The sequence below is a fragment of the Cryptomeria japonica genome, chromosome 3 (assembly GCF_030272615.1).
Source record: "Cryptomeria japonica chromosome 3, Sugi_1.0, whole genome shotgun sequence".
Classification (NCBI taxonomy): Eukaryota; Viridiplantae; Streptophyta; class Pinopsida; order Cupressales; family Cupressaceae; genus Cryptomeria; species Cryptomeria japonica.
The window spans coordinates 808,469,706-808,541,794 of NC_081407.1; the positions used below are offsets into that span (position 1 = coordinate 808,469,706).

Below are 72,089 nucleotides of genomic sequence, written 5' to 3' on the forward strand. Positions count from 1 at the left end.
TATCACTCGTTCTTGGAGTTGTCATTCCTAAGTCATTTGCTCAATGATCTAAGAGCAAAACATTGGCTTTAGGGATCCTGTGAGATAGAGAACAATGGGACACCCCTTGGGAAGTTAAACTAGTTCAATTAGTTTATATATTTGCACCAAGAGTCTCATTGGTATGTGGGTCTTCTGATCTCGATTTATTCATTTTGATCACCGCATTTTCCCATGTACACAAACAATAGGAGAACATCGTTTACAATAATAATGAAAATGTATGAAATTTATAGTGCATACTCGACAGTAATAATCTAAAGAAGCAACAAAACTTTTAGGTGACAAAGGTGGTGATATTGTCCTTGAAAATATCATATCTAATATATATATATATTTTTCTCGAATGAATTTGCAAGTGTAGAACAAAGCTACTTGAGTATTAAAGATCATTGGTTCTAATATGTTATAAGATGCTATTATCATATACAAGTGAGGAATATATTTGGTGAAGCCTTGTACAAGGAATGCAAATGCATCCAGACATTAGAAAGCTTGAGTGGTTGCTTAGCGTTGGTTAATAGATTTGTCATTTTAGAAAAAATAGATGGACTAACTCACGTTTGCCCAAAAATGGAGACAAACATGTTAAAAATAGTTGGGTAAACTATGAATTAGTTCCCCTTTGATTTTTTTTTGCTTTTTTTTGCAAAGGTAAAATTCCCTTCATAAGATTGAATGTTTCCATTTTATTATGAATATTAAAAACGGGTATTGCTTTTAATTAGAATGTGGGAAAGGTAATTGACACTTGCACATCACCATGCAACAAATGCGAACAAAGAAACCAAAATGAAATAGTACATCTAAACTATCAACTTTACGGTTCACAAACCACTTAAATTTCCAAGAAATAAACTACCATTGATACTAACATAAAGATTGAGACAATATAGAAATATAAATTTTTTTATGTCAAAACTTCATTAGATTTCTAAGATAGTAAAAGCTATTATGTGAATACCAATATTCTCAAAGGAAAAAATATTCAAATTCTTAAGTTCATAGACTCAAAGAAGACTATGAACACATTTTTAATTTCAATGCACACAAACAAGAAAAGTCTTAGGAGCACAACAAAATTTTCTTTGATCTTCCAATTTGACCGATTCTCCCTCTTACATCACAATGTAATGGGGATAAAAAATTTGGACCTTTGATAGTTCATTAATCATATATATTTATATTGCCCAAATATGTAACTACCCAACATTCTTGAAATTGCTTCTTTTTAAAGCATCATTTAAATAAAGTCTTTTAAATACATTGAGAAAATAAAATATTTGAACTTTGCAAAAAGAAAAGAAAACACTATGAACGAGGTGGCGCTTTTGATTGGTTCATGTTGGCATCGTCTTGCAGAGATACCACACAAGCCTTGTAATTTTTGAGCACCTCTAATACATTCTGAAATCCCTTTTTCATTGGGAATGAGGACATTCTATTTTCTAAATCTCCATAGGCCCTATTAGATCAAATAACTTCATTCCTAGAAGCATAAGTCGTTGCATGATTCACGTACCAACACAATGCAGAATCGATCCTTGCTAATATGCTAAAATTTACTTGAAGGTTGTGAAAACCTCATCAAATTCTGACGATGCTTTCAAAACTAAAAGAAAAGATCGATGAGGATTTAAAAATTTCAAGGGTGAAGATTTAGGCGAAGGAAAAGCTTCTTTGAGCTATGAATGGGTTCTGAAAACGCCATCAAAGTATGTCAATGGTTTTGAAATCGTATGCAAGGTTTTGACTAAGCATGTGAATGAATAAGTTCTTACATGGAATTTTAGCAACAAAATCACATTACTTGCAATGTCAAGGCTTCTAAATATTTATTGGATCAATTTAAATGTAGAAAGTGAGAATTTTAAAATTGAGGTGGAAAACTTAGGCCACACTTAGAGGGTGAAGGATGTTAATAATAATGTTGAAAAGATTCGATTATTTGCAATCATTGTTATAGGAAGAGTTCAAGGTGAGTATTCTAACTTGAATAAAGATGGAACTAAGACAAACCTAGCAAATATTAAGAAAAATATCATAGAATTTGAGTATTTAGAAATGACTCATAATTTTTTTTTAAAGATGATGAAGAACTCTTAAGTGAGATTTTGTAGAAGTACAATCAATGATATAAATATTTGTGTTCAAAATTATCCTAAAAATTCATGATTTCATATAGATAGAATAGTTCATTAAATGTTTAACTATATAGATTCAAGGAGAACTCATCCAACACACTCTTCCTACACAAAAAGAAGCACTAGATGCTACATTATTCTTGGAAATTCTTGGCCAACCATCATGAATGAATACTTGTTGGATGGAATAAGTGGATAACAAATAATAACTACAATTGTAGTACACAAGTGAGGGTCATATTGCAATCAATTATTTGGTGGTGAGAGCTCAAGCAATAGGTGTTACAAAATTTCCTTAACTTTCACATATTCTTGAATATGGTATTTGTCATGACAAGCATTCTACACAATCTTGTCATAGAAAATTCATAGCTTGTAAAATGTTGACTTTTGTTTGCGAGGTTTATTGTTCTGCTACTCATGACACCAATTCATGTAGGGTGGCACATTCTTTCGGGGACTAGTGCAAAATTGATAATGACAACATCCACACAACTTGTACAATATCAAAGAAAAGAATATGAATCACAAATTTGAAATCAAGGATATAACCAAGGTTATACCATGAAAAATGAGGGATCTCAAAGTTAGGATAGGGTTAAAAAGGAATATTTCCACACTTACATGAAGGATATCAAAGATAGGATATAGGTTAAAAAGGAATATTTCTACACTTAAAAGAAAAACTATCAAAGCCAACATAACTTAAGAAGAACCTAAAATATAAGTTCACTATGGGGGTAGGATAGTACCATAAAGGGCTTGATAATGGGTCATTTTGGAAGCAATATAATAAGTAGTAGTATACCACCAATTAGCTAGGGGTAGCCTCTTAGCCCAATACATATTTTTCCTAGACATAAATCAACATAAATAAGTCTCAAGGCACTTGTTGACAATTTCTATTTGACCATCCATTTGAATATGATAAGTTGAACGAGTCAAGGTCAAGGAAATTTCTTATAACTCAAGCAACTCTTTTCAAAATCTACTAACAAAGGATTCATCATGATCGATACTAATAGAATTAGAAATCCTCATGGATTTTGAAGACTAAATTCAAGAAACGTTAAGACAACCATAGCAACATTGTAAGGTTGTACTAGTGTGTGGCATAAAAATACACATATTTGGTCCAGTAATACATTACCACCAAGATGACCTTTTTAGCACTTAAGGGTGCAAACCTTCAGTAAAATCAATAAAAAGTACCAATCCAAGCCTAATTGAGGATAGGAAGTAGCTACATCAATATTATAGATATGAGAGTTTCCCCTTTACTACTTAGACATGCACCATTTATTCAATTCTACAAATGCATTAACATCTTGCTTATGATTATCCAAAAATAAGTCCTACTTCGTTCATGAAATATATCTTCAAGAAACCTAAGTGTCCTATAGTAGAGTAGGAGGAAAATTCAATTAGTAATTAAGGCTTGAGAACCCAATTGGGGAGTAAGTAAATCTTATCATGATAGGTGAGTATTTGGCCTATCTAGCAAAATCATGACATTGATTGTCCATCTTGATTCAACTTTTGAATGATATCTTGAGCTATAGTATTAGCATCTTATTCATTTCAAGGATCTAATTTATTTAACTGGGAACTAATATGAATAGAGAAAAGATGGATCCTTCTCTTCATATTAGAATAAGAGGGAACTTACTTCCGTATTTTTCATAGTCTTCTTGTAGACAATCTCGTAGTCACATTCATGCATCTTTTTCCACCCATTTTTTATTATTTCAAAGAGGAGAATCTTTGCTACAAACTATATATATGAAGCTATTATGATATTTTTATGAAGAATGCATGTACCAATAGAGAAGGATGTCATTATTAGATAGCAATGAAGATAGCTAACATTCCTTTTTACATGTTGATTTAGCCAAGTTAAACTGAGTATGTTATTGACTACTGAATGTTAAGGGTTATCCGTCTTGCATCGACATTGCACCCAATTCGATGCCAAACATATCATACTCCGAAGTTAAGAGTTTCTAAAAATATAATGGGACCAAAAGTAAAGTGGAACTCATAAATTTTTTTAGTGCGGTAAGGGAGACCTCTACTGATTTAGACCAATTAAAGGAGTTCTTTTAAAGAATTTAGTTTCTCAAACTCGCTTTAATATTTCTAGACTACAAAAGTTGTTATCCCAAGCCAACAATATAGTTTTCCAATTTCTCAAACTCACTTTGATATTTCTAGACAAAATGTGTTCGACATAGTTTAGTAAGGGGACCAACAAAGTCATCACTTGAATTAGGGCCAAAGTGAAATAAGGCTTCCTTGTCAAATTCAAACTAAGTGAGATATTGTAAAGTCTTGTTCGACCATGGAAACCATTAAAAGGTTTGTTTCTTCAAGGAAAAAAATACAACATAGACACTTTGATCCTAAGGAATTGATAACTATAAAATATCGACTAACCTTGCTCAACAAACTAGCGAGATGCATACCAAATTTAAAAGAAACCCTAATTTAAGGGTAGAAGGAGGGTCACCATAAACAAGGTACTTAAAACTTGTTATAGTAGTGGAAGTTTGGTTTTTTTACACTTGAGAGTAGTTAGTTCATTTGGTAGTAGAGTTCTAGTAGTGAGCCTTTAGTAAAGTCTATATGAGCCTAAATATTAGAACTAAAATAATCCTCACTTTATTATACGTTAATGGGAAATCTATCTTAGCCAAGAAGCAAAACTCTTATAAGGATATTTGAAAACCCTCATCATTGGGTTTCTAACCCAAAAATAACAAATATTGTACATGCAAGGGGCTTTTTTTTAGTAAAAACACGTGCAATAGATTAGTTCAACTATAGCTACAATTGGTTTCTAACCATAAAGATCTCTCTAATGATAGGTGAAAGCATATTATGGATATCTTAGATGCCTCTAAATTAATAAAACTACACATAGGCATTGCCCTAAAAAGATCTTGTATGTCATTTGTAATGATCCTACAAGATAAAATATATTCAACATAAAAATATTACAAAAACAAGAGAAATAAAATGCTTTTATTATTTTCATAGCACCACTTTGAGGAGGTAACGTCTAGATAGAGCATTCACTTTATTAATTCACGATAGTTTCATCAATAGAATTTCTATTTTGTATTCTCCTATGTATTTTTTCCTAAAAACAAATTATACAAAAAAAGGGTCTTAGGTCCATCATATAGGGGAAGAGCACCAGTAGCCATCATAGCTAACTTCACACACCCACAAATCCTAAACGATACATCAGATTTTGATTTTTTTTTAGTTGTCTTCGTATGCGACTTGATTGCTTATAGCTATTGATCTGGCTTTTGGGTAGTAGCGATGCACGCTGTGGAATCAGTTATGTGCACAAAGGTCAAAAAGTACACATTTCAAAGTGTCCCCTGATACCTAACTAAAGATGTTCCAGTAACCGTCAACTCAAAATCGCTAGTACTTGTTGACAAATTTCCCAATAGTGGTGCATAGATGTTCCAATAGTGGTGCACAAATGGGCCAATTATGAACAAAAATTACAAAAAAATGATCGGCTATTAGTACCAAACAAATTTATTAATGATGTTTTCACTATGATGGCTATTGGGGGCCAACATGACAATAAGGTGACGGTTATTGGAACTATGTTATCTATTGGTGCTCTTCGCCTAGAAACAAAAAAATATCTATAATGAAGAATAAAAAAGAAAAAGAGAAGTCTTGAATTAGAATTCAAGGTCAAACTCATCCTTTTCTTAATAGTTGATCCACAACTTTTTTCTTATGCTATGACATGGGCATCTTCCAAATGTCACACCTGAAACAAGTGGCAAGGAAAATATTTATTAAACTTCCACAATAAAAAGAATGTGACAGAAAATGTGACTCAATCAGATAAAAAATTAATAAAAATCTAAAAAATAATTAATTAATTAAATTTTTTAATTTTTAAAATATTAAAAAAGTGAATTAAATTCCTAACAAAACACCTAAATATTTGGATAATTTGCCCTGTGCGAGCCTGTAGCAAACACGTGCCAGTTGCATTTAGGTGAATGTTTCAACAAATGCATTCTGTCCATATCCTCCATTCATTGCAATCCATACAACTTGCCCTTGCACAAAAAGCAGCCTGGGACGTTGGCATCAACTGAGCGGGAAGGAAGACATATAAAAATTAAAAGCATCCGCAATTTGAATGTAACTGCGGGGCGGGAACAGGTGGAGAGCAGACACGGTTAACCTCAAACATGCAGTTTATATATTAATAACAGAAAAAGAAACGGATGGAACAGAGTTAGAAAAGTCAAGGAGTCAAAGAGCTTAGTGTGTGCTCTTTAAGGCTGGCCGTTGTGATGCCATGGTCTTTGCAGTTTGCACCATTTTCATTGAGAATTTAGGTCAAACAATTCATGTCCATTGTCTATGCTCTCGTATAGGCTGCGCAAAAGGGAACCTTACCAAACAGTTCACTTGCTTTGTATTTGCTTTCATTTATTTGAAGAATCCTATCAAACAATTTAGATAAATAGTCTATGATTCCACATTTTGCTTGCGCGCTTTTGTGGAAGAGGTGAATTTTGGCTTTACACCAGCAGCCAAGGGCATTAGCGTGAAACCTTCTAAAGCCTTTTCAACGAATCTGCATGCTATGCTTTGACGTTTAGTTTGGTATAGGCTAGGCGCATAGGAGTTTTGGCTTTACTTCGACCATTATTGCATTCTGTGAGATGATGTCTTTTTGAGTCATTCTGTCAAACAACTCAGCTGCTTCCTCTATAATTTCACAATACAGGTCGTGATTTTGACGCTTTGAGGGTTTTTGCCAAACATTTCATGTGCCTCTATAACTGTTCCCTCTACAGGTCGCGCTCGAAACAGTAGCTGGTGTATTTGCTCGAAGGTTTTTAGAGCTTCTGCAACAAACTTATTTTGTGAATATCCTACTACCACTGCTTCCCATGAGATGGCATCCTATTGAAGAATTTTGTCAAACAAACCAGCTACTTAGTCCGCACTTCCACACTTTGCATGCATGTCTACTAAGGCATTTGCAACTACGGCATTTAATAGAAATCATATCTTAACATCTTCAGGCATAAATCATTGTAGTTGAAGCCTATTCTTCAGATTGTTTCATTTAGTATCACCAGTAATGTCCAAAAGAATGTTGCCCTGTTTTACCTAACCAAATGCAATTACTAACTTTCCAAGATTGTGGCAGAAAAATAATTCTTTTTCCTTGCTTCCACAGCACTACTTAACTGTCTTGAATCTGAAAATACATTGCTGTGATTGCATTGGCTTGAAAGTCTCTTAAGAATTCTAACAAACCTTTCCTGTATCTATCGCCTTAGACAGGCCGTGGCAATGTCTATTGTTGCACATTTTGCATAAGGTGGTCAAACAGAGTGATTGCAATTACAATCTCTGACAAAAATCATAATCCCTTTATGCTTTGGTGGAAGCCCATGCACTGTTGCATTGCTCTTATTTCTGCGCAAACAGAGAAGACATTGATTGGCGTGGGCAGCTTGTGGATTGGGCTCTGCACTTGTCAAGTGTATTTGCTGGAAATTCTAAGCATTCTCAACAAATCCATTTTGGGCATTTTGCGCAAAAATTTCACGCCATGAGATGGCATCTTCTGTCAGACACTTGCCAAGCAGTTCGTACACCTTGTTTTTATTTCCACATTGTGCAACTAAACTTTAAACAGGTATAATTCTTCTCACACTATGGGGATTATAGTTTTATTTTAAATGCTAAAGATTGTGGAGTTGTGTGGTTGTGCAAAGTGAGCACATCAGCATTAGTAGAATGAGGAGAGTTGTGGTTGTGCATAAGTGAGCACATCAGCATTACTAAAGATAAGGAGTGTTGTGTATTTGTTCACAAGTGAGCACATGAGTATTAGTAAAGGCATTGGAGAGTTGTGTATTTGTTCACAAGTGAGCACATGAGTATTAGTAAAGGCATTGGAGAGTTGTGTGGTTGTGTACAAGTGAGCAATTTAGCATTAGTTAAGGTAAGGAGAGTTTTGCATTTGTGCACAAGTGGGTACGTAAGTATTAGTAAAGGCATTGGAGAGTTGTGTGGTTGTGCACAAGTGAGTACATGAGCTTTACCAAAGGTAAGGAGAGTTGTGTGGTTGTGTACAAGTGAACACACAAGCATTAGCATAGGCAAGGAGGGTTGTGGAGTTGTGCACAAGTGAGTACGAGCATAAAACCCATTTCCTAACCCAATGTAGTTATGAAACCTTTCAAATGCTTGAAGAATTTTCACTTAAATAAAAACTAATAGCTTTTGAAAAATTTATATTTTCACATGCCCACTTCACAAGATCCTTGATTAACCCTCAATGCTGTAAAAGAGGAAATGTACACAACTTTTGACTAGTAAAACATCTTGCCACAAAAATTTTCTAGGATGATAAAGGTACTACTATGAGCAAAACAGACACAAAAAATCACATCTTGATATAAATTTAAATTTTTAATTTAATATTTTCTCGAAATTGACCAATGAAAATTGAAACTTTAAAATCTCTCGATCCTTGAAATGGGTCAACACAAAAACTGGCTACATTGTTTAGGATAGCATCAAGGGCATACCCCTAAACCATTTCCATAGACCTTCATAATTTTCAAAGTTTAATAGTTTTACACATTTGCGCCAATGCACATGATCAGTCTTGAATACAATCAAAATGATACACATGATGGTTTTCAATCTGGCACTTGGCATTGGTCTTGAAAATGGATTGTAATGTCTGACAATGCTTATCATTTTGATACAAAAAGATTAAATTTTGTGGCGTCAAAACAAGCCTAACACACTTCAATTTCATCATAGAGTGATAATCCCTTTGGTACACAATAAATTTTTACCATTCCATGATTTTTATTGCTATCTTTTCACCCACCACAAGTTCAACATATCTTTCTCACCTTCTTCGAGTGGTATGCCTATTTTTTCTATCAATTTTTTTAATAATATTTCACACATTTTAAATTGATCTCCATTATATTTTATTTCATTTCTTGTCACTATAGCAATCATGAATAGTGCTTCCTTTAATTGCCACTCCTCAATTCTCACTCTATACCTAACATATGAGAACACATGATATCCTTTGTGTTTTGGGGAGTCTTTGGTTCCTCCAAGTCTCCAATCTCCCCTTCCTCCTAGCAGGAGATTTGATTAGCTAATTTCCTTCAATACTGATGTCTAGGTTTAGCTCTGCTTTGTCCATTGCACTAAAAACAAGAGATCTATTTTTATTTGTGATCACAAATATTGCAACTGGTTAAAGGTCTTTAGAAGAATCAACAGCTTACTCTGCAAAATCTACAAAATATACATCCATGCCATGATGCTCGACAACCTCTCTCTAATTGAATTGAACCCCGTATCTAAGTTACTTTTCACAGACCACCTCAAAAGTGCTTCAACATTTTCATCTACTTTCCAATTATAGATCTTCTTTGGGTCTACATTGAGTGAGATTAACTCTATATCTATTTGATCCTTGCTTTCTCCTTGGAGCCTAGTTCATGAAGAGTCCATAGTGCTTGTAGCATTGGAGACTCTTGATCAATTTCTCCCTACTATGCTTCTTTGCCTATATTGTTAGGTAGGGTATTTTTTTAGAAATCCACTAAATGGCTTATCTCCAAATATCTCTTGCGAAAATTTGGGCACATTCAATTCTACCTTATGCCTCCAAATGCCTTATTTTGTTATAACTTCAAGTTCTTTCAAAGAGGGCGTATATTTGAATCATTATCACACATATTCTAGCATACATAACAAAGTCTCCATTGAAGAACTACTCATCAAATTTAATGAAAGACCCTAGAATTTTTCCTTTTGTTTTAAGAGTTTCTTGATTCCAATACTCCAATAGGAGATTGTAGTCTCACTCACATTAGGGTTCTACTAATTTCATGCTTGATTGGGTTGAAATTCAATCCTGACCATATTCATTGTGTAAAATATGAATCTATCCATCACTATGGATTTTTTTAATAAGAATTTATGTTTTAACTCTCTCATGGAACATTCCACAAGGAAAAAATTTCATAGTAATGATTTAATCTTTACCCCTATCCGCCAATTGTTTGACTACCACTTTTTGAGTTTTTCCCTACTAGGTCACTCCCCATGCCACTTGATAAAGAAGGCACATTCCCTAAATCATGCAATAAAAGAAAAAAGATCATTTGAATTCAGCATAAGAGCTTTGCAACTCAACAATTTTATTTTCTATAATGGGATATGATTTGGTCTAATGACGGAACCGCATTTTTTGGGATCCAAATGTTCTTGCTCGCTTGTTGGCTGGGGTTTTTTCCTCCCCATGTCTTGAATTGCTTCCTCTTCCAAAATGTTGTGATCTATTTCTTTCTAGTCCATTTTAGATCTTCCCCTCTTGCTACATAGCAATGAAATATCCATCACCCAAACTATAAATTATTTTATTTTCTTTATGGTAGCGTGATTGAAGTTGGTCCCAACCCATTTTGAGGAGGTAGGGCTTTTTTGCCAGTTGTTATCTACATTATTTTGATGGTGAGCCAACTTCGGTAAAAACTATTGTGTACTATGCTAATTATTTGCTTATTATTAAAATAGATTAATTATTCTTATAGTAATTAATTAATCTTTTCTCACACATTTGGATTTTTTCATAATATCTCAATAGAAGGACTATATTTCCTTTCCCAGTGCTTATTTTGTTGCACTTCATAATATTTCCATATACTTTAACTTAACATTGTTATTAAAAAAATATGTTCATACAATCAACTTTAATCAATCAACCATGGTGCAATATAATCCTATATTATATAGAAATATGTTAAATCAATATTTTGCATCTTACATAAGTCAATAGAGCACATACAATTTTTTATTATAGAATTAAAATGTCATATAATCCTAAAGAGATCAGGAGTGAGGGATGTTACAATAAAGTGCTCAATTGTAGGTACAAATTTATGTAAATTTAATGAATAATTATTAAACTAGGCTTCACAACTTTCATCAACATCTCATAGTGTAGAGTAGGAAAATTGAACCACTACAAAGGGTGGTCAAACCCCTTGAGAACTCAATTACCTCCTCTCCCCTCAGAGTAAATCTTCAAGGTTCTTGAACCTCTAAGTTTGTTTGATGTACTAAGGATGGAAATGTGCACAAAAATATCTAATGCTAATAGATAAGTGTTTTAACTATGGAAATTGAAAGTGTAGGTCACTGAGACCATTTGACAAACTCTGTGTGTTCTTTGTCAAGGATGCACATGCGTTTCGAGGACAACAACATGACACACAAGTGTCTTGTATGGACAAAACACAGAAGATCGTACCAAAAAGTGCAAGAATGACCAAACATAGATTTAAAGCACTAAATGCAATAAAACAAAGACTAAAATGTAAAACTAATTGAAATGAATTAATACAAAGATAGATGGGAGAAAGAGTTTAACAAAAGATCCAATGAATGAAGCCTCCAACCAACGCTATTCCACTCTTCTCCAAACCTACACACAAAATAAGTGAGAATGAAAATGTTGGGGTTGTGATTTAGAGGTCTGCCATAGTTAGACCCCATTTTGGTGTTTCCACCTCCACAAACAACCAAGATTGATGGATTGATAAATGATAATGAAAGAGTAATAAAAGAGAGAATATAAAATGATATGCTATAATGGAGATGAGTAATGAATAATGCAATGTGTGAGAGAAAGAACTCCCCTTCACCACCAAGAAGTTGAGGTTTGCTAGAGCAAAGACAAGCACAAATCCCTCAAATGCGTGGAGCTTTAGTGATGGCGATAATGTAGCGAATGGGTGCAACAATGGTGGACGAGATGCATAAAAACTAGTTATAAAAGATTTAGAATAAAACTGGTGATCTTACGATTGTGAGATGCCAAAGAGACAACAAAATGAATGAAAATGGCAAGATAAAGGGACTAGAGAAGCATCCCGACTTCAATAGGTGCAAAGGGAGGCGTTACACTGCCAGAATTAGGTGTAACATTTCAACGACCACCTTCGTTTTGAATATTTGCAAGAGGAACACCTAGGGCGTCGACATCTTTGCGACACACACGTGTCCCAAAATAAAACAATTCACATAGTCGAAAAACCAAACAAAAAGTATGATGAAGCAAGGTTATCAAGTGGATGAGGTGGAAGCTCAATCATCATTTCCAATTCTACTTAAAACGAAAGCACCATGTGATGTGGATTTACAAGGGGTGCAATTTACGATGTTACACATAACCTCTACAATATGACACAAAAACAATTTTGATTGCACTCCTCACCAACCATGAACTTTAAAAAAAAAGAAATTACTCAACACTTGGAAAAACCCTCTAATTTCACTACAATTGTTGACATTGAAAAGAAAAAATAACACAACCATAAACAAATGTTTATACAAAATTGAAGAGCACAAATGAAAAATAAGATTAAAAATAAAACTTTCTATTATAATCTTAGAGCTTGAATAAAATCCATCTTTTGTTCACAAACCTAGCTTCAAGTGTGTCATATTAGCCTCATATGTGTCTACACAATTTGTATTACCAATGTGGTGCAAACCACAACACATACAATATGGAAAAAAAATTAAGCACAAACATTAATTTCATCCCTCGCCATACAACATTAATTAGTTAGTCTAGCCCATGTGCAACTCTCTATACATATATTAGAAAAGCAAATGAATATTTTATTTGTGAGAATCTAACATACCAACAAACATTTAATGAATCATAATTTACAATAATATTTAATAAATATATAAATAATGATTAATACTATTTATCTCACCAAGGTTCAAATCCTCATTGAAATGTTATTTTATTTTCATTTTATATTATATACTTACATAGAAAATAATTGATTTATGGATTATAAAATATTATTTTATTTTCATTTTATGTTATATACTTATTTAGAAATAATTGATTGATTGATAATATACATGTACACAAACATTTGAAAATAGATATAAAATTCAACCTTGACACATTGTGCAAGTTGATTTTGTTGGAGAATAACCCCATGTTCCCATGTTGCCAATTAAGAGTAATTTAAGTAGTTGGAGTGTTCCCATGCAAATTTTTAATTAAGGGAAAATGATAAATTGAAATATTTCCCTTATTTAGTGGAGCATGTTGCTTAAGAATTGAAAATAAGATTTGAAAAAAAGGCTGAAATAAGCATCAAGGAGAAAATGAGATGTGTCTCCCAATTTTTTTCCCTTCTTTTTATTTGCCTTCAAGTTTTACATCAAATTTTATCTACAAAGATTATTATTAATAATGTCATTTAAAAGCACAATTTAAGATGGAAGTGGCAAAATTGAAAATTCATAGGCCATGAGCTCCACAATTTGCTACTTAAAATATTAAGTAGTGGCTACTAGCCAAAAATAAGCTAAGCAACAAAATGAGGACTTGTTTTAATGGTGTGTCTCATGGATGATGGCTTCTTAAAAATAGTAGATATTGTTGAATTTTTTTAAAATTTTCTAAATGTGTAGTCCCCTGAATTTTATAATGTAATTTAAACTTAATTTTAAGTAAATATAAAAAAATTAATTGATGGAAAATTTAAAATTCTAAATGATTGACAAATGACAAATAAAAAAAACCTATTATTAATTAAAAAAAGATTCTAATCAATTATATAACATTTTTTTTTCCTACCTTCACAAGAGCCCTGGTCCTTCTGAAGTCCCTCGTGACACCCCAGCCTAATCAAATACCTTCACAAGAGCCCTGGTCCTTCTAAAGTCCCTCGTGACACCCCAGCCTAATCAAATATCTTTTCACTTTGAAGATGCATTGGTTGCAGATTTAATAGTATGGTTTGCTCCTTTCCTCAGTTGTCTCTGCTCTCTCTGTAATATTTGTTATATAGAGAGCCTGTGAATTTGAGGGAGTATTGTAACGAAATATTCAGAATTAGAAATGTCAAGAAGCAAAATAGGAAGAACATATTTTCTCAATGTAAAACTGTGTAAAGCTCTTCAAGTTTCCTCAGACTGGACTTGTAGAGAGCAGAGTAAAATGAGATTGAAGACAAAACTCATACTTTTATTAAACAAAGCTACACAACCTTTTTTACGCCGAAGGCGTCTCCTACTATGAAATGGACTTCCTATTTTTTCCCATCAACGATTGAAAATCGCAGTGAAGCACTGCAAGATGATTGCCTGAATTTTCACCGTTCGATTTGGACAGTACCTCCCACATCCATAAGACAACGTACACTGTTCCAACCTTTCCCAGCCTTCGAGGATTTGAAAAGTTGTGCGGATACATTTAAATTAATAATAAAGTGAGAAACATTGCTATGGTTGCAGAGCCCAATCTCAAAACAGCTAGCCATAATCAAAGTATTTTAAGATAATTAGGCCATAATCAAAGTATTTTAAGATAATTAAATAACGCATGTATTATACCAGTGATGCATTGGCTAATTAATTACTCGAATTATGACGATCGTCAAATTCTTCTAGAAAATATTAACTGTGAACCAGAATCATGAAGCTATGTTTAACATAGGAGGAGGATCGGAAAAAATAAGAATACAGGATCAGATTTGGGTTTTAGAAACAATCTTTCTATTCAATTGGGTTTATTATGTTTTCCATTAACTAACACAGGATAAAAGAGAATGGTTCAATATCTCTTCTACACCAGCTTATAAACAAAATCCATATACAGAAACAACCATATAGATAAAACCACACAAAGAATCCCTTCATTCAGCAGTAAATAACATAACTAATTTAGAATGAAATCAAACACAACCAAAAAATGATCTCTCAGCACAGATTCCACATAAAATTCGCTTAGACCATGCCAAGCAATTTATCGGATCCTGCACAGTTGTGTCATGCTAATGGAGAATTTAAAAGGAGGACAGCATAACCCTATCGAAAAAGAATTCTTTTTAAAATGAGATGAACCAAAACCAAACTACATTCTGCTACTGCAATCTGAAAAAACAAAGCACAACAGATAAATAAATAGAGCACACCATAAAACAAAGCAGACCTTACCAAACTAAGCGCTTGAAAATGCTATGTCCAGGAAATCTATACATAAGCAAATGGATTTACTGTAACCATGACGGTGATGAGACGGTTGCTAATCAACAAAATATTGCTACATGTGAAATTTATGTAATCAAGAAACTTGTCTTGGCAGCCACTGGTTTGTGCCTAATTTAGGCTAACACAATCTATTCACAATAAAACAAAAAATACATCTAAAAAACATTGACATTATAGAGCTATTAGAGTTTTGAGCCTCCATGAAAAAATATTGGATATCAGTTGAGAATTTCTCAGTACACTCTGTCTGGTTACTTGTACACTCTGCCAATGAAAAAATTTGAGGGTAGTCAAGGCTTCAATTCCTTGGCTCTAAACTCTCCAAAAACTTACCTGCAGTAATTCTATGAGAAAACTTGGGCGATAACTGCTATTAAGAAACTTACCTGCAGTAGTTACTATTAGAAAACCTAGCTAACTTGCAATTCCAAACGTGGAATGCATGCATGCCTTTTGATAGATTCTAAACTAGTTCTTAATTCTTTTTGAGTCTCCATATTATTTGGTAACTTTAAGTCAAATGGAATTACATCTGGTAATAAAAAAATGTGCTAGGTTTAGGTGAACAAAATATTGGAGACCTTTTAAAATTTCTTCTAAATTTTTATTTAAATATTAAACTTTTTGAAAAGACTCTCCCAACAGATTTGTTTAAATAATGAGTTTAATAATATTTGTTCTAGATGATGTGTTGACGTTTATTAGGTGTGATATGTTTTGATTTTGTTAGAGATATATAAAAAAATTAAATTGTCTACTATTTCTATTTTTGTTAGGAAAAGGTTTTATGTGGTTGTTTAGTTTTTAAAAAAAAAATCAATTATCAGTCAAATGAAATAAGAATTTCTTATTTGGCTTTAATAAAATCTATACAACACTTTAAATTCACATTTAAATAGTTAAATTCATTAATCTTGTCTTTAAACATTCAAAATAACATTATTAAGAAAACCAGATTTAATAAACACTTATTCTTTTATAAATGCATAACCCCCTAATATAATAATCCTTTTGAACTCTCCTATTTCTTTTTTCATTTTTTACATTCACTTTCTCCATTTTATTTCCCTTCCTATGTGGAATCAACCAATATTTAGAAAAAAAATTGTTTAAATATGGACGATTTAGGCATGATTGAAAGAGATGTAATTGAAATATATTATTTATTTACAATGGTTTTATATGTCATGTTAGATAGTAGGAATAACAATCTCTCAACAAAAGGCAAAAAATCAAACATTTTTTTATTAATTATAAATATTAGTCATTTGCCAAGTCAACGCAATAGTCCAAACTTGGAAATAATTTCCCAATTTGGCCAAACAAAAAATATTTTCATTTAATATAATACAAATTTTTATCAACATTATCAAATGCAAATTTTTCAAATAATAAAAGAATTATTTTGTTCCCTAATTTATTTATTCAATATTTCTACTTTGTCTTTATGTTCATTTTTATTATTGCTTACTTCCACATTTCTATAATTTGCAAATTTCACATATGCAAAAAAAATAAAAATAAAAAATAAATTAATTTTATTATCTTTATGCAATTCATTTCACACTCACTATCTTCCATATAAGTCCAAATCTAAAAAATGGACATATATAAAATTAATTATCATTATATCCCCTATTTTTCCTTTTCACTTGAATCATGCAAATTTTAAATACTTTGTATCTTTTATATATAAATTTCAAGTATACAAATCATTCAAGAGAAAATAGTATGTGAGTAATATTCTATGCTCTATTTTTTGTTTTATTTTAAATAATACAAATTTAAATAACTTATATCTTTTATATATAAATTTTAAGTATACATTTCTTATTCAAGATGTTAAAAACAATACATATTTTAAGTTAATTATTATTCTCTTTATGTAGTTCATTTAAAAGTCACCATGTTTTAAAACTTGCAAACCATGTATTATCAAATATTAACAAATATTTTATCTTTTCATATTTTGTGGTAGTGTATGTTTCAATAAATGACTTTTTATAGAATTGTCTCCAATTTAGTGATCTATTGGATATTGATCTTTTTCTTTTTATGTGGATGATTTCAAATTGATAAATTATTATCTCTATATGGATAGTTATTTTATTTGTGAAACTTATTAACAATTACTAACATTGTTGTCATTTGCCTCCTTAATTTACATGTTTTTGTGCTCTCCATACTATTTACTTATAATATTAGGAGATTTTTTAAATGTTCTCTCTACCTTCCTCTCTATCTGTATCTCATAATCTTTCTCTCTCCCTATTACAAACATAATATGAGCATTTTGGTAATGGAGCTTGATTATCTTCTCCATTTACAGGTTTCATTATAGTTGTGTTTAGATCCCACCAAGTGGGTGCATAGTAGATTTGCTAAATGCCCTGTCAATTGACTTCACATATTGCACGCATACATGCAAAAAATAGAACAAAATTTTTCATAATTGACCTTCCATATCTCCTCTGCATACCCATTGCACACCAAGGTGCAATTGCTAGTTAATAAGTAGAGAAACTTTTAAAAAGTGTCTGATAACATCGAATGTAGTTGAGTGTATTTTTAATGGCGAACACGAGACAAAACAATTATTTCATTATGTTGGGAAACATGTGAAATGCACAGGGAAGCGCTTTACAAATGTACGTTACGGTAAACTGCAGTTTGAAAATTTTCAATGAAAAAAAATACTGCAGTTTGAAATACACACGGAAACAGTTTACCGATAGACGATACGGTCAACAGCAATGGCTGAATATTTTAAAATTTTGTAGTGGGCAAAGGCCAATGTCTATCCATTATGGTGGATCCCTGAGTCAAATTCCACGCATTACAAGGTTTCCAAGATCAGTTTTGTTGAAAACTGAACCTAACAATGATAGACTCCACACTCTTGACGGATATGGTTGGTGGATGTGCCAAGAAACATAAATAAAAATGTTAACGGGCAGTTTTCAAACTATACTCAGATTCGATCGGGTGCTTTTAATAACATGGGCACCAACTATATCGAATCTTCCATTAAAACAACAGCAATTGCATTCTTCTGGCTTTTGAGGTAAGCAGGCCTTTCTCTATTCTTCAAATTTCTCTCACAGAGGCTTGTTTATTTTGATCTAGATGATGGTTAGTCAGGGTTTTACTGTTTTAGTTGACATAGTTTGAGAGTAAATCTTTTTGGGAAAATTGTGTAATTTATTTGTATGAACATTTCGAATCAAACCCTGATAATGAAATAATGGAGTTTAATGATGCAAATAAAGTACAAATCGTGTACACTACAGATTAAGGTTGCCAGTTTTGGGTTTTCTTTTCACTGATTTTGTTTGAAGTTGCTTTTGCTCTTCCAATGCTTATCACTTATGTAAGTTTTGCAGACCATTGGATATATTTGGTTTGTGTAGATGTTAAATTAAATTAATCTGTGTGAGGGCCTTAAGTAGAAAACAAAAATAGGAATTACAGACTGAAAAGATGTTGGTTGAATGGATTGAGCTTGAAATGAGTAAATCAATTTGTATTTCTTATAAAATCCAAGTTTAAGTTTGGTACAGATGATGTGTTGAAGTGTAAAAATTGAGTAAAATAATCATATCCAATGTTAGATGAATTTTACAGATTAGTTACCCCTTGGTAATGGCATCTAGGCATAGTTTTCCTTTTAAAAACAGACTGGAAAACATTTTTCGCTTTGAGAGATTGCCTTCATGAAGAGATTGCCTTCATGAAGAGATTGCAGCAAAATGGTTAAATGCAATGAATTTAAGGAATTTTTGTAAAATTTGTTTTTAAACAGCACTCCTTTGATAATGTGTAGGAGATAGAATGTGATTTAGCATTTCTGTCCATGCAAAGAAAATCTCAGAGATCATCAAGTCTGCAAAAGAAGCTGAGAATTAGTCCTGGGTTCCCTTTAATGAAAACTTGACAGAATGATCACTGAACGGAACAATGAAGAGATGCATTTTAATTTTTTTAGAAGGAACAATCCTTTCCTTCTTGCCACTTTTAAAATGTGACAGTTATATACTGTTACAAAGTTAAAGCATTCTGTCAAATTTTGCCATCACAGATGGATAGGTGAAGGTATATGAAGAACTGTCTTGCAATAGAGAGGTTTGTTGTTATGAGCAACAAACCTTGTTGGTAAACCTTGGATCAAATTGTGAGCATCCTTTAGCGCAGTGTGTGTTTGTTATACTGGGGTTTGTTGTAGCCATACCAAAAAATTCGTATCATGTCATATTTCAAGCTAAACCTCGTCTTTTTGTCATCTCAAGAGTTATATTTCATAGCTTTATCATAGCCATCTATGCTGTTCTTGTTGTCTCCCATTCATGTTTTTGCAAGATCAGTGAATATACCTTTTAAAAACATTCACAATAGCGAAGAATGGATTTCAAATGATGAAAAGGAAACAAATTTCGAGTCAAAGAAATCGGTGGAGGAATGGAGCGGAGTGCGCACATGTATGGGTAGTTATAAATTTTACAAAGTCTGTGATGAGTACCGATCAGCAGGTCTTCTCAAACGAAAGGCAACGATTTCATTAAGTGCAAATTCTAATGCCATCTTTGACGGTGCGCCATTGTGCAGGAGGAGCAAAATTTACAAGTCAAAAACATGCAAACAGTTAATTAGGCGTGCACCTTAGTGTGTAGAAGCTAATTTTCGAAGTGAGAAATCTGTGTAGACATAGTATAACACCCTATTGACAGGAGAATTAGAAAATATGAAGTTAAAACTTGCCGGTGTATGTTATGGTGCACACCCTATTGAACACAAACAGATTTCCAACAAACAAAAAGCTGCAATCATATTCACAAGCGTTCCCATTCAATAGATTTGTGAGTTTTGAGTTGTCAAGGTTGTAAGGTGATGCATGGTGCATTCCAAAAAGAGGAAAGATAAATTCTTGAACAACAAATTGGCAATGCCATAATAAAGCATGCATCATTCATAAGGAAACACATTTTTTTCAAAAATGAAGTGAGTGCTGCACAAGTCTACCAATAGCATGCACCTTTAAACATGAAAACAATTTTTTGAAAAATGGAATTGGTACCCATGAATAGGGGGCACCTATCTGTTGAGTGACATTTCTTTTGAAAACCAAAGGGAAATCTCCTGCTAATAGTCAGGCACTTTTGTATGCATTGACTGGATTATAATTTCAGTTTGTGCACATGCAATATATAGAGTTCACCCTTATTGAAGGAGAAAAACAGCAGAAATTTTCATCACATCAGCAGTGATCTTTGTCTTTTGGAAGAGGGGTTTTACATCAGTCTTCGCCATTTCTTCAGTGATCTTTATCTTGGCCATTACAGTCATCTTTTCAGACAGCAGGTTTAGCTCAAAATATCTGGAGATTCCAGCAGATGCGCCTGATTTTGGAAGGTTTTGTCATCAGTTTCAATTGATTTCCAGTGCATTCAGCAAGGTTTTGTATTCCACAAATTTCGGATTCTTTTTTTTTATGTTAAAATTCAGCTCTTGTATTCAGCCAAACCCTTGGTTTTGCATGCTGCCTCAGATTGCTTAGAGTTTTGACACACTTTCAATAGGCTATTGATTGACCAAAAACAAGGTATCAACATTGTATTGGCATGTTTGAAGATGAAAATTTTCATATGCTCTAGGGATTTGGGGTACTCGAGTTTGAGATTTCCAGCTAAGGTTTGGTGTAAAGTGTTGGCTCTCAAAATTGTTATCCACTATTCTAGACATTGCATAAAACTTAAAGCTTGGGATGCATTGTTATTGGTGTGAACAGGGGTATTATCTAACTGTTTTACCTTAAGTCCTATTCACACTAGTGTAGTTAAGTTTATTTAGGGTACGTACACATAGGATACTTCTCACTTTATGTAAAATATCATAAAATCGAGACACTTGTCATAATCTTATGTTATCCTATATCTTACCTTGACCTATATAACCAAGGGTATCCCATACATTACCCATATTGTATATGCTTATTCTATTTGCATTCTTGAGAAGGGAATATAGTTTATTCTTGTCATATTAATCTTCTCACAATATGCTTATTCTATTTGCATTCTTGAGAAGGGAATATAGTTTATTCTTGTCATATTAATCTTCTCATTTCATTGTGCAAGCCTCTAGACCTTGGGTGGCTATCTCCATAGCGTAATCTTACCTTAATGATACATTATGATTAGACACTTCTATCGTACATTTTTGTTTGTTGTACCTTTTGTGGCCCCATCTACCACTTTAGCCATTAGTGGATGTTATTATTTGATTTATATTTGAGCTAACAACTCTTATTCAAACTTGAACTTCAATTCATATTTTTGGATAAGTATGGCTAGATTAACATTGGTAGATTTTCTATATTCACCAAATTAATAAGAAGTAACTTGTTTACTGCAACTTCGTTTCTAGAATCTAAAATGGACACTGCTAGTGCTACCACAGATATTGTTGAATACCAGAAATAAAGCAGCAAGATAAAATATACCTCTTCAAAGTCTTGAATAAAGAAAGAGAATCATGGATAGTGGAAACTAATTTTCTAGCCACACTATTGAAAAAGCAACTTACTTATAAGTAGGTGAGAGGTGCTTTGGTAGCCTTGTCTGCCTGGTTTTTATTCAGTCCTCTACTCCAAATCGTTCTCTTGACCAATCTTGTTTATGGATTTTGGTTTACTGTAGAGCTATTGGACTGAATTGCAACAAACTACATGAAGCAAAATGCTGTACTGGCGGCTTTTGTAGGATACCAAATTTATGTTAAGGATTTATTGTTTTATACAGGACAGTTTTTCAATGTCCTGTATAAAACAATAATGTAAATTGACAAAGTAGAAATGTAAGCTACTGCTTCAAATAGTAAACTTTTTTAATTTCATTTGTTTGATGAAAATTGTACAGTGAAGCAAACTTCTGTTGCCAATAGAATCTTGTGACAAGTAATACGCATTTATTTTAATTTAACTATAATTTTGCAGTCTCAACAACCTTTACAAGGGATAGCAATGGTTAATTCTTGTGTTTGAGTTGTTAAAAATCATATGAATAGAGGAATAATATTTAGCATCAATTTGTGAATGCTTCTATTTTGTGTATATTACTTTAATTTGGTAGTCAATTGACACAGCAGATTGTGTTCAATATGTATGATTATTCTTGGTGTTTGTCATTCAGGAATCAGAATAGTCTAATTTTACAGATGATACAGCATATACAATTCTCACATAAAGTCTTACAGATTCTGTTCTCTGTCATTAGTTTCCCATAATTGTTATCTATGGATGTACATGAAACCAGGAACTTCTTTTCAACCATTGAATCATGATAGCCTATTCATTGGCTGATTTGTAATCTTCAGTTTTATTTCTTGTTTTTTTGGTCCATGCAGAATGTGAATTTTTTCATTTGGGAATAGCATTGAGAGGAATTGATATAAGATTGTCTGAGTTGAGCTAGCATTTTCATTTACTTTCAAGTGATAGGAAACAGGTTCCAACTGCAAAGAGCATGCAGCAGGCTGGTAATTTGACCTTGGGAACAGATGCCAACTGCATAAGGCATACAGAACTCTGGTAATTTCTTCTCGTATACAAGAAGGCAATATGAAATACACTGGCTGCTTAAGGGCAATTGCAAAATCATTTGTCAAGAAAACTTCTAAGAACCATTATGTTTACATAACCTCTTGTGTACTGGTTCTCATCCTCCTGCAGCTTTGGGCATATGAAAAGAAACCTGAATGGATATTATTCAAGTGGAAGGAAACAATCGATAAAAATTATCCATTATCCCAACATTTTGAAAATGCCAATGAAAACAATTGGTTAGTGAGCAGCGATGAGCATGATATTTCAGCGAAATGTGTGCCAAATAATGAATTAGAATTAACTGCTGCAGAAGCTCAGTGCTTGAGAAAAGCTTTGCTCAATAAATTTGAGCAAAGGCAGTCTAGTCTCAACATACAAGAACAAAATGCAGCAAATAACAATCGACTTTTAAATTTTCTTGTTGCAATCCTGCGTCAAAATTGTAGCAATCCAGAAAAAAAAACTGAAAAGGAAGCCTTAGAGCATGATGCTGAAGTGCTGAAATTCAAATTGAAGGATTTGGAAGGTAAGCTACAAAAATCTGTGACATTTTTACCTTTAAAAGATACAAGGTTCGCAGGATTAACGGATTCTGAGCAGACCTGGTTCATGAGCACTTTAAGAGTAATAAATGATGGCGGCAAACTGGAGTTCTTTTCCTTTCCATCAGATATCTCCAATGATAGGATTCTTTGTCTTCAGGGAAGGAATGCCCATGATGGTTCCCAAAATTCCTATGGATTTGCCTGGAAAATGCAATTGCCAATCAATTCAACTTTACTTCCTGGTCTAACATTTGTATCTGACAACTATTACGATTATTCAAATCCCTGGCACAGCTTGACAGCATTAGCAGGTTTTGTAAATTGGTACAAAGAAAATGAATGTGCTTCACCAGAAAGATTTGTTCTTTATCACTGGGGAGAGCTTGTCAAGACCATGGGCTCCTGGGTTTCAAATATCATGCATGCTTCCTTGGGTCGCCATGTAGAAGTAGATTCCTTAGAATATGGTGATGGACCTGTTTGCTTTGAAAAGGCAGTAGTAATGCGTCGAGGAATCGGGCGTTTATCCTTGGATAAAAGAATTTTGTTGTTTGATCTGATTCGCTGCAAGGTACGGAAATTCTGTAATGCTTCTGGAGGACAGCGCTTTATCAACGGGATTCAAGTTGTTAATTTAACGCTTCTCGCACGAACTGGGAGCAGATCTTTTGAAAATGTATCAGTTGTTGCCAATGTCTTAGAGAAAGAATGCAAGAAGGTTTCTGGTTGCAATTTCCGTCTTGTGCATATAGCTAATTTAACTTTTTGTGATCAGGTATTGCCCACTTCTTTCTTCATATATCTGCTTTCTCAAGTTAATATTTTCATTTATTCCTTTACATCTTTTGGCTGTGAATTGCAATTGTACATTAGCCTACGCCTCTGGTACCTTTACAAGGATGGCTGTTTTAAATGGAAGGCCCAAATATATGATTAGGACAATCCAGTGTCTAAAATATTGAAGTGGATTCCAAGTTCTTACATGCTGCTCAATTTAAAGATAAGAAGCTTGGAAGTTGTTCCGATGCATTTTCCAAAAAAACATAATGGTTTACAATCTGATAACTGTGGGTGAATGTGTATAATTCAGCAATTAGTGAGTATGTCATGGGAACATGAATTATAGGGCTGTTTGAACTTTTGACGAGTAGCTCATTCTTGAAACTTCCAAATAAACAACATACTCTAGGCCTCACTTCTTGAAAATGTTCTTTAAAGAAATAAAAATATCCAGAATCCAGATAACTTGAAATCATAATAAATTCTATTTGTCAGTCAAATTAGATATTTTTTCGGTACTCCATTTCAGCTTTAGCCCAACCTCTTATTTGGGATTACAAATCTCATCTTGCAAAGCATATCTTAGCTTTAATCTTTTAAGTTGTTGGCAGACATGATCATACAATTAAAAATATAATAGGTTTCATCAAAAGCACTAATTAACCCACATGTAAGTACATTGGGAGAACTATTTGCCAGCAGTGATAATGATATGAGGGACATCCATTTTTTTTTCGTAAATGGGGATAAAATCCTTGGTTTATGTATGCTGGTAGTGGAAATTCTAGTAGAAAACCAATGTGATCTCAATTCGCAAACATATCTTAGCTTTAGTCTATTAAGTTGTTAGCAGACATGATCATACAATTAAAAATATACTAGGTTTCACCAAAAGCACTATTTGCCAGTAGTGATAATGATACGAGGGGACATCTTTTTTTTTAAATGGGGATAAAATCCTTGGGTTATGTATGCTGGTAGTGAAAATTCTAGCAGAAAAACAATATGATCTCAATTCTTAGTTAGAATCAATGGTTTGTTGGATTCCATCCATACTGTAGACAAGTATTAATGCTATATGGTATAGCTGCAATATTCCATTGCTTGGGACTTCCATTGTCCTATCCACACTTTATTAATCATTCATTTTAGAGTGCAATAATACATTTCATCTTCTTTATTGTTAAACAATGATTGTTAGAAAAACATGCATTTCAAGGGCATATAATCTTAATATGAAGGTTTACTCATCTTGACTAGGTTTTTCTTGATCCTTTGGTACAAAGGTTTTGTGTGAGATTTTGCCAAGATCAAGGGCACAATGAAAAGTACAAAAGAGAGACAATAGTATGACAAGAACAAATTGTATTCTCACCAATATACAAATGATCAACTGGATTAACCAATACAATGAATATAGGCTTGCATATAGAGGCAAGGCCAAATGGATATGTGAGCACACAATCATGACATGTGGCTCAATGAGAAACAAGGGTAGGTAAGAAAAAGTAGGGGTAGGTAGGAGAAATAATATAATATTCCACAAGAGGTGGATGACCCACCAAATGTGGAATGTAACAACAAGATAAGACCACAAAAGGTGGAATTTCTCCTATAAGCTACATCCCTATGTGCACACTTCCCTAAGTGTCTCATATCCAAACTACGATGAGATACATTATCCTAAGTTAACTTAAGTAAAGTGTAATTATATCCTGTAAGAATAAATAATTACACCAACACCCCCCCTTAAGTCCAACTGAGGGGAATGAAGACTCAAGTCAACAATGCAAGATGGCTCCCGGCTACTAGGCCATGATAGGCATCCATGTACAATATGCAAATGCAAGCAAACCTATGCAATGCAATCTCTCACAAACGGAGAAAGGGAGAAAACCTAGTGGGAAAAAACTCCCCCCCAAAAGAGAGATAAATGTACAAAGAGACTCTCAAAGAAGAAGGACAAAACCTCAAAGAGGAAAAAGTACCCCCCATAAGAGAGGGAGGAGAAGTCAGCTGATCCCCCCTAATGAGACATCCCGCACCCCAAAGAGAGCTCGCAACTGCTGGAACTTACTCTCAGTGAAGGGTTTGGTGAATATGTCTGCAACCTGCTCCGTTGTAGGACAATACTACAAATCAATGACTTGATCCAGAACTAGCTCTCGGATGTAGTGCATATGAATCTCGATGTGTTTGGTCCGCTGATGCTGAACCGAGTTCTTCAAGATTGCAATAGCACTTTAATTGTCACAATGTAGAACTGTCGGTCGTGGAGTGGAGAACCCAAACTCTGTGAGAATATGCAGAAGCCAAATAGTCTCAGTCCCTGCGTTAATAGCCCTGCAATACTCAGCCTCAGTCGAAGAGAGAGCAATAGCATGCTGCTTCTTGCTCTGCCAACAAATGGGGCCCGAACCAAGGTGGAAGCTTTAACCAGAAGTAGACTTGCGATCATCAAGATCGCCAGCCCAATCAGAGTCTGTGTATCCAACCAAGCGAAGTCCTGTGCCTGCTGCATAGTGAATCCCATAATGATGTGTACCCTGGATGTAGTGTAGGATGCGTTTGGTGGCTTTCCAATGAAGCTCATGTGGTTCCTGCATGAAGCGAGAAACCATGCCAACCACAAATGAAATGTCAGGGCGTGTGTGAGTCAAGTAGATGAGACTACCCACAAGCTGATGATACAATGTGGCATCAACTGGTGGAGAAGAGCACTTAGCCTCAAGCTTGATTCCTGAAAGAAAGGGAGTCGATGCAGGCTTACAATCAGCCATATGAAAGCATGCAAGTAGATCAAGAGCATACTTGGGCTGCGATAGTGTAATCCCGGAAGGTGACTGTGAAATCTCTATCCCGAGAAAGTAGTGCAAAAGACCCAAGTCAGTCATAGCAAATCTGTCATGCAAAGCAGATTTGACACTGCTAATGATGGATGTAGTGCTCCTTGTAATGTTCAAATCATCAACATAGAGCACAAGTATCAAGTGTGAATCATCCTGTCGCAAAATGTAGACATTCAGATCAGAATGACACCTGGTGAACCTTGCTAAGAGAAAGGAATCCATCTTGGCGTACCAAGCCCTGGGGGCCTGCTTAAGGCCATAGAGAAATTTCCTCAGTCTGCAAACCAATGAAGAATCCTGGATGAAACCCTGTGGCTACTCCATATATATCTCCTCATCAAGATCCCCATGAAGAAAAGAACTCTTCACATCCATCTGATGTACAACCCAACCATGAGTTGCAGCAATAGCAAGTGTCAAGCTAATGGAGTTCATCTTGGCTATGGGCACAAAGGTCTCAATACAGTCAACACCTGGAACTTGTGAGAAACCTTTCGCAACAAGTCAATCCTTATACTTATCCACACTACCATCCGCTGCAAACTTGGTCCGATAGATCCACTTACATCGAACCATCTTTCTCCCCTTAGGGAGAGGGACTAACTCCCATGTGTTGTTCCTTATCAAGGAACTATACTCTTCCTCCATAGCTTGGTCCCACTCAGGAACCCCTGATGCTTCTTGAAATGTCTGTGGATCGGAAGCGGTAGCAAGGTATGCATGTGGAAGGTCCTGATGTTGTGATCGAGTCCTCCGTGTATTCGAAGGATCCCCAACAAGAGAACCCGCTGAATCAAGTGTCTGTCGAGCCCAATGAGGTCTAGGTGGAGGTGGAGATCGAGGCTCCTCAACTGCAAGTGGACCCTGCGGAGGTGTAACCCTGCAAGTCGGAGTTGAAGGAGTCTCACCATCTGAATCACTATCCACAATGGAGGAAGGTAGAGGAGGAAGAGAGGCTAAGCTAGGAGAGTTTTCCTCAAAATAAACACTCCTCTCAATAAACACCTCATGTGTCTAAGGATCCATCAATCGATATGCCTTAACACCCTCGGGATATCCAACAAAAATACAAGGCCGACTTTGAGGTTCCAATGCCTTGCGTTTCTGCGGAGGAATGCGAGCCCATGCTGGACACCCAAAGACTCTGAAATGTCTCACAATCGGTTTCCTACCAGCCCAAGCCTCAAAAGGAGTAATGCCTGTCAAAGCTTTGTGAGGAACCCGATCTTGGACGTGTGTGGCACAACTGATAGCCTCTGCCCAAAAGGCGAGATCAAGAGAACGTGCATGTGTCATACAACCAGCCATTTCTTTGAGAGTTATATTCTTGCGTTCTGCAACTCCATTCTGTTGTGGAGTGTAGGCAACCGAATGCTGAAGATCAATCCCCTCAAAGGTACAAAAATCCTCAAGTCTTTTGTTCACATATTCCCTTCCATTCTCTGTGCGAAGAATCTTGACCACTTTCCTTGATTGCTTCTCCACACGAGCCTTGAAGTCTAGAAATCTGTCAAACACTTCACTCTTATGAACAAGAAAATAGACCCAAGTGAAGCGGTAGTAGTCATCAATGAAGGTGAGGACATAGCGGGCCCTACTAAATGAAGGTGATGGAAATGGACCTGCTATCATTGTGAACAAGTTGAAGAACTTCCAAAGCTCTCCAAGCTTTCCCCTTATCAAACTTCTCCTCGGGATGCTTGCCCATGGAACACCCTGAATATACACCCTCTGAAAAACTGATTCAAGGTAGACCTGTGACCATGTCTTTAGTGCTAAGCTGTTGAAGATAGCGGTAGTTGAGGTGACCAAACCGCTCATGCCATAGCTTACTTTTTGAATTTGAATGAGTAAGCAAGGCCCTAGAAGGAGAACTTGGCACAAAGTGGGAGAATGAATAAAGTCTTGAGTTGTCATTGACTTGTCCCACTGCTACCAAGGCATCGTTATCAAGTTCCTTTACCACTATTGAATCAAGTGTAAACTCAACCTTTTTCTCATTCCCATAGTGAGTGATTTGGTAGATAGAGAGAATATTGGTAGACAAGTTAGGAACATAAAGGACATTCTCAAATGTTCCATCATCCATGTCAACCGAACCTTTCCCTTCAAGCTCAACTTGAGTATCATCACCTATGTAAATGTGAGTACCTTTGATGGCTCCAATGAAGAAAACTGCTCCTTTGTAGAACCCATGTGATAAGAGGCACCCGTGTCAAGTATCCACTGCTGTGAAGAACCTGTTTTAGCCACAAATGCTTGCCCTTTTCCCTTAGACTGTGAGGAAGTGGAAGGAGATGAATCCTTCTTGTTGTAGGCGGATGGCAAATTGATGTTCTTCTTAAGAAGATTTGTCAACTCATCAACTTGCTTGGTGTGGCATCTATGCTCATCATGACCATACTTTTTGCAATAAGCACAAGTTGGTTTATCCTTCTTAGGTGGTGTCCCCTTCTTGGAAGAGGATGAAAAATCGCCTTGTGATGGAGAGGATGGTTGTCCTTTTTCCTGCTGTGGCTTTGACTTAGATTGCTTCTTCTTCTTGTTGGAATCTTTGCCTTGACTCCCTTGATTAGCCACCAAAGCCTTGGACTTTGAAGACTTGAGAATCCCCATGTTCAACAACTTAGATTGTTCCAACATCAACATTTTTGTGAAAGCATCAAATGTAGGCATAGTGTAGGAACTCCCCACTGTCAAACGATGAGTTTGGAAGCTAGAAACAAATGCTGCATATTCAAGTGAAAGCTTGTCCAACAAGTTGAATATCAACTGAGCATCCTTTTTGTCAATTCCGCAATCCTTAAGCTTTGCTCTTAGCTCATTTGCTTTGGTGACATAATCTTGAATTGTATCAAAACTCTTGGGATCCAAGTTGGTGAGCTCATTGTCAATCTTGTAACCTTTGATTTCATCAACTTGACCATACATTTTCTAAAATATTTCCCAAGCCTCTTTGATTGTAGAACACTTCTCAATGTGAAAAATGAGGTCATCTGATACATAGTTATGCAAAGTTCCAAGAGCCATGCAATTTTTAGTGAGCCATTCTAACTGAGCATTAGGATCAACCTTAAGATCTGGCGGTGTTGCTATTGTTCCATCTATGTAATGTGCGAGTCCTTTTTCCATTAGTTTGCTCCATAATTTAATTTTCCAAGATGTATAATTATGAAGAGTTAAAGGTGGAAATTTATGAGGACTCATGGCAACAAAAATGAAAGAGCACAAGGAAAGAGAGGCACAATCACACAAGACACCCCCCCCAAATTCACTCAATCAAAGAACCCCCCCCCAAAAAAAATGATGATTTGGCACTTTATACTTAGTGCATGTACAATGGGCCACTCGCAAAAAATGGCAAAGTGGACTTCTGATTTCAACTTTACAATTGCCTCAAAGAGACCAAAGGAGACTCAAATTGAAAATGCAAGAGATCTAAACTAAGATCCAAGCAAATTACAAGTACCAAGTAGGCCAAAAAGGACCAATATCTGAAAGTATAATATCTACTCAAAATCTCTGAAAAACTGATCACAGATTATGAAAGTAGACGAAAAAATATGCACTTAAAAAAAAAACGGCACCAGAAAAGGAGGTCGTATGAACCCAAACAAAGCCTTTGAAGTTGCAAAATTGAGGATTGGATAGGTACAGCTGAGAGAATCTGAAAATTCTGAAAACCTATTCACCAAAATCAAAAAATAACCACACCACTGCGAAGAGCACGAAAAATTAGCCCAAATAAAAAAAACTTGCACCCAAAAAGGAGCAAATTAAGCAAGTTATGAGCCTCCAAAGTTGACCCAAAAAACAAACTGCTCAATGGAAAGGGGTCTAAAATTTTCAAAAAAGTGTTGACGTAGGCTGACATCAGCAAATCACTGTGTTAAATTTGACGGCCGTATGACCGTCAAAATGGCCTTTGCACCCCCTAGCTGACCGTACGAAAATGTTGACATGGCATTGACTGTATGGATGACGTGGCAACCAACTGGGCAGGTGACGTGTCATTGAGTTTGTCCATGGGCCAGTGGCCCCCTGCCACGTGGCAGACGTGGATTCGTCGGGGGCGCTGACGTGTTGCAGCGATGGGAGGTCGTCGGTGGTTGCTGGTGGTCGGACTGGTGACAGGCTGGTGGCCGGAGCTGGTGACGGGCCAGAGCCGATGGCCGGAGCGGCGGAGAGGGCCAGCTAGTAGGTGGTTGTGGGGTGTTGCGGTGAGCGGTCAATGGTGACGCTGCGGTGGTCGGCGGTGCCGGCAAGGAGCTGCGGTGGAGCCGACGGTAGTGTCGGTGGGAAGGCAGGGAGGAGATCGTCAGCAGGTCGGCAACGCAGCGGGGGCCTGTAGGAAGCACGACAGGGTACGGTTGACAGTAGCCGGAAAGTACAGTACGCTCTGCAAGTCGTACTACCCGAATTGGGTAAAAAATTCCTCCAACACCCAAAATTCGACTTTCACCAAAATAGGTCAAGTTTATACTCGATTTTTATGGAAATGGCCTTCCGGACGCAATGGTGAGGTCGAAAACGCTCTAGGATGTCTCCAAAACACGCAACACCTCAGATCTGAAAATAGAAGCCTTTCAAGATGTCTCCCAAAACCAATCAGTGAAGCCCCAATGGCTCTGATACCATGTGAGATTTTGCCAAGATCAAGGGCACAATGAAAGGCACAAAATAGAGACAATAGTACGACAAGAACAAACTATATTTTCATCAATATACAAACGATCAACTGGATTAACCAATACAATGAATATAGGCCTGCATATATAGGCAAGACCAAATGGATATGTGAGCACACAATCATGACATGTGGCTCAATGAGAAACAAGGGTAGGTAAGAAAAAGTAGGGGTAGGTAGGAGAAATAATATAATATTCCACAAGAGGTGGATGACCTACCGAATGTGCAATGTAACAGCAAGATAAGACCACAAAAGGTGGAATTTTTCCTACAAGCTACATCCCTACGTGCACACTTCCCTAAGTGTCTCATATCCAAACTACGATGAGATGCATTATCCTAAGTTAACTTAAGTAAAGTGTAATTATATCCTATAATAATAAATAATTACACCAACACTTTGCCTAAACAATCTCCAAACCCATCTTGAAACAAAAATTTTAGAGTGACTTGTGCATCACCAAACATTTCAAACTAGAACAAAATATACAGTAGAATCGTTCTTCAACGATAAGAGGAAGCTCCCTAAGATCTAACTAAAAATAAAAATAACAAAATTTACAAGCATGCATACTATACAATTTATCAATTGATGTGCAAGCATGCATAGTATACAATTTATCATTTGATGTGTTTTGCATGAAACATAAATATCTATGTTTTTACCTTGTATGTAAGTGCCAGACTGATAATAATTAGGACTTGTAGCGACATTTTCAAATTAAGTAGGGTAAATGAAATCCAAGCACAAATGGAGATTTCTTACATTTAAAGCATAAGCCAATATTTTATAGTAAATGAAGATTTAAAAGAGTAACACTGCATGATTCCAACTATTGCTGAAATAAAAGATCAGTAAATTACCATCACCCCAAGATGGTTAAATGGACAAACATCATATGATTCTAGAAAATAAATTGCTAGACGAATACACAAAATTATTAATTTATTGAGTAATAAGCATTTATGCATATCTTCACAGAGTTACTTAATTCACAGAAAATTACAAACATAGATTTTACAATTATTGAATAACAATTCAACAATTTCTACAGCATAAGCTTTACGTCCACTATCCTCTGCTACACAAAAACACAATGGTCTGACCTCAAAGTTCAAATGAAAATCTTTGGCAAATGCTTCCACTGGGAAGCTTCCATGCAGCATCATCGAATAAAAATAGAAAGCTCATGAAGTTTTGCAACCTAGAACTCTTATTTTTACTGGTTAGTAGAACAAGATGCACCCTTTGGCCATTTCTCAAAGCCACAAAGAAATCACACTATCAAACTTAGGGGTGGCCATTTTGGCTTGGAAGCCATGTTCAAGGATTATGTTTTCTGTCGAAATTCACTAGAGATTGGCATCGAACCTTAGCCACTGGTCCACATAAGAACAACCGGTTTACTTGACGGATCACCGATCAAGCTTAGTGTTATTTTCACAGGCTGGAACCATGGCAATTGCTTTGTCTTGCTACTGGACCACTATTTATTGAGATTTTGTGACTTAGAGCAATTATGTGCTATAATCTTATAGATTTTGGTTTGATTTTTGTATTTTAATTTCCTCTTTCTTGTACACATGAATGTTGGATTTGTTGTCCCAATACATAATTTATGCTGTGGACCAGCAGATTGCTGTCCCAACAATGAATTATGTATCTGATGCTCTGCAAAAAGGATTAGAAAATCTGTTTGATGGCAACACACACAAGAGCACAAGAAACAAACATTAGTGTTAGCAACAAAAGATTATCCTAAACAGGCATATCAAGAGAGATATTAAGCATGAAATAGAAAGCATATAAACATAGAATGAAATAGCTAATCAAGATGCTCATAGTTGCTCCTCCCTTGTTCCTCTCCTCTCCAAGTCCCAAATGAGTGTAGCTCTCAACTTTTAGCACTAGCCATGGATGCCATATGGAGATTCAAGATGGTTGAATATGATAAGCAAATACTATGCAAGAGTAGATAGTGATGCTATGAAAAAGCTCTATGCTAATGCCAGTATAACAACAATACTCTAAATGCTTCCCCTTTTGCTTGAGGAGAAGGGTTCTATTTATAGAAGAAATGGGGAAATGAAGGGTTAAGATTGAATGGTTTAATCAAGGGCCAAGTTTGAAAGTTGGGGATCCATGTGCACAATTGGCACCAATAAAATGGTGACAAGTGTCAACATAGGATTGGGTTGAGAGAAGAGGTTGGAGGCATTAAAGGCCTGAGAAGACCTCATGGTTATCTAGAAGGTAAGGGTCAAGTCTAAATTAAGATTACCCACTGGATTAAGAGTTAATCCAAGGATAAACCTTTGTGCAAATGTTTAAGAGATAATCATGGTCAAAGCATTAATGGCCTGATGAGACCTTTGGGTTGGGTAGAGGTTGAAGGTTGAAAGCCTTCAATGGTTATCAAAGACTTTGAGCCATTTAGTGGTTGAAGGTTGGAAGCTTTCAAAGGTTATCCAAGACTTTGAGGGTTAATTTGTTGAACACACAAAGCATTAATTGCTTTTCAAAGACTTTGGAGTCTTTGAGAAGTGACTCCAATTTGCTTAGGAATGTGACAATATTTAAGGGATGGATTTAGGCTAATTAGGAAGGGTTTAGAAGAATCTAGAAGGGGTTTAGGCATACAAGTGGATTTTGTAGGAAAATGCAAGTGGGAGAAATTTTGGTATTTTCAATTAAAATAAAATCATTTATTTCAATTAAATGGTGTAAGTTGAATTTGGATAAATATTTAAATAAATATTAATTTATTTAAATGAGAAAAAGAAGATAAAGCATTTAAAATGCTTGAAGACTTTGAGGGAAACCATTAAAGGCTTGAAGACTTTAAGGAAAACCATTAAAGTCTTAAGAAGATTATAGAAGGAAGCCATCAAGTTTGAAGACTTTAAAGCCATCAAGTTTGAATACTTTAAGGGAAACCATTAAAGGTTTCAAGTGGGTGAGGATAAAGGTGATTTAAATAAATTATTTATTTAAAATAATTGTGCAACTTGCTTTTGTAGGAAAATGCAAGTGGGTGGAGGATAAAGGTGATTTAAATAAATGATTTATTTATTTAAATGTGAGAGGTGGGATTTTGGGGGATTTAAATAAATATTAATTTATTTAAATGTGAGAGAACATTTAATTAAATAAATATGATTTATTTATTTAATTAATGGTCTGAATTTGGTTTAAGTGAATTAAATCAAATAAATTGAATAATTTATTTAATTAATAGGAGAATAGGGTTAAGATGAATTAATTAAATATTAATTTAATTAATTATTAATTGATGGTTAAATAATCAAATAAATACTAAGTATTCATTTAATTAAGTGGACAGATTTATGTGACTACATTTGCCCCTCTTTGAGACGGTGCGGTTTATCGCGTCGTTTCAAAGAAAAAAATAGGTGTGAAGAAATGCCCCATAAAATGTAAATTTAATGGGTGGTATGCCCCCTCGAGGGATGGGCCGAATTTTTTTGAAAAATCGGGCGATCTCTCGAAAAAGAATGAAAAGCGGAGGGGAGGTAGAATAGAAGAAATTAGAACTAATGATAAAAGAATGGGAGAAAATGGAGTGAATATGAAGAAACAACAAGCCAGTGGGTACCCTGAGGTCATGCAAGAGATACATAGCAGATGTAGTGTGGGGTTTGGATTGATGCTATACAATTGATCAAAATTGGTTGGACAATCTGGTGCAATCGGTTTAATTGCCTCGGTCAAGTCAAAGCGTGACAATTGATGTCAGTTGGTCGCTTGGACATGATAAAGTCTGAGTAAGTGAATCAAAGTGACCTGATGGTGACTTAGACAATTGATGTAATTGCCCGATGAAGTCAAGGTATATGAAGCAAAATACTCGTTGAGACGTAGACAATTGATGTAATTGTCCGTTGGATTGTGTTTGATTGGTTGATCAATTGATAGTGTGTGCATGTGATGGATGGCTGTGGGGAATCATGGCAACCCCGTTGAGACTAGGTCATTGTGATAAATGCCTGATGTAGTCTAGGATTACCATAATCGATTACCTGTTGAGACCCGAAGATACTTGATCAGAGTATCTGTTGATAGTCTAGGTGTGTGGGAGTCGATGTATCTGTGTAGACAGAGTAACTGGCTTAATTTTGTGGATGAGTGAGGATGGGAAGTGATGAAGGGATTAGGATGATGTTGATGATCAAGATAGGGAGGGTGAGGGGGGATTCGATGTTAGATAGAAGATATGGAGGACTAGGATCGAGTCCTATGGAAGAAGATGAGTAAAATAGAGTATGCATTATTATGACTACGTATGCATGATATGCAGCTATTATGAATGTATGGATGGATGGAATGCAACGAAATGCAATATATACAGATGAGATGGAATGACGATCCATGGTGCTTTATTTTTCATCATTGAGCTTTAAAATGTTGTAAGAAAATACAAGCAACTTGACATAAAGATTCAAGATGACCAGAGTATTTCTTACATGGATTTTGATATAGCAAGTTAATACAAGCAACTTGATATAATGGATCAAGTTGACCTGAGTATTGCTTGCGGAACAGACAAGGATTATCTCCTTTCGTGCATGACTTGGATCGTCCTCCTTGATCTTAGGTTGATCAGATCCTGAGACAAGTGCATACCGTAATAAGAGATAAAACCTTTATCCAGTTTGGATGAGGTAGGAGGAACCAAAGAAAAAGCATTGTACCTGCAAACAAACAGTATATACATAAAGAATAAAGAATAAGGATCCTTGGTAATGGTTCATGCCCATATGGTCGAGGTATACGCTGTAGTCAGCAAGCCGTAATGATCTATGACTGCATTTTGCATAAGATCATGTAGCTTGGTGAACTTCCCACGTAGACACCATTAGTACATGCCCCAGAACTTCATCGGAAATAATGCGCAAATGATACAAAACAATGCTGCAAGATCCCGATACAGATAAACAAACGATTGTACTCACAAATCAACCAAGTATTTGATAGCTTAACATAATTTTCTTGTCAAAGAAAATGTCACTTTTGTCTTTGTTTTGGTAAGGAAGGATGCATCCTTGTTTAAAGACAGGTTTGGATTTGTTAATGTCGATTGTGTGGTTTGATTGGTAAATGGTCATTGTGTGAGTATTTTGTCAATGTTTATTTTGTATCTGATCGGATAAATATGTACAAGGTGTTGCCATGTTTTTGTGTGATTTTTGATGGGTTTTCTGATGTTTTTTGGATTTTGTGAAACAATTTTGAATGTTTTTGGTATTTTGAGAGTCATTTTTGAATGTTTTTGGATTTTTGATGATTGTTTGAATGAAGAACTTAATGAATCATAAGACAATGTAGAATCCACTTCCATCAATAGGTTAAAGGCATTGCCCCCAGTTTTAGACATGACTATGAAAAAGCGGGATGCAAGATGTATGGAGTACTATCATAATTGCAGAGGAATAACAAGCCATGGTTGATGGATGGATGGATGTATGTATGAAGTAGATGTGATCGCCACAAGTCTGAAAGATAATGGAGCCATAGCCTTTACGAGTGGCGCCTGTTTGCCAGGTTTTCACCATCGTTCTTACCCAAGGTGCCACCGGAGTGGTTGTTCACCGTTTGGATGCATGATTTTTCTTTACTTTTTTGAATGTTTTTATATTTTCTTCAGGACATTTTTCTGAATGTTTTTTGGTATTTTCTGATAGGCAGGGGAGCCTGATGCTCTGTACAGCTTATGTGTAAAACCGTTTGAGGTGCATGCTGTTGATTGGATCTGCGAGCGGTTCTCCGTCTGATGTAGCCAACTGATATGCCCCGGACCCAAATACAGCAGTGACAACATATGGGCCTAGCCATTTTGATTCAAACTTGCCTTGATGTTCTCTGTTTGGTTGGTTGCGAGGATTTTCTCGAAGAACAAGATCACCTACCTCAAATGTACGAGATCTAACTCTGTGATTGTAGCTTCTACTCATGCGCTGCTGATAGGCTTTGAGGTGATTGTATGCAGCTTGTCGCTTCTCATCTAGTAACTCTAAGTCCTGAAGACGAGATACTCTGTATGCATCATCATCAATGAGATTGTGCAAGGAAACCCTTAATGATGGTATCTCGACCTCAATAGGCAAGATAGCTTCTGCACCATAGACCAATGAATAAGGAGTTGCACCTGTAGGGGTTCGAATGCTAGTTCGATATGCCCATAGCGCTGGATTCAATTGAACATGCCAATCACGGCCGGCATCATTGACTGTCTTCTTTAGGATCCTCAATATGTTTTTATTGGATGCTTCGGCCTGACCATTGCCTTGTGGGTAATAGGGAGTGGAAAAGCGGTGTTGGATATGAAATTTCTCACAAAGCTCACGGACATCCTGATTTTTGAAAGGAAGACCGTTATCTGTGACAATGGACATGGGCACACCATACCGGCAGATGATGTAATTGAGGATGAATGAGGCGATCTGCTTGCCGGTGACTTGGGTAAGTGGAACAGCTTCGATCCACTTGGTGAAATATTTGGTGGCGGTAATAATGAATTTATGGCCATTGGATGAAGATGGATGGATTTTACCCACAAGATCAAGACCCCATTGACAAAAAGGCCATGGTGTTGTGATTGGTTGCAGTTCTTGAGCTGGTGCATGTATTAGGTCGCCATGAACTTGACATTTTTTGCACTTCCTAACAAAGTAGTAGGAATCCTTTTCCATAGATGGCCAATAGTATCCAGCTCGCATGAGTTTCTTGGCTAGTGACGGACCACTTGAGTGAGTCCCGCAAATTCCTTCATGTACCTCTTCCAAAGCCTTTGTTATCTCATCTTGTTCCAGACATCGAAGGAGAGTACCATCAAGACTACGTCGGTATAGGGTTTCAGCAATAATGGTATATCGAGCAGTTTGGCGAATGAAGGTTTTACGTTGATTATTTGATTGGTTGGGAGGAAGGGTGTGATCACGGAGATAAGTGTAGAACTCACCATACCATGGGGATTCAGAACCGACAAGGCGACATATCATTTCGGATTCGGGGATATCATAAGCGGGAATCCAAAGCTGTTCTACCAAGAACTCGTAGCGTGTTGAATTCTGTGGAAGATCTAGTAGAGATGCGATGGTAGCCATAGCGTCAGCAGCTTGATTCTGATCTCTTGGTATCTGCTCAAAAGTGATAGTAGTAAATGATGCCTTTAGATTGTCCACCATTTGCTTATATGGCATGAGTTTATCATCTTTGGTCTGATATTCATCTGTTGCTTGTCGAATGACTAGTTGGGAATCGCCATATACTTGTAGTTCTTGTAATTTCCATTGTATGGCTAACCTGAGTCCTGTGATCAAGGCCTCATACTCTGCTATGTTGTTTGTGCATGGAAATGTGAGCCTGTAAGACTTCGGGATGCTATCACCTTGAGGTGTGATAAACAGAATGCCTGCCCCCGAGCCGTGCCTAGTGTATGAACCATCAAAGTATAATTTCCATGACTGTGCTTCTGTAATCATGAATATCTCTTCATCTGGAAAATTGGAAATGAGAGGATGATCGCCTATGAGTGGTGCATCGGCCAACTGATCTGCAATGACCTGACCTTTGATAGCTTTACGGTCCACATACTCGATGTCGAATTCACTTAGAATCATTACCCATTTAGCTAAGCGACCTGTCAATGCTGCTTTGCTAAGTAAATACTTGAGTGGATCAATCTTTGCAATGAGTTGCACCTTGTGTGTTAACAGATAGTGCCTCAGTTTAGTGGCTGCCAAGATTACTGCTAGGCAAGCTCGCTCAATAGGTGTGTAATTGAGTTCATAGCCCACCAGTGTGCGAGAGATGTAGTAAATAGCACACTCTTTTCCTTCTGCATTATGTTGTGCCAGTAGTACACCCAATGCTGTACTTGTTGCTGAGATATAGAGCAATAATGGTCTACTTGGATCTGGTGGCATCAACAATGGTGGATTCATGAGATAGTCTTTAAGCGCCTGAAATGCTTGCTGGCATCTGTCATCCCACTGAAAGCGGATGTTCTTGTGTAGCAAATGTGTAAATGGGTGACACTTATCAGCCAATTGTGCAATGAATCTTCGGATGGATTGAAGCCGTCCTTGTAGTGTCCTTAGCTGACTGATATTCCTTGGTGGTGGCATGTCCATGATAGCTTTTACCTTTGCTGGGTCAACCTCAATGCCTTTGCTTGAGACAATGTATCCTAGAAGCTTCCCGGAGGTCACTCCAAAGACACATTTCTTTGGGTTGAGTCGAACATGGTATTGTTCCAGTCTATCAAAGATTTCATCTAAGATGTGGAGATGCCCATCTCTAGTGAGTGATTTTGCTAGTAAGTCATCCACATAATCTTCCATCATAGTATGCATCATGTCATGGAAGATGGTAGTCATTGCTCTTTGATAGGTCGCTCCTGCATTCTTTAGACCAAAAGGCATTACATTCCAGCAGTATGTGCCCCATGGACATGTGAAGGTTGTCTTATGTTGGTCCTCTAGTGCGATCTTTATTTGATTGTATCCCGAAAAGCCATCCATGAGTGAAAGCATGGCATGTCCTGCTGTCAAATCTACTATGATGTCGATATTTGGTAGAGGGAAGTCATCCTTAGGACATGCCTTATTCAGATCTCTGAAGTCTGTACAAATGCGGATGCCCCCTTTTGGTTTGCCAACTGGTACAATGTTGGAGATCCATTCTGCATAATCAATTGGTCTAATGAAACCAACATCCAGGAGTTTCTTGAGTTCTGTTTTGACTAGCACGGCAATCTGAGGATGCATCTTACGAAGCTTCTGCTTGACAGGTTTGGCTCCTTTTGCTACTGTGAGATGATGCATGACTAAATCAGGATCAAGCCCAGGCATGTCTGCATATGACCATGCAAAGTTGATCTGACGCTTCTGGAAGAACTCTATGAATTGAGGTTGTTCCTCTGGAGTGAGAAGAGATGCCAGATGTATGATATGAGGGTTTTCAGGAGTCCCCACATTATATTCTTTGGTTTCCTCGATAAGAATCGTTGATCGTTCCTGTTGTGTACTAGCAGGGAGGATGTCAAACCCTTCATCCTCAGGCGCCTCAGAGAGGTTTTCACCATTGGATACGCTCTTTCTTTTTACTTTTGTCGGATCAAATAGTGCCACAGTGTGGTTTTTATTGGAAGATCCATGTTTTAATGTTATATTTTTGCAGCTGAAGGGTTTGGCATCCGCCCCGAAGTATGCTGCGCTATTAAGTTCAATGGCGAATCCAGCTTTGTGATCCCCGCTTGGTAGATTATCCCTTAATTCCAAAAAGTCAATGATAGCCTCATCGTTCTGGAAGAGGTCAAGACATGGGGGATTTGGTTGGTTCCATTCAATGAGTTCAGGGTGGATAATGGGCATTACTTCATCGATTAAGTTAAGTGCGGGAGATGTATCAGTGAGGGTTAAGACAGTGTGGTGAAGGTCATTGATGGTACTCTCCCTGTCAAAATCAGGCGTAGGATGAGACGTAGGGTCTGTGGAAGATGTTTCCAGCTCAGGTACCCAAGTGGTCTTTACCTGTGCTTCTCCGTAAACAGGGATGTCTTTGCGTGGTGGAGGTGGTGACGTGTCTTCCTCATCTGAAGTGTTAAGTTGCACAGAATCAAATTCCCACTCATGTGAGTCGGTCTCTGAATCACTTTCCAGCATTCGATTGCTATACCATACTGGGATATCTTTTGAGTTAAATACGGCAGGTGTGATTGGTTTATGTATCTTTGTGGTGATCGGTGCTGCAGGAACCGTGATGGGGTTTAAAGGATTTGTTACTGGAAGTATTGGTAATGGTGACTCAGTGGTTTCTGCTGGAACTACTGGTGCCATAGATGTTGCTGCGGGTTCTGATACAGTTGCTGCTGCTATTGGTGTTATTGATGGGATTACTGGTTCGTTTGGTGGGATGATTGGTATTGTAGATGGTTGTGGTGGGTTTGTGAGCCTTGATGGGGCAGTGGGGATAGTGTTTGATGGTGCTTTGATTATGAAAGGTGTCCTCTTTGCAGTAGGTGGGCAAAATGGTGTGCTGGGTTTTCCTTTGAATCTGAGTTTAGGAAGGACTTCTTTTTCAAAGCCTAGGCCTGTATTACCTTTGGGCTTGAATTCTGGTAGCAGAGGTTCATGTCATCCTTGTTTGCAGTATCCCAAAGCACTCTGACCATCATATCCCATTCTTTGCATAATGAGGAGGCCTTTGCCATATTGTTCCGTAGGAAGTGTAACTTGCGGTTTGTCAGTGGTGATGGGATCTTTATAGATCCAGTCCGCTAGGTCCTCATCTTGTGTCTCTTCCTCTTGACTCTTTCCAAGAATGAAAGGCGTTAAGGCACATGGAGGCGTGATTAGTGGTTGCTGGAGCAACTGCTGTGGTTTACCATGTGTTCTAGGAGAAGTGGGCATTTGTCCCACACAAAAGAGTTGACTCAAGTTGTATTCTCCAGGACCTTCCTCTGCGATTTTCATCTTAAGCTTTTCTTGCTTGGGTATAGGGGTGTTTGAACTAGCAAGAGAGGCGGGATTTACATATGATGTGGAGGAAATGGCTTCCCTATTATTAGGAACAGTAATTTCTGGTTGATGGCTGATATTATGGCAAAATGCAAAGGGATTTGCATCGCCCAGGATTGTGATCTCTGCACCATTATGTGGGAACTTGATACATTGATGGTAGGTAGATGGAACAACTTGCATGGCATGTATCCAAGGTCTCCCTAATAATAGATTATATGGCAGAGGAAGGTCCAGAACCTGACAAATTATGTGTTTTACCATAGGGCCCACTCGGATTGGTAGCACCACCGCTCCTTTGGATGAACGCTCTGCATCATCATAGGCCTTGATGGTGATCTTCTTGCGAGGATCCACCGATTCTATTGCATATCCCAATGCTGTGACCAACTGTAGTGTACAAATGTTTAGGCCTGCTCCATTATCTATCAAGACTCGCTTGATCCTGTGTTGGTTGACAAAGCCTTCAATGTGGAGTGAGGTGTTATGAGGTTGCTGGAACGAAGAGTTGTCACTTTCGGAAAAAGTGAGACAAGGTGATGACTTTAGATTTCCAACCATGGCTTGAAATTGGTCTGTGTTCAGGTTTGCAGGGACTGACGCCTCTTGGAGTGCTTGATCCAAGATAGTTTTATGAGAGGGTGACAGGCGTAATAGCTCTAAAATGGATATAAGCGCAGGCGTTTTGTCTAATTGTTCCACAAGATTGTACTGCTTTGGGATGGAGGTGGTGCCTTGTGGAGCTGCCTTGATGGTGACTTTGCCGCGATGCGTAACAACATTGCAATTTGAGGTGGGATTTTTGAAGGTGATAGTTGCAATTTGTTCACTGGCATCATACAGGTGATTGACAGTGTAATTATACGCAGCCTGCGTATAATCAGTGGTATCAGGACCTCGTCTGGAAGTGGAAGGACCCCTTTGATCTTGCGATGGAAGTGGATTCTTGAACATCTGATGATCATTATTGGTTGTTTTTGGGTCATGTCCTTCAATTTCAATTTCTCCTCGGTCAATAAGATCCTGAATGAGATCTTTCAATCGATGACAATTACTTGTCTTGTGTCCTCTTCCTTGATGGAATTCACAATGTTCAGTATCTCTCCACCATGCCGGTTTGACCTGAGGCTCATAATTTGATAACTTAGGTAGAGTGATCAAATTCTGAGAAATGAGTTGTCGCATCACTGTTTCAATGGGTTCCCCTAAGGGAGTGTATGTGCGTTTTTGTTTTTGTGGACGGGGTCTTGGTTCATCATGAGATGTGATGCGACCTTGATTAAGAGGAACATTTGTGTTATTTTGAGGTGGAGGATTTTGTCCTGCAAATCGAACCACAGGTTGTGCATTTTGGATAGTCTGAGCATCCACAACTCCATCGCTGACGATATTCTTATTCTTGTTCCAGAAGTTCGGTTTATCGCTATTGAAGCGCGGGCGAGGAGCATCTTTTGGTTCATTAAAGATTTTGATGAGTCCTTTTTTGATGAGTGCCCTTTCACATTTTATACCCTTGGTGATCATATCGTTAAAAGAGTCTGTGTCTTTGACATCCAGGTGAAATTCCATTTCTTCGTTTAAGTTGGAAATGAAAATTTCCACTAGTTCTTGTTCAGGTAACTGAAGAGAACGTCTGCTAGACATTTGGCGCCATCGTTGCAGGAATACTGAGAATAATTCACCTGGTTTTTGTTTGGTGTTGCATAGATCAGCCATGGTGATGTCGCGTTCAATATTATAAGAGTAATGAGATAGGAACTTCTGGATGAGTTCCTCAAATGTTCTAATGCCACCTGGAAGTCGGGAAAACCATGATGTGGTTGTTCCTCCCAAGCTTTGGGGAAAAAGGCGCATTAGGTATGTGTCCTCATAAGCTACTTCAAGACAAGCAGAATGAAATTCTCGGACATGATCACGGGGATCCCCCTTTCCTCTATATTTTTCAAATTTGGGTGTTTCAAACCCACGTGGAAAGGGTGGCATATAAAGATTCCTATCAAACGGATAGGGACAGATGTCGTTAAGTGAAAATTGATTGGTCTTAACACCACTATGAAGTTGTTGGGCGAGATTCGCGACTTGTTGCCGCAACATCTCCATTTCATTTGGAGGAGGAGGTGGTGGGTTACCTCGAGGGATGTTATATCTGATGGGATCTCTACGCCTTTCCTCCTCATGGTGACTTTGTCTTTCTGATGCTTGTCTTAATTGGGCAAGATCAAAGTCTGAGGGGAGTTTGGCTCCTTCTTGAGCAAGTCTTAAGAAGTGAGCATCCGCATTGCTCCTGAGAATTTCATCAAATAATCTGTTAAAGTGAGGGTTATGCTGAACCCTTTCGATTGTTGAAGGAGTGGGACTACTTGGGTTTTCATCATTTACATTTCCTCCAAGTGCTTCTTGAAATTCATTGAGGTTGTCCTCTTCTTCCTCAATTTCTATTTCTCGTTGCCTTGATCGCGATCGGGTTTGAGCCATTTTGTTTGCAAGTTTGTTTTGAAGTTGATTGAAGATGATGATGAGTTGGTGATGAAATGAAAGATTGATGGTTGGTGGATTGTAGATCTCTAGCACTCTAAAGGTAAATGTAACCAGAATTCTTTCTTTGAATTGCTTGTTTGTTTTGATGAGTTTGGATGTGATAAGGTGTAGAGAAATCTGAGATGTGTTACAGATTTTGACTACCTAGCAATGAGAGGATTCACTCATGAACTAGTTTTAACCTGCGTAGATGTGTCTCTTAGGATGAGCTTATCCTAGATGTAGAAACAATCTAAAAGTGATGTGATGTGTTTGATTTCAAGCAATATCTAAAAAAGGAATCTTGGGACAAGAACCTCTTAATGTTTTGAGAGTTTTGGGATGAATTGATGATGGAATAATGATGTATGAATGAGATGATGGATGTTTTGTTTTCAACTTTAATAAAAACTTTGTGTTACAAATGGAACAAACTCTACTTCTTCCCTTTCAGGCGTTGGTGGCATTTCTCGAGCTGTGTTGTAGGTGATACAGATGTTTGGGAAGAAGTTGGGATTAATCTTTCCTCCTTGATTTTTGTGATAACTCAGAGCTCTATATTGCATAAAAGCTCTGCGGTTCAATGATTCGGAATCAAACTCGTTTGTTTTACCTTGAAGATAGAGACGCATGCGATGTAGAAAGACTCTATGTGAGACAAAGATTTGTCTATTGAGATAGAAGAATTTCCTCCTTTTGATCAAAGCCTTTGAGCTTAATGGTCTTCTTTTCAAGGTAATACTCTGATGACACTTCTTCTTTCGCAAGATGTGAAGAATGGTCATAAATTTTTGACTCTTTGTTTGTTTGCACTTTGTTTTTGGTATTTTTGGTTGTGTTGACAGATGTTGGATGAATACTTTGTTTTTGGGATTGATTTTCTGATTTTTCTTTGACAAGAAAACAAAGCAAGCACACAAACACAAGATTGTAGCCTCAAAGGCACAAATGAGTATGGGTCTAGATCAACCCAATCCTTGGACTTGTTTTTGACCCTTCCTTTAGATTTATTTTAAGGTGTATTTCCAAAGCCTGAAGTCGGCTCAATTCGCACTAGGTCTGTAAAACGAACACACTTCAAACACTTTTTATCCCTAAGGTCAAATGGCCAGTTGTGATAAATTTAGCCCACATCTTGATATTTCTTCGACTTTGGTACTACATACCTTATGAATCCCGCCATGGCAGGTAAGGATGTGATATACTAAGTCTTGCACGAGCATAACAAATAGATGATCCCTATGATGGGGGAGTCACCACTTTTATCAAGCCACAAGTGACTTTTCAAAAAGCTATGTTTCTACTCAAGGAAATATGTATGGTGAGTATCTTGGGAGCAAAACCATCTATGCTCTTGCACTAAATTATACCTCAAATATCCTCAATCAATAGAACAGGTGGGCTACTACTTAAAGGTGTTTAGTCATGTTCGATGGCTTTGGACATAAGTTCATTCTGCAGTGACTCACTTAAGAGCCTTGTAACTGGTGGTGGGGCCCATTTGTCCTTTCGGCCAGTTACACTGTAGGAACAGCTATACCCAAGGCTACAGCTTTCGCTCTCACCTGATTTCTATAGCGGCTCGAAGGATTTACCGCTCGAGGTCGTTCCCAAGAGTATCGATCCCTTGGCAGGCCTCTCTTAAAAAGATAAAATGTGAGTGTTACTAACACTTTTCTCTTGCACCTAGGACCACGAAAGCCAAGGGAGAGGATAGTGTGTGTTAGAAGTAGGACCACTCGACCAACTCTTTGCACAAGTGTGCCAAGCACGAAAAACACCTGTTCTTTTTAATCTATCATTGCAATGTGATCTAACTATTTGGAGATGTTGCTCCAACAATCATGGTGTTCTTTTTAATTTTCAAAGGCAATTGTTTGAGTAAACTAGAATTTGAAAATCCTGGTCAACTTAATGAAAAACACGTTTGCATGAAGTAAGATTGCTTTAAAAATGAGACAAGTTGATTGTGAATTTTATTTGCACCAAAAATGGAAGTGTGGATTGTGAGTTTTATCTTGATGCAAGAAATAAAATTTGCCTTGTTGATTTTAAGCACCAAAACGAAGTTTGTTTCCTAACTTGCAAAAAAAAAATAAAGTTGTTTTTGTATAAGTTTGTGGTTCTTTTTACCTTTGAACAATGAAATTCTTTTTAAGAGCCCCAAACAAATGTGTGATTCTTTTTCAAAAGCCCAAATTTGAAATGTGAAGTTAATTTTAAACCAAAATAAAAAGTGAATTCATTTTTAAAACCAACTTCAAAAACAAGTTAGTAAAAAATATAAATCTACTCTTTAATCTAATTTAAATCTGCACCAAAGAGAAAAATAGTTAGTAAAATCTGCCTATTTGGTGGGCTTCTACAAGCCTAAATTTTTTATTTTTATTTTTGGTTACAAGGTGATTTGTACAACGTTTTGTTACAATAGCGCTAGTCTGCGTTTGAACAGAGGCACTATTTAACACAAACGTATTAAAAGAAAGGGAAAGACAGAGAAGGGAAAAGCACTGAAACAGGGGGAATAGCGCCAAAATAATGCCAAACGCACCAAAACAGTGTCAAAATCGCAACCTGTGTGACATTTTCAACATTCAAACATGTTATTGGTTAAAAAAAAAATGATCTTTTTGGTGTTTGGATTCACGTCGGGTTCACCAAATGATGCTCTGCAAAAAGGATTAGAAAATCTGTTTGATGGCAACACACACAAGAGCACAAGAAACAAACGTTAGTGTTAGCAACAAAAGATTATCCTAAACAGGCATATCAAGAGAGATATTAAGCATGAAATAGAAAGCATATAAACATAGAATGAAATAGCTAATCAAGATGCTCATAGTTGCTCCTCCCTTGTTCCTCTCCTCTCCAAGTCCCAAATGAGTGTAGCTCTCAACTTTTAGCACTAGCCATGGATGCCATATGGAGATTCAAGATGGTTGAATATGATAAGCAAATACTATGCAAGAGTAGATAGTGATGCTATGAAAAAGCTCTATGCTAATGCCAGTATAACAACAATACTCTAAATGCTTCCCCTTTTGCTTGAGGAGAAGGGTTCTATTTATAGAAGAAATGGGGAAATGAAGGGTTAAGATTGAATGGTTTAATCAAGGGCCAAGTTTGAAAGTTGGGGATCCATGTGCACAATTGGCACCAATAAAATGGTGACAAGTGTCAACATAGGATTGGGTTGAGAGAAGAGGTTGGAGGCATTAAAGGCCTGAGAAGACCTCATGGTTATCTAGAAGGTAAGGGTCAAGTCTAAATTAAGATTACCCACTGGATTAAGAGTTAATCCAAGGATAAACCTTTGTGCAAATGTTTAAGAGATAATCATGGTCAAAGCATTAATGGCCTGATGAGACCTTTGGGTTGGGTAGAGGTTGAAGGTTGAAAGCCTTCAATGGTTATCAAAGACTTTGAGCCATTTAGTGGTTGAAGGTTGGAAGCTTTCAAAGGTTATCCAAGACTTTGAGGGTTAATTTGTTGAACACACAAAGCATTAATTGCTTTTCAAAGACTTTGGAGTCTTTGAGAAGTGACTCCAATTTGCTTAGGAATGTGACAATATTTAAGGGATGGATTTAGGCTAATTAGGAAGGGTTTAGAAGAATCTAGAAGGGGTTTAGGCATACAAGTGGATTTTGTAGGAAAATGCAAGTGGGAGAAATTTTGGTATTTTCAATTAAAATAAAATCATTTATTTCAATTAAATGGTGTAAGTTGAATTTGGATAAATATTTAAATAAATATTAATTTATTTAAATGAGAAAAAGAAGATAAAGCATTTAAAATGCTTGAAGACTTTGAGGGAAACCATTAAAGGCTTGAAGACTTTAAGGAAAACCATTAAAGTCTTAAGAAGATTATAGAAGGAAGCCATCAAGTTTGAAGACTTTAAAGCCATCAAGTTTGAATACTTTAAGGGAAACCATTAAAGGTTTCAAGTGGGTGAGGATAAAGGTGATTTAAATAAATTATTTATTTAAAATAATTGTGCAACTTGCTTTTGTAGGAAAATGCAAGTGGGTGGAGGATAAAGGTGATTTAAATAAATGATTTATTTATTTAAATGTGAGAGGTGGGATTTTGGGGGATTTAAATAAATATTAATTTATTTAAATGTGAGAGAACATTTAATTAAATAAATATGATTTATTTATTTAATTAATGGTCTGAATTTGGTTTAAGTGAATTAAATCAAATAAATTGAATAATTTATTTAATTAATAGGAGAATAGGGTTAAGATGAATTAATTAAATATTAATTTAATTAATTATTAATTGATGGTTAAATAATCAAATAAATACTAAGTATTCATTTAATTAAGTGGACAGATTTATGTGACTACAGTATCCAATCTTGGAAGTAATATTTACTTTTAATTAACAAGCTTCCTTATTTTTAGAAGCAACTGCTTTGAATTTGTCAAAAACTAGAAAGTTGTTCTTGGAGTAGTCCAAAATATATCCATCATTTCATTTGGCAACCGTACCACAACAATTTTATGCTGTAACCTTGAAGAATCTTCCATAGGACATCAGTTGCTCACAACAATTGCTATCTGAAAACTTTATGTGCTCGATACAAGTGACGCCAGAGAAAAATAATGAATGGTGTAAACCAAAGAAACAGGACTCGGGACTCGGACCCAACTCGGCATGGCTTACTCGTATCGGGACTCGGAGTCGAAACTCAGCTAGACTCTACAAAGTGAAAAACTCAAGAAATTGAGAGATTTTTAAGGATTTAAAACTTGTTTCATGCACCCTTTATTAAATACACCTTAAAGACACAATAACATCATCAAATAGAAGCTAATTTGATTACATACACAAGTATATATCAATCACATAAGCATAAATGCAAATTGTAGCTGAATGAAATAACAAACATAGATATATAAATATTGTCAAATGTATACAATATTACAAAACTCGTGGAATAAAAAATCCATGTCATCATATGATCAAATGAGATGCAAGCTCTTCCTTTCCAACTCTTGATGCACCAAATGAAAATATATGTTATTATATGGAGCCTAATCAGACTCCGAGGTAAAAATTTTCCTACTTTTATCGATGCTGTTTCCCTCCTAATTTTATGACGGGGGTTTGGGGGCAGTGCCCCCAAGTTGGGGTCAAGGGGCAGCGCCCCTGGTGCGCTCCCTGCCGCGATACAAGGCGGGGTCGAGGGGCAGCAGCCTGCGAGGCCAAAAGACTTATTATTATTTGATAAAGGCGTCGGGTGTTATTTTTCTATTGTTTCTCCTCACAACTCACTTTTCTCCTCCTATTTTGCCAAATGAATGAAATGAAGTTCACTTTTAGGGGCAAAGCAAAATATAAACAAAAAAAAAGAAGTTAAAAACATTTTAAAACATGTTTTTTTTTTTGTGTCTTTAAGTTGCCTTACGCCGGCCGAGTTTGGCGAGTCCTGGCTTTCAAACTCGGTGATTTTAGGCGAGTTTGGAAGATGGCAATTTTGGGTGATTTTTGGGGCCAAACTCGTCCGAGCCCAGTAGACTCAGCGACCCTCACTCGACTTGGGAATCGCCCAAACTCGGCCCATTTCTCTGGTGTAAACCTCCGCACTGTTTGTCAAAATAGCTTGATAATACATAAGTCTTTTGTTTAGAGTACAATTTGACAATTTTGATAGTGACTTCTTACAAGTGGGTTCATAATGGACTTCATCTTATAGATGAATAGAGTAAACGGTTTGCATTTTAGGTGGGTACTTATATATAGTATCTCCAATCTTTCTTTTGAATCCTGTTCATAGTTCAATCAAGCGATCCAATAAAAATCTGCAGTAAATGCCAAAAGTATTTTGAAAGAAAACTCAAGAAATGAGTATTTTACACGAAAAATGAAGAAACTGAATAAAAAAACGAGAGTTTGTTTACAATTAAACTGGTATTAGAAGAAAAAGCTGGTAGCCTCAGAAATTGTTCTGAGGCAAATAGAGGAAAAAAAAATGGCAATCCAATTCAGATCTGGATTGGAGACTGGGATATATTGAAATGTTTTGCTACTATGGACTCTAAACTTTTCTCTGCTTCTTCGTGACATGAATCTCCACAGTAATAAAGTCTTCCATGTATTAACATTGCCCAATGAAATAGCTCTAGAAAACAAAACTCTAGTATAAGATCAAGATCATCTAGAAAGGTTCACCTAGATAGATTTTGTTATGGAATTTTGTACGCTAAACTAATTAAGCATTTATTCTTATGACTGTTTAGAATAGATGGATAGCGTTTGTCTTTGAGAAGCATTATTAATATTTTATTGTCTGATTGGTATTCACTTTTGTATTAATGGGTAAACATAACAAAGAAAATAACATGTATAATATATTTTCAAACAAGAGGAACCCATTCTTGCACCTATATGTATACAGTGTAAACCTGACCAAAGTGGTTGGAAAACTGTTTACTTGCAGATCAGTGTAATGAGTATGACAGATATTCTGGTAACTGTTCATGGAGCTCAGTTGACTGACATGATCTTCATGGACAAAAACAGCAGTGTGATGGAAATGTTCCCGAAAGGATGGTTGGAACTTGCAGGAAATGGACAATATGTGTTTCAATGGCTCGCAAGTTGGTCAGGAATGAAGCATGAGGGAATATGGCGAGACAATGAGGGACCGGCATGCCCAAACCCCGAGAAAGGAAGTTCTCATTGCTTCGCTTTTTATAAAGATTTGCGCGTTGGCCACAATGAAACTTTTTTAGCAAGCTGGACAGCAGATGTCCTGCATAAGTTTAAGAACAGGACTAATCATTTGACAGACAATGGTTTGAGCAAGGAATTTATTCCTGTTACATGTCCTTGTGATCATGCAAATACTGATGACCATCTCATTTGAGTTTGATTCGGATGTAGACTTATATTTGAGATTTAATGACCTCATGGCCTCTTCGAAAAAATGCGGCAAACCAGTTCAAGGATCTTGGTTTTATGGAGCTGCCGATAATACCTAAATACCTCAGTGGTAGGTTAAGCCACCTTTCACACGGATTCAGTGATTTGTAGAGCACTGTTGCATTTTTCAGATCATTAAACTATTATTCGCCCCAAATAATTGTATTAATCAGAATGGGCTCAATGCTGGTTCTAATAATTAACAGGAAGCTCTCTTCCTGGTATAATTTGGTTTTTGCAATTTTGATGAGCTCTAAGTGTTTATTGAGATTGTGTAAACTCTATCAATAGTATCATACGAACATTCAAGATTTGAGTTGGCCATAATTTGATTCAGAAGAAGCTATTACTGGCCAGTATTAATTTAGTAAAATGTCAAACGTTGGTGATGGTTGCGAGAATATATGCCTTTAGTATCAGGATGTTTTAAGTTCAATACAACTAAGAGCTCTTCATCTTACATGTATGTGCAAAATTACTTCTACTGCAATAATGAACATCTGTATTTGATAACAAACACTTGGTGAGACTACGAATAAGAAACTGATATCCAACTGCCAAGACTGCAAATTATGCTAGCTTCAATCAACATATTTAGAATGGGAGTGTGACGACAAACTTTTAAAAAAAAAATTCTCTGTCTATTCATATATTTTGTAGCAATAGAATATTCATACATTTCATGGTATTTTGTAGCAAGGATTTTATTTTCTTTCTGAGTTTGTCTACTGACCTTTAAGATAAGATTCCCTTCCAAAAGGTTCAAAACTAGGATGGTGTGCCAACACGTCAATTGATCTTTACCAGCATAAGTATTTTTCTACAATAATAAGGAAGACTGTAAAGTTTGTAATGGGAAGGAGGCTCACCTGGAGAAAATTGTCTTTAAAATAGTTCGAGAATATTTTATGGGCTTGACATGCTACTTATATATCTCCTTGAAATTTTACATTATTTCAGTTGATCCTTAATGGAATGAACAGAGATGAATGCATATAAATGGGGCCAAATCCAACAAAGTCTAAGCAGCTAAAGCAAAGCCAAAAGGTGGAGGATACTTATCATCAGGATTTCCCAAAACATCGCTGGAGATAGAATCATCCATCAACTCCTAATTGATGAGAGCATCTTCTTCTTTAGGATGGTTAGATATTATCATCAGGATTTCACAAAACATCTCTGGAGATAGAATCATCCATCAACTCCTAATTGATGAGAACATCTTCTTCTTTAGGATGGTTACCCAAGGGTTGCTGAGCATGGATTGAAGAAATTGCCAACTTTAGGTGGGGAAATTTTCTTGAGTCAAGCTAGCCAAGAGCACTACCACACCCATGAGAAGAGGCAGAAGGTGGCTTGGAAGGCTAGGACCATCCCCCATGGACAACATTGTCTTTGAAAACTGGAGATTAAGAGCCATGGGAACCACAAGAACTGGATCAGCTATCACGTAGGTTGGCTACACCCACATTGACACCCTCAAGGAGGAGAGGAGGGATCTAGTATAACTTTGACAACAATGCAAGATCATTCTCCCAGTGGTCTAGTAGCTCTTGAAGATGAGCAACTTTACTAGCTTGCACCAAAATTTGCATAAGCATACTAGAGAAAATCATTGCTTTAGTATACAAAGAAAAGTGAGCATTAATAGAACAACCAAAAAGAAGAGTATTAGTTTCCTTTTGTAACATCTACCCGATTAATCACTAATAAGTATGCAAATTAGTGAAAAAACATGACGATAATGTAGATCTAGTCTAGGAAGAGTCAAGCATTTTACTTAAATTTTTACTTCTCAAACATATATAAATGATTCTAACTATCATTGCAGTTTGTACATGTCCATACAACACACTTTAAAAAAAATGTAAATATTTGTTACATGTAATAACATACATACATCAAGAATAAAAAAAAAGTCTGCAAGAGAAAACTAAGCAGTCTACGAGAGTATTCCACTCTATCAATTTGTAGCTCACATGGTAGGAAAATACATTAATACTTCTTCCTTCATAACTTGAAGGAAAAGAGAGAGAAAGAGATAGAGAGCATCATCGAGCCCTGTGCTACTCCAAACCTGACCCATCACCAAAGATCTAGTGGTATGGGGCCAACTTGCATTATGGGATCCAAGGTATTAAGTGTACTAAGTGAATCACTGTTGAACTAGGCCCCATACTTGCACGATAGAATCTAAGGTACTAAATGGATCATGTTGAGCTAGCACACCTATAAGGCTATATGTCCATGCAGCATATATCTAATGCACTCATCCATTAATACATTTATGTGAAGCAGAATATAAACCAATCCAAGCAATGCACTCATGGGTGTGAATCAATGATGAAAACATATAATGTCCCAATCATATCACAATGATATTTGGACAATTTATAGGATAGATAAAACAATGTCCAAAAGATAAATTCCATTCTGACATTAGTTCAATAATCTAATTTCTAAGGTAATAACATATACTGAATGGTACGCCAAAGGCTATTCCATATCCCATATGTTCCCTATATGCATTCGCTACTAGGTGTTATAGAAACCAAGGGTTTTATTTCCTCATTATTAATTCCATGGGCTCTAATGAAAGGTTGACAAATAAATTCATTAACCTTATTCATCATTATAAACTCATAAATGATGATAATCATCATTAAATTTACATAATCCATACAAATCAATTCACAGCATTTATTCTGCAGTTTGCAGCAGATGGGATAGCGTTAAAATGATCATCTCTTTCACATACCTTATCCAAACTTAAAATTTCAGGGCGTTAATTTGGTCATATCTTCACATACGTTGGTCAAACTTAAAATTTAAAAATATTCTGGAAGAGTGAGATGGCAAAGAACAAAACCCAGAAATCGTTTTACAAGAATCTCAAACACGCATGAACAGTTGTTTCTGAACAAAGTTTCAAGACTATTTAAGGTTTTTACAGTTGGCAACAATTCCTTTCTTTGAAGAGAAAGGGTTGCTATTTGAACAAAGTTTCAAGACTATTTAAGGTTTTTACAGTTTTAAGATTCCTTTACACTCCATGTTTCCCTCATTTTTTTGCGAGGAGACTTGAAACTTTTTTAGATATACATATAATACAATTTATTTAAATAATTCTACTGATGCATTCTAATCTTATGAATAGGCATAGCAGCAAGATTGACTGGATCAAGCAATAATATGATTTAGCTGAACCCATAATGTACATGATACAACTCTACATTCATTACTTGGCAAAGAATTTACAACACTTGCCTGTTACCCTTGCTGTTACAGTTAACAGCATCTATAGTATTTTGGAAACATCACATCGACCTCTCATATAATGCAAAATGGTAAATCGAATCCAATTTAGGATGTTTTATTGTTAAACTTCCTTTAGAGTTAATGTCTTAAAACAATCACAATATGGTTTATTTAGGTCACCACCAGGTGAGACCTCATTATAGAAGTCCACAATCGAATTGTTTTCCCAATTATCTCATATATTGGTCAATTTTTTTCTTACCCACGTTTCAAACATTTGACCAATATTAGTCTTCTCAATCTTTAACGACAGAAGATGAACTACCACCATGTTCCATACAATATCCTCTCTTTTGATATCGATTGTCAATTAATGACAGAATTTGGAAATGTTGTAGGTAATCTTGTACTTACGCCGATTTCAATTAATATCAATTATTTACTACTATCCAAGATTTCTATGTCTTAATGGCTAGACATTGCATCACTCCAATAAATCATTTAAGTTCGACCTAGACTAAATCATTCCTTGAGAAACTAACTAGCAAACTATTGCACAAACAATTTCGGAGTTCAAATCAAACTGCATGAATCGATGATTCATAAAATAGATTATGGAGAGAGTCTTGTTCTGGTAGCAGAAATCAACCAATCCTTTGTTGAGCAGTGATGCCTCTTCCTTCATGTTCAACACACGTCATAGCGTAATCCCAAGGCAGAGAAATAACCAAGAAGCAGCCCTGGTTCAAACCCCAAGCCCCACATTGGTCAGGCTCTCCATGCTTCTACAAGAAAATTCATGCATAGATTTTTGGTGCTTTTCCCATGCCTGTTTGATGTCAGCAAGACGTTTCTATTCCTTTACGTTTCAGTTATCTCATAGCAGTGTTAAATCTGATAGGTATTTTTGTAAGGACCTTAACAGCAAGGGATGGCTGAGCAGCTTAACGTGCGGTGCTCTAGAAAAGGTGAAGAAAGTAATTTGGCTCTAAGAACAAATAAGCAGGGCATTGAGTTCAGAACAAACATTGTATAAAACTGAAAATGACCTGCCTGTTCTTTAATGTCTGTAGTTGGACATAATTTTAAAGCTATAATTGGCTTCCATAACTGATTTTGCAACTAGTGAGATAGCCAGAAACTTCCAAGTTTCCAAACTCCACCATGCTGAAAGGGTCAAATTATCGTAGCGGGAAAGATCCATTCCAATGCTAGATATGGATTCCATAACAAAGATTTTGTAACCTGTGTATTAGTCAGATATTTCCACTTTTTGGAGAAGCCCAAAAGAGCTAGTTCAAATAAACTGATTTTCTCAAAGTCTTCAATTACGATTAGATAATGTACCCTCTCTTTTGAAAAAGAACAACTTAAAGAACCCATTATAGGATCAGATATAATGGAAAAGTACTTACATACTGTTACCAATCGTATAGTCTTCTCTCTAGATGGTGAATGAAAAAGCATTCATAATTTTCATGTCCCTTTCATTAGTAACTTTTTGCATGCCATCAGGCACAACAGAGCACGATCTGGAGCATTCATGGCAATTGTATCAAAACCCTCGACTAAATTAGGAGCTTTTGGGCTTTCTAACTGAGCTTTTCTCAACATAGTTTGAAAATTGAATTGAATCTTCTCATACCTCCTCCACGTTATGTCACATGCATGCAACATTGTGTAAGAATTCAAAGGCACGTGGTGGGGCTAATTTGAATTTAGTTTTTTAAAATTATTATATTTCAATTTTTCTAAAATAATTTATCTTTTCTTTTTCCAAAAGGGATACCAACATTGAAATAAAATATTATTTTTACTTTATTTTTTAAATAATATCTAATCCTTTTAAGACTCTACTGGTTGACTTTCCTTTTGATGGCCTTGCCTTGACCATCGTTTGTCGTAGAAGGAAGGGGAAATCTTCCTCACCCCTCAAACCCCTCCTCTTGACTTGGGTTTCTCCTCGTATTCTTGAGTTGAGGTGTGGGTTGTTGCTAATTTGACAAGGTCTATGTTTGTCTGTCAAGCCTTGTTTTGTTTTGGGTTTATTCCCCTATGTCATTTGCCACCGTTAGATTGTTGTATTAAGGGTCAACACCCTTGTTCTTGTTGCTTTCTTAATAAAAACAATAATCTTATTTATTTTTAGTAGAAGTAGTAATATATTAAAGTATAATATTTATTATTCATATTTATATTCACATTTATATGTGCATATGCAAACACTTATACCTATGTGTAAATTCAAATGCAAGAACCCATTTTTAAAAAATCTTATTCACACACAATTGACCTATCTACACGAGTTTAAGTGAGTGTGATGGTCAATCCCATCATGATAGGTTACCTCCTCTAGTTAGAGCCTTTATGAGATAGTCTCTCTCTCCAACCTAAGAGAATATAAATAGTCTTTTACGCACTTATGAAAACAAAATATTTAATCAGTCATCACCATTATACTTCAAAAGACACTTAATATTATCAATTGTCTTTTATAATTGCTTGTGATTAATACAATAATCCATTGATTAAACTAGCCTAATTGAATGGGATGTGACACCTTTCCAAATATTGAAGAGAATTTACACCCTAAAAGCATGCCAAATATAGGTATACTTGTTCTAAAGATAAGACCAATCTCCAAGTAAAAGCATATGCCAAGAAAAAAGAGCCAATAAAAAAGATCGAAGAATTCATAATCTAATTCCAAGCCTCTTGAGCTCTAAGACAAAAGCATAAGAGGTGCTTGAAGGATTTAATTTGCCCAGAAAATGGATAATGGGGATTGGGAACACTCACATGAGCCAAATGGCTACCTAAAGGAAAACCTTCATAAAGAATGCACCAAGCAAAGTTAGCCAATTTAGGCTCCAAAATTGTGAATCAAATGCATTGGAACTAGTGATGTTGAGTTCCAATAGAGGTTTGAAGCTACAATTGATGATATAGTTGATCCACCATAGGAAGATGGCAGAATAGTCACAAATAATCTTTGCGAGTCTTGTAATTTCGAAAGGTTGTAGCTGAGTACCACTTCCAATTCTTCCACCAAGGTTTAAGAGACCTAACCTAGATTTTATGAAGCATGTGAGGAGGCATATCATTAATCACAAATTGAAACATTTGTGTCTTGATTAGCAAACTTTATTTAGGCTAAGAAAGAATTATTAGTATCTCTATTGATAAAATGTGGCAACATGTGAATGCTTCTCTTGAAGGATTTCGAGGTACAGATCTATGATGCTTTGGCTAGAGGTTGGTTTTGACAATAGAGAATGAGAGATCACCAAATAGATTGTAAATTGGTAGAAAGGCCACTACAAAAGTCATTTCTCACATGATGAAAGGCTTGATAGTTCCCTAGGATTTTCGTATACTTTAGGTGACAAGTGTCCTAAATTTTGGTAATTTCACATATAATAAGAAGGGTACCAAAGTCTAGGCCTTTCCAACTTGAATGACTTGAAGGCATTCTAGAAACAATACAGTGCCTAACTAGAAGTTCCCAGGCTTTGTTGCCCTCCAACACTTCAACCACCTATTTAGCACATAGAGTAATGCATTGTCTATGGATCGAGAGCAAGTCAAGTTCTCAGAAGTGTGCTCAGTAAGCAACAAAAATCCTGGGCCACATGATGGAAACCATAATGTTCTTCACTAGTTGCCAAGAGGAAATCTCTTAGGAATTTTACAATTCATAAGTAAAAAGCCTCAAGGAAAGGATGATGTAGAGGAAGGACTTAAAACTAACATTCAATCCAAGTGTTCTTCAAGGTTAAACCAAGACTAAGACCTAGGCCCTCATTCCTAGACTTTTCTCACTAGGTCTACTTGGGCATTTTCGTTGGCAACTTGCACATGACATCTCAAACATTGGTCGACTTGCAACAAGGCTCTAAGACATTGACCAAGGTTCTTTCCTACTTTCAAACAATCCTAACAATGCATCACTCAAGTTCCCTTCACTAGTTTTTGTGTAAAAGACTACCCTTTAGGGCTAATAACAACACCGACCCCAATGTTGGTCCAAATTCCTCAGACAAGATTTTTAGACCTTCTCACAACACATTGAGAACCCTCCAATACCATACTACTATTATGCACAGCAAAATAAGGCACTTTTTTTTGTAAACCCTACTCCTCTTCTAGCAGTTTGACTATTTCATAGGGTCTAGTAATGGACTCGTGAAACAAACTCCCACGAGACAAAGAGTTGAAGTTTTCCCTTTTGAGGCATTATAAATGGCATTGGTATAGACCTCCCCACTAGTTTCCATGAGTTTCCAATGGTGGGAGGTCGAGTTATGCCTTATTCTCTATCGTTGGAAACCCTAGCCAGGGTTTTAACTTTTCAACACTAAATTGCAATATCTCACACAAATCACAATGAAATTCCCTCATACCAAAAGCATTAGAAAGATAGAAGCATTCTTCAACTTCTCTAATTGATTTACAGTCTGTACAAGGTCGTACTAATTGAGTTTCAGACTGTTACACACAGTAATTGCAAGATAGTACGTGCCAAAATGAGTTTTTTTTCATTCCAAAACTTCTCCAACTCTTTCCCGCTTGTTTAGAACTCCTTTACATTCATTTTTCATCATCCACAATCGCCCAACCGCCTTCTAACCTCCTGGTTAACAATCATGACAACTTTTACACCTTTGGTTGACAATAACATTTGCCAACATTGTGCAACTTTTGGCAACATTCACTCGTAAGCACTAAAACATTAAAAGATGGTCTACAATGACCCCAAATGGTCTCAAATGACCTTATTTTCTCAAAACAAACCAAAACAACTCAAAAAACAAAAAATTGCACCATGACACAAAATGCATCCAAAGATGCCCCCCTACATCAAAGGACCCAACAAGAAGAGCAATACACTTGTGTGGCTACCGAAACTTTTGAGCATATTTGATTAGAAATTGTTAGTGTGAAAAGAGGTATTATCAAACTATTTAGCTTTTAGCCTACTTATTAGAGTCTTATTCACACTACACTTAAAGTTCACATGGAGCTTATCTTAACTTTTGTCTCACCTCATGTAGACTCACCAATTGTCTCAACACTTTTCCATAGAGTCTTGCACTTGTTTCATATTTGGAGGGTTAGTCAAATTTCGACTCCTACCTTCTCACCTCTTCTTGCTCGTTTTTATAAAGAAGGCTCATTTGTACAATTTATATTATATGCTTATAATATTTCTCATTTTGCACATTTCTTATTTATGGAGAGTTTTGAGTTTGCAAGTAGATCTTGGATACTCTAACATGGCATCTGAGCAAGATCGTAACTCCTCTCCTTTTCTCTCTTGAATTTGTGAGGTTAATGGACATCAAGTTTCAAATAGTGTCTAATTGAGAAAAATTGATGTCAAGGTTGAATTCAAAGCAGGTTAGGAAATGAATTTTGATATATAGTACTTGACATTATAGAGACAAATGATTTTTTTAGGGCTATCAAACGATGGGTTGTACTTTAATTCATATAGTTTGTACGTTCTTATGACCTCCATACCATCTGTAGCGTCATAAAATTGCGACACTTGCAATTTCGATTGCATTTGGGTCTTCACGATGGCGGCGCAACATTGAACCTGAATGGAGACCTCGAAACCTGTTTACGACATCAAAAACTGCATCTTTTTGCACCTTGGCCTGATCCTCCTTGCACCCTGCTGTCCCAGGAGGTGGGACCATGGCGCCCAGCGCCTTGGTCCCTCAGGACCATGGCGCCTAGCGCCCTGGTCCCTGGCCCTATTTTGGGCCCGGTCTCTTGTTGGGCATCAGGTCTTCAAGTTTGCAATTTGGAAAATAATGCTCCTAGGTCGGCCTAAGGTTGGAAAAATTAGTCTCCTTACCCTAATTGACATGTATATAAACTACATTTCCCCTCCCAGAAAAAAAGGAGGAAAAGGAAAAGAGAGCGAAAAACATATGTGTGCAAGAGGCGGAAGCGATATTCAAACATTCAAACATTCAAGCATTCAAGCATTCCTTCAAGCAATTGAGCATTCTAAGTCTCCATTCAAGGCTAGGTGTTGCATTCAAGACAAGGATTCAACCATTGAAGAGGAGATCACCTACAACATACAACATACAACATCATTACACCTTCGCATGTAAGAATACAAACATTCTTACAACAAGGTATCAATACTTGATTACATTACAAACATTTACATTTACAACATTCTCATTTCTTGGTTAATTCCAAAACCGGGGTTTGACCTGAAGGCAAACCCCTAATCCCTAACCCCCCAATCGTCCTCTCTTTTCTGTGTGTAGGTTGCAGGTACGTGGCTGTAATTGAAGATCTGGAATCCTTGTGCAGAGACGAACAGATCCCCCTTCGTTTTGCGGATTTTTCGGAGGACCGTGTGCACTCCGGGCGCCATCGTCCCGTCAACTTTCGCTCAAACTTGCAGGACAACATTGTCTCGACATTTTACTGCTAATTTCAGGTCCGTAGCTTCATCCCGTGTCCCTATCTCCGTCTACAAGTGAATCTTTCTTACTTTTACATACACTCCTAGTTCAATCCTTCTATCTACATTCTTTACAAAAGAGGGTATCCTTGATGTCTCAACCCTTGAAACTCATTTAGAATTCAATCTTGCATTGTGTGGGATTGGATCTTGTGAGTTTCAACCCCTCTTTTGAATGTAAAGTCTCTCCTAAGTGAAAACCGTCAATCCTAGTGACCTCCTTTCTCTCTCCTTGGAGTGGGGGAACACCTAGGGTTCAATTTCCGCTTTACATTTTGGTGAACCCGACGTGAACATCCTAATTCTGATTATTCTTGGTTAGATCTAAAAAAAATAAATTGCTTCCTTAATTACATTTCCATGTTTGATCTTTTGCAAATTTTAGAGGTTAGTTGCATAAAAACCCTAAATTTTCTTTTTAGTAATTGAGCTTGTGAAATGTTTAATTGTTAATACTTGTTTCAGATCTACCCTTCTATTGCAAATTGTCAAATCATATTTGTGCTTTAATTCTGAAAGTTAAGTGGTTAAGTGTCAAAACCCTAATTTTTAAAACCCTCTTGATTCAACCTTTGACCGATGATTTCACCGATCAAAACACCTCCAAATCGGCTGTAACTTTGGATTCCGCAACAAAATCACAATATCTCTCATCCCTGAAAATTTTGAAAAAAGTTGCGAGGACTGTGTGCACCTCGAGCGCCATCGTCCCCGACATTTTTTCTGAGATTTCGGGAGCTAGATCTTACTGTATTTTTCTGCTAGAATCCAGAATCTTGGCTGATTTCATCAATTCTAACACTTTCAAAATTAAAGTCAAAGTTGGTCTAGTGATTGCTTGGATTAAGGCTTATAATCATTCAAAAATTGTTGAAATTGAAATTTTGTGTTAAAATTGTGTTTCTTACAGTCCTAAATCTGAAAAGTGTGTTGGCATTCATTCGAAGTTTCAGTGCTTTATTCAAATTTTTTGCAATTTGTGACTTTTGAAATTAAGTGTTTAATTGCAACAACTTTGATTTCTGCTTTCAAAATTGAATTTTGCATGAAATTGAGTCAACTTTTAAATTTCAAAGCTTGCATTGCTTTTAGTATTCCCTCTAAAATCATAAAATTCAAAATTTCAGTTTCCCTCTCTTTTTCAAAATTCAAATTTTGCACTCTTCAACAATCTTGGTAGGGTTCAATTTTGAGATTGCAACTTTAATTTGGCCTATCTATAGATCGTAAAATCACTCAATTTTTTCAGATTAGCTTTAAAATCATCATAACTTTCATCCCTGAAAATTTCAAAAAAAGTTGCGAGGACCATGTGCACTCCGTTCGCCACGGTCCCCAACATTTTTTCTGAAACTTCAGGAGATTGTTATGATTGCATTTAACAGCTTAAATCTAGGAGATTGGCTGATTTTATTGAAATTTGCTACCTCTAAATTCGAAAATAGATTCAAAATTCAAGATCTCAATTTTCAAGATAATAATTAAAATTAAGTGCTACCCCCCTTGGCCCTAATTTTCAATTGTGCCTACCTTTCTTGGAAGTTGTGTTTCCCTCTTCTTTCACAAAGTTCAAATTGGATAATCATTATCTCATTGTTCAATTTCGCCAACTTTATTCTCAAAATTCAAGATCTTCTCTCTCTCTTTCTAGTGCATGAGTTTTACAACAATAGGCCCTACTCACACTATTCCCGTTAGACGAAGCCTTAGAATTAAGTCTTTCCAAGGTTTAATTACCGAGGAGATGGAACCTAATTTGAATGGCCTTTTTAACGAGGACATGGGTAATTCCTCTAATCCTCTTAATGATGAAGAAGCTCTCCATGAGGTTTCTGTAGAACAACTTTCGAAATTGGATAACCAATTTGATGATTTTCAGCAATGGATGTCTCAAGAATACCCCGATAGTCAAGCTCTTTCATTAATTGAGGGTCTAAAACGTATGGTTCAAAGTGATAAGAATGGAATTGATATTTTACGAAGTATTGCACACATCGTGGATTCGAAATGTGATGCCTATGAAGAGTTGTGCCGAAACTTTAGGTCATACACAACCTCCTACTCAAGTCAATCATTCTACCCCTTTGACAACTTCTATTGCTACTATACCTACTTTTACATCAAACATAATGACTACTTCAATACAAAACATTCCACCTATGATCACCAGTCATGGGGGCAATCCTTCTTCTTCAATCAACCCTCTCCCTTCATTCAATCCGACTTCCTCATTCATTCCTTCAATGAGTGTCCCTATTACATCTCCACAAATGAACATGACGCAAGGGGGCAATTCATTTAACCATTCCATTCCTCCTTGTAGTGTTCCTTCTTTCCAATCATCTCCTATGACTAACTATCATAGTGTCCCACCACCTTACTCTCAATCAATACCTTCTTTCAATAACATAATACCTCCATCACAATCTAACATGTCTAATATGAACTCTTCGACTGAAGCGACCATTAACAATCTTGCACAAACTGTCTCTTCTTTACAACAACAAATTGCCTCTATGAATCAATCTAAGTTTAGTGTGCCCACATTTGATGTTGCGAGCCCACTTTCTCTTGACATTGTTCGAGCTATCCCTCCTAAGCATGTTGAAATCCCGCAGTTGGAGCTTTATAATGGTAAAGGTGATCCTCTAACACATGTTAAGACCTTTCAAACAATATGTACCGATTTTGCTCATGACCAAAGATTGCTTGCAAAAATGTTTACTAGAACATTAAGAGATAAGGCTCTACAATGGTATTGCTCGTTGCCTTCCTATTCTATTACTTCTTTCCAACAACTTGCAAATGCTTTTATTCAACAATTTCAAAACAATATAAGTCCTAAAGTTACTTTGATTGATTTAATGCATTGTAAACAAGGCGTTAAAGAAAAAGTGACTGATTTCATTGGTAGATATAAGCATTTGTGTGCTCAAATTTCTTTTCCAGTACCTGACAATGATATTCAAAGAATCTTTATTTCTAATTTACAAAAAGATATTAGAGAAAAACTTCTGTTTTCTGAGTTTACTTCTTTCCAACAGTTGTGTGCAACTCTTCACAATTATCAACTGACTGTGAGTCAAATGGAACAAGCAAATCCTATGGCTCTGAGTGATAAGGGTGATAGTAGTCAACAACCATTTGGGAAGTTTAAACCGAACAGAGAGTTCATTAAGTTCAATGAAAACATCACCAACAACAATGTGAATGCAGCATCAGGTGTGCCTCCTATTTCTAAGTTCTTCAAGAAAGAAAGAAAGAAAGTTTACTCCTTTGAATGAATCATTGCATAGTATTATGAATAAGTTATTGGAACAAAATGTGCTTACTCTCCCTCCTATAAAGCAAATAGATCCTGCAAAGATTAATTCACCCTATTTTGATAACAAATCTATTTGTCAATTTCATCGTCAACCTGGGCATGATACTGAAAAATGTTTTGCTTTAAAGGGTAAAATTCAAGATTTGATTGATAATAATACTATCTCTGTTTCAGGTGTGAATGATAAAGGCAACACATCTGTAGCTCTTCCTAACCAAAATCTTAAGATTTTTACTGATCCATTACCTTCTCACACCTCTAATGTGATTGAGACTAATGATTCCTCTTTCTCACCTGATGGTCTTGTGTCCATGACTCCGAATGTGATTAACTTTGTAGAGCAGTAGAAAATCCCTAAAGAACCTTCCATCACATTTGATTCCAGTGAAACTATCAGGGCACCTGATGGTCCTTTATATATAGTTGCAAAAGTCAAGAATACGCCTTGCCGTGGAGTGCTTATTGATCCTTCTTGTATGGTTTATGTCATTACTGAAGAATTTCTTTTTACTTTGCAATTGAATCAAGTGATCTATGACAAAACAAATGTGGTTGTGAAATTATTTGATGCATTTTCTTCTCCTGCAATTGGTTCTATTACATTACCTATTGAGGTCCATAACAAATCCCTTGATGTGAGCTTTGCTATTATCCCATCGTCCGAACAATTTCGTGTGAAGCTAGGCTATCCTTGGCTATCTTCCATGAAAGCTATTGCTTCTCCTATTCACAAGTGTTTGAAATTTCCCCATAATGGTGAAGTTGTTACTGTCAATCATAGTCTCTTTAAACCAGCCGAAAGAACTTCTAGCGTTCCTGTTGATTATTTTTGGCCTAAACAATTTCAATCTCTTCCACCGCGAAGTGATCATCTTTTCAAGTCTTATCAAAAGTGGAAAAAAGATATGATCCTATCTCTAAGTGAACCTAGAACACCAAAACTTGATATTCCTATCATTCTTGAGAAGGAAGTTCTTCCTTTGAAAGATAAAACTAATGTCTTTCCTCAAGAAGATTCCCAACCCATCCCTATGGATGTGACTATGCCTATGTCTAATAAACTTTCTAAAGGTAGACCTATACCTCCTCGTCATGTTGGACTTGGTCTCCTTCCTAAACTAGATATTCCTCCTTTATATGGAGCAGTTCCTCCTCCTTCCTCTTATAGAGAGAAGAGACCTTCCTCTTCTCCTATTATTCAACCTAAGAGACCACAACCTAAACACCCAAGTGATAAGGATGAGAACATTTCTCCTCCTCAATCTTCTCAACTTCCTATTAAGACTAGACGAAATCGTTCTGCGCACGAACGCCGACGAAAGCGTCGTCTTAGAGCTCGTGCAACTGTTTCCCAAACTTTGCAATCCCCAAAAACACCTTCAGCTAGTATTATTCCATTTTCTCCTCAGCCGAAAATTGAGCCAAAATCTCCTAAACATAAGATGCATGATGGTTTTGATCCTGTGTGAGTTAAAGATCCTATTTTTATAAATCTTGATGATGATATAGATGAAAATGTTATTCATGATGAAAATGTTACTCCTCTTTCTTCTGATAGTGAATATGAATATGTTGATATTGATAACCATTTATCTAACGAATTTTCTAAAGCACTTATCCTAGCTCCTAGACAAGAACAATGTGGCTTGGAACATGAACATAGCCCTTGTTTGGATCTTGTGATAGCTCCATCTGCTGTGTTGGATGTTCCTCCTCTAGCGTGTTTCCTGCCTTCCCGAAATATTGATTAGCAAGATCGGGGGGTGGATGACGTGCTAGACTAGTTCATTAGCATAGCAGACTCTCTCCTCCTCTCTTGATCTCTTTTGTTACTTCTTCTATGTGTTATTTTCATTCTTCTATTTGTTGTCCTTAGTGTTGTTTACTTGAGGATGATGCAAAGCATTGAGATCTCTTTTGGTCTCTCTCATGTTGACTTCTATGTGTTATTTTCATTCTTCTATTTGTTGTCCTTAGTGTTGTTTACTTGAGGACGATGCAAAGCATTGAGATCTCTTTTGGTCTCTCTCATGTTGACTCAACAGACACATGTGTTCCCTTCTTCTAGGTGACCTTCCTTGATTAGGGAATGAAGAACAATTATGCATACATACATATGATATACATGAATTATCATACAGCATACTGACCCCAAGGAAAGCGAAGTCACCTCATGCTTTGTGTTTTGTGTCTATTATCCTTGGGTTTATCTCATACCTGGGGGCTAAATCTTTGTGATAACATGCTCCTTTCCCTTCTCATTTCTTATGTGTATCACTACCTTAAAGCAATCACCCCCGATGAGGCGTGTGCGATCGCTTTAACGTAGGGGGCATACACTCCGTTCATATCTCTTCAAGATACTTGAAAATTTCTTGGCGAACTTAGCTTTGCCTTGAAAATTTTTGGTATTTTTCTTGCATGACTCATAGTGAGGGAACCTTACTATTGACAGTCATGGTTCTCCCTCGTGATCTTCCCTTTTACTTTGTCAATCGAAGTCGTAAGATCCTTAGTCCACTGGGGGCTTGGTGTATCTTGCCTCCTTGACATGGTGAAAGTCTTTCAATGTTGTTTCCTTGTACTTTACCGGAAGTATGGGCGTACGCTTATACTCCCGCTAAAGTGGGGGCTAAATGTAGCGTCGTAAAATTGCGAGACTTGCAATTTCGACTGCATTTGGGTCTTCACGATGGCGGCGCAACGTTGAACCTGAATGGAGACCCCGAAACCTGTTTACGACATCAAAAACTGCATCTTTTTGCACCTTGGCCTAATCCTCCTTGCACCCTGCTATCCCGGGAGGTGGGACCATGGCGCCTAGCGCCCTGGTCCCTGGCCTTATTTTGGGCCCGGTCTCTTGTTGGGCATCGGGTCTTCAAGTTTGCAATTTGGAAAATAATGTTCCTAGGTCGGCCTAAGGTCGGAAAAATCAGTCTCCTAACCCTAATTTACAAGTATATAAACTACATTTCCCCTCCCAGAAAAAAAGGAGGAAAAGGAAAAGAGAGTGAAAAACATATGTGTGCAAGAGGCGGAAGCGATATTCAAACATTCAAACATTCAAGCATTCAAGCATTCCTTCAAGCAATTGAGCATTCTAAGTCTCCATTCAAGGCTAGGTGTTGCATTCAAGACAAGGATTCAACCATTGAAGAGGAGATCACCTACAACATACAACATACAACATCATTACACCTTCGCATGTAAGAATACAAACATTCTTACAACAAGGTGTCAATACTTGATTACATTACAAACATTTACATTTACAACATTCTCATTTCTTGGTTAATTCCAAAACCGGGGTTTGACCTGAAGGCAAACCCCTAATCCCTAACCCCCTAATCGTCCTCTCTTTTCTGTGTGTAGGTTGCAGGTACGCGGTTGTAATTGAAGATCTGGAATCCTTGTGCAGAGATGAACAGATCCCCCTTCGTTTCGCGGATTTTTCGGAGGACCGTGTGCACTCCGGGCGCCATCGTTCCGTCAACTTTCGCTCAAACTTGCAGGACAACATCGTCTCGACATTTTACTTCTAATTTCAGGTCCGTAGCTTCATCCCGTGTCCCTATCTCCGTCTACAAGCGAATCTTTCTTACTTTTACATACACTCCTAGTTCAATCCTTCTATCTACATTCTTTACAAAAGAGGGTATCCTTGATGTCTCAACCCTTGAAACTCATTTAGAATTCAATCTTGCATTGTGTGGGATTGGATCTTGTGAGTTTCAACCCCTCTTTTGAATGTAAAGTCTCTTTTGAATGTAAAGTCTCTCCTAAGTGAAAACCGTCAATCCTAGTGACCTCCTTTCTCTCTCCTTGGAGTGGGGGAACACCTAGGGTTCAATTTTCTGCTTTACACCATCTACATCAACATACCTTCATTTTGCATCAATTATCTCGATTTTTGTGTCATTGCTTGGCCTCTTACATAAGCAAGTATACACTTATTCTTTTTATATATTGTCTTTTTTAGGGTACAACTTGCATAAGTGTGATGTTATCTTGCACAAGTCTAACACCTACAACCTTATCATTCATTAGGTCAAATGAAACATTTTGTTCACCTGTGTGCTTTTCCATCTTCCATCATCGACCACTGCATAGGGAGAATATTCAACAAAATATTCTATTGACAACCGAATGGAATAATCCAACACATGCATATGCTAACATTAACACCTTTTCCCCCAAGTTTGGCCCCTTTGTTATTGGCTTGTTTCATTTTTTGCCTCAACTTTGGGAGGCTTTTTCATGGGCATGCAAGCATCTTCTCTGTGTATTTTTTTCATTTTGTGTATTTTTACATCCTCTATTAGTGGTTTGGCCCAAAAATGTAATTTTTTTTTCAAATTTATACTTCTTAGAGGACACCCTACATAGTTTCTATTTTTTGAACTTTAGAAGGCTCATTTGGGCTCATACAAACTCCTTTTTGGGTCCCTTTGTTTTGAATCTGCATAATTTTTTAACTCTATGTAGTGGTGGTGTTATAACTTCATGACTGCATTCCAGAATTTCATATTTTGAATTTGCCTCTTTTGAGGAATTGTACATCAATTCCAATTTGTAATGCACTAAAATAAAGTGCCATATGATGTTTTCAATAATGGAGGTTTCACTTTTTCTTTTTGTCCTTTTGTTGAGGTTTGAAATGCATACTTGATATATATCTTTTTTGTCCACCTCATGACATAAAACTTGTAAGAACTCTACAAACAACAAAGTAATAATGTAAATGACTAATATAAAGTGCCACAAAGCTAAACGTGTGTTCCTTAGGGAGGGAATGTTGTCCTTAACATTTAATTATAAAGTGTAATGCGAGGGAGGGGGTGGGTGTGTGTAGCATCTTGGATTTGTCATCATAGCAATGGATTCTTGTGATTCTAGCCTCATGCATGTGTGCCATGATGCACACCCTTTTTTCAATTTCTTGTACATTTATTGACCTAATGTTGAGTCTATATTTATGTGATGTCTTTGTGCCCAATTTTAGTTGGTTTGTCAATACCACTTACTCATCAACATTAAGGGGGGAATTACGACGTGGTTATGCTAATGCTTCCTTGTTTTAGTGGAGTGGTGGAGGAACCAAATGGACATCACAAACTTGTAAAGGGGGTTAGACCTACTCTTTTTTATCTCTCATATTGGAGATTATTTTAGTGAATCACATTTGTGAGATTTTAGTTCTTATGTATAGCACCGAGTACTTTTTAATAGTGTACTATAGGTCACTTGTGTTTTTTTTATCGTGTTCCTTGATCATAGTTTTCTAAATAGTATTGACTTTGGGCATACATCTCTTCCATGAGTTTGTCCAAATTGTATGGAATTTTCATATTCTGAATCTTCATTTGTACATGAGTAGGTCTTATTTGGCCATGTAGTCGAGACTCATTTTTCAATGATTAGTTTATTCCCTAAGTATCACTTGGGGGTGGGGGTTGTTAGTGTGAAAAGAGGTATTATCAAACTACTTAGATTTTAGCCTACTTATTAGAGTCCTATTCACACTACACTTAGGCTCACTTAGAGGTTATCTAGGCTTTTGTCTCACCTCATGTAGACACCAAGTATCCCAACACCTGTCTATAGAATCCTACACTTGTTTCATACTTGAGGGATAATTAAAGTTTGACTCCTACCTTCTCACCTCTTCTTTCTTGTCTTTACAAACAAGGCTCATTTGTACATTTAACATTGCATGCTTATGATATTTCTCATTTTTCACATTGATTATATCTTTAGTGTTTTAAGTTTGCAAGCAAATCTTGATTTCTCCAACAAAAAGAAGTTGGAGCATCCAAATCAAATAATTAACAATTTTGTCCCCATCCAAGTGTAATGACCTTTCAATTTTATATATTCCACTCAACTTCTAATGAGGACATGGATGTGGTGATGTTTCAACTTTATTTGGAAATGCATAAATGGGCTTAACTCAAAGCCAATAAAGAGAGTGGTAGAAATACATCTTTTTCAACGATTTTGTGAAGCTTTGGCATACATCTCGTTTGATGAATTTGCTAAAAAAAATCAACTATCATAAATAAAATCTCATGGGAAAACATGTCTCCACAAGTTTTCTAAATAGTATTGACTTTGGGCATACATCTCTTCCATGAGTTTGGTCCAAATTGTATGGAATTTTCACATTTTGAATCTTCATTTGTATATGAGTACCTTAGTCGATCATGTTGTCGGGACTCATTTTTCAACGATTAACTTATTCCCTAAGTATCACTTAAGAGGGGGGGTGTTTGTGTGTGAAAAGAGGTATTATCAAACTAGATAGATTTTAGCCTACTTAGCAAAGTCCTATTCACACTACACTTAAGCTTACTTATAGGTTATCTAGACTTTTGTCTCACTTCATGTAGACTCACCAAGTATCCCAACACCTATCCATAGAGTCCTACACTTGTTTCATACTTGAGGGATAGTTGAAGTTTGACTCCTACCTTCTCGCCTCTTCTTTCTTGTCTTTACAAACAAGGCTCATTTGTGCATTCTTATGATATTTCTCATTTTGTACATTGCTTATTTGTGGAGTGTTTTGAGTTTGCAAACAAATCTTGGTTGCTCCAACAAAAAGAATTTGGAGAATCCAGTCAAATAATTAACAATTTTGTCCCCATCCAAGTGTAATGACATTTCAATTTTATATATTCCACTAAAATTCTAATGAGGACATGGTTGTCGTGATCTTTTAACTTTCTTTGGAAATGTATAAATGGGCTTAACTCAAAGCCAATAAAAAGAGTGGTAGAAATGCATATTTTTGGAAATTTTTGTGAAGCTTTGGCATACATCTCATTTGATGAATTTGTTCGATAGTATCAACAATCATAAATAAATTATCATAGGAAAACATCTCTCCATGAGTTTTCTGAATAGTATTGACTTTGGGCATACATCTCTTCCACGAGTTTGACCAAATTGTATGGATGTTTCATATTCTAAATCCTCATTTGTACATGAGTACCTTATCAATCCATGTTGTTGGGACTCAATTTTAAATGATTAGCTTATTTGCTAAGTATTGCTTGGGGGTTGGGGTTGGGGTTGGGGTTGGGGGGGTGGGGAGGGCGTTGGTGTGAAAAGAGGTATTGTCAAACTAGTTAGCTTTTAACCTACTTAGTAGAGTCCTATTCACACTAAACTTAAGCTCACTTAGAAGTTATCTAGACTTTTGTCTCACCTCATGGACATTCACCAAGTATTCCAACACTTGT

General features: G+C 36.5%; 1 protein-coding gene across 4 annotated transcripts; it reads left to right on the forward strand.

Annotated features, from left to right (window-relative positions):
• The first annotated feature begins 17,896 nt into the window (after positions 1-17,896).
• On the forward strand, positions 17,897-52,078 carry LOC131054363 (uncharacterized). 4 transcript variants are annotated; one of them, XR_009107991.2, is made up of 3 exons: positions 17,897-18,381; positions 22,713-22,896; positions 23,038-23,185. XR_009107991.2 is itself a non-coding variant. In XM_057988861.2 (3 exons), exons 2-3 carry the CDS (start codon positions 22,927-22,929, stop codon positions 51,711-51,713), a joined length of 1,734 nt encoding a protein of 577 aa, XP_057844844.2. In that variant the 5' UTR covers positions 17,921-18,381; positions 22,713-22,926; the 3' UTR covers positions 51,714-52,078. The 4 variants fall into 4 exon arrangements, 3 of the variants coding, with proteins under 3 accessions (XP_057844844.2, XP_057844845.2, XP_057844847.2); XM_057988861.2 differs by adding an exon at positions 51,285-52,078 and having other exon boundaries at positions 17,921-18,381; positions 22,713-24,231; XM_057988862.2 differs by adding an exon at positions 51,285-52,078 and having other exon boundaries at positions 17,921-18,381; positions 22,801-24,231.
• Positions 52,079-72,089: the final 20,011 nt, after the last annotated feature.

Excerpts from the sequence above, each read along its gene's own strand:
- LOC131054363 (XM_057988861.2), top strand. The coding sequence starts at position 22,927 with ATGAAATACACTGGCTGCTTAAGGGCAATTGCAAAATCATTTGTCAAG. Across the intron at positions 24,232-51,284 it reads ATTTAACTTTTTGTGATCAG|ATCAGTGTAATGAGTATGAC; the intron begins GTATTGCCCACT and ends GTTTACTTGCAG.